Here is a 72,089-nt window from a genome sequence, read left to right as displayed (position 1 = left end):
TGTGTGGGGCGGAAGAGAAGCACCAGGGGCGGGACCAGCTCCTGGTGATCTCCGGGAGCCAGACGTGGTTCCCGCCAACCGGCAGCTTCTCCACCAGCTGCCCCTTCTTTGCCGTTTTCCTTGGCAAACAGCCCCCATCCCTCAGTCACCCACCAGACAGCGTTGCTTCGAGCCCCTCACCGTTAGAACTACTCCTCCCAGACTGACTGCAGTTGGTCAGACTTTCTGCTGATTTTCCCTGAGCCCAGGCAGTACCGTGAGGTGGGTGCAGATGGACGCCTGCCCTCCCTCCGTCTGGACCCCAGGCACAAAGGTTTCTTCCTAAGAGGCCTGAGCCTCTTCAGTGGTTACGGGCACTGTTAACTCATTGGAGTCTGTGGTCACCTCAAGCCGCTGCTTGGACATTTCCATCCAAGGAGGGCTGGGGACTGAGACGTGAACGTGTGTTGTCTGCGTGGACTTGCAGGCATGCAGTACAGTCAGGTAAAACCGCGAGCACGAGGCCTGGACCCGACGGACCCCCAGAGGTTAAGTCTAGGGCCAAGGGGAGCGAGTCTGCTGCTGGGGGTCATGAGGCACTTTTCTGGTGTCCGCATGGTTGCACGCTCCGGGGAGGACAGGTTGTGCTCAACCCGGGGCTGGACCCCAGGGCTCGGTCACAGCAGGATGAGCACATGGGGGACAGAGACTGCTGGGCAGAGGCCTGTCCTGCAGGGCTGGGTGGGGGTCTGCCAAGCTTGATGCCCCAGGTACCAAGGACGTAGTGGGTGCCCAGAAGCAGGTAAGGGTGGCAGGGGGCAGCTGTCTTAGGGCACAAAGTTGCTGAGGGGGGACTGTCTGTGGGCAGGGCCCGCAAACACCGGGGGTCTGGCATGGCCCCTTGGGCGGGTGGGTGAGCTCTGGTCCTCAGGGCCTGGGACATGATGGTGCTGGAGGAGGAGGTGACCCACCCGGATGAGAGAGGCCTGTGTCTGCCAGGAGGACGCCGGAGGGTGACAGGACCCCAGACCAAAGACTGGGCCCTGCAAACCACAGAGGAGAGACGGGGTGCTGGCTCCCCATAGGCCAGGCCTGGGGCTGACACAGAAATGTCCTGAACTAACCAATCGGGTGTTGGTATTAATGGAAGATTTGTGTGAGAAATGACGGTAAAATAGCCGTGAAATGCTGACTTCCCAAGCCCAGTGGGACACCCTTCCCACTGCCAAGGGTGTCCAAGACCGCCCAGAGCCATGCCTGTTCACCTCACGGCCCCGGCCTGGCCCCTGGGCTCCTGCAAGAAGCAATCTTTCCAAGACTTGGGGCTCAGAAGCTGGTGGGGCCAGGTCAGACCTCCGAAGGATACCCTACACGGGAGGGTTAGAGGGGCTTTTCTTGACTGAAGTCTTACTAACTTGAGAATCAGGCCAGTTTTACAAGTATAATTTGAGACTTCTTGTATCACTTAATTTAGCTTTCATAAGCATATCGATTAGGAGGAATTCTCAGTTGAGACTGTTCTAGTTCACTTTGATATTCTAATCCGTGAAATTAGACAACAGGGCTTCCCTGGTGTCTCAGAAGGTAAAGAATCTGCCTGCAATGCAAGAGACCTGGGTTCTATCCCTGAGTCAGGAAGAGCCCCTGGAGAAGGGAATGGCAACCCTCTCCAGTATTCTTGCCTGGGAAATCCCATGGACAGAGGAGCCTGGTGGGCTACAGTCCATGGGGTTGCAAAGAGTCAGACAAGACTGAGGAACTAACACACACACATACAAGCTGCTGACTCACTCTGTTTCTTAATTTGCCTGTTAATTCGCCCTCGACTTAGTACCTATTTTGCCTGTTATTTTTGCACTTATTGAACTGCAGCTGTCTTAATGAGATTGGAACGACAAGTCTGAAGTATTCAGACCCGACGTCATATTGAGCCCACATGGCCGGTGGACTAGGTACCCCACCCAGGGGAACACCAGCTTGTCAGGGCCGTGACAGGCTCCTAATTGCTTGTGACATGGGGCCGCCTTTTGATGTTGACCATGTTCTCCTAATTATTTAATCTTTGACAACATGAAAACATGTTTAACCACATACCAGGAATAAAGATCCAACAAGACTTTTCTCCTGGGGCCGGGTTTAGATGGTGTGTTCTGAATGCTGAGAACAGCTAAGGTGAAAAAACGCTGACTTCCTGTGCTCTGTGTGGAGAGGGGCTGGGGTGGGATAGGAGGGGAGGAGTGGGGAGGAGACGGGAAGGATAGGGAGGGAATGGGGAGGGGAGGGGAGGGGATGGGTGGGAGGAAGCATTCTGGCCCCTCCCTGTCACCCACTTCCTGTGAGCTCTGACCCTCTCCCACCCAAATCCTCTGCTCTCAGCCTGACATGACTGTCTTAGAGTTAAAAAACAAGATATGGATTGATGTTTTAAAGGTGCTCATCTTTTCTACTTAGGAATATCTGCATTTAAATAATATTCAGTTCCCATATCTGTTTCTTATACTTGACTCTAAGCTTCTTGTTGGCAGGGCCCTTACTATGTCATCTATTTACTACCCTTGCTTCGTAAGTATTTCCGGGGTGAATAACTAAATGAATGAATGAGAAAATGAGCAATCTCGTGACTGAGTGAATAGTAAATTGTTTGCCTTGGAGGACTGAGCTAATGGCATACATGGAAATACCGAGGCCTCCCTGCGGGAGATTCAGAAGACTATCTGCCAGTTTTCCTAATTGCAGCAAAGATCTGTTCACATGGAGATTCACAACCTGAATCTGAGCGGTTTTGCTCTGTAGCTGACCCAGACGCTCAAGAGCGTTTTGCTGTGAATGCACTCTTTTCTCTAGGACACCCACTTTCCTTCGTGATTTATCACATTGACTTGCCTGCACGATATTTATCTCAGCTCCTGAGTGACTGCAGTTTCCGGACAGGAATGTTTCCCGGGGTGACAACTGGCCCCTGTGTTTCATCGACTACCCGTGTCCTCGGTGCTGAGAGCCTCCGCTGAGGTCTGCATGCGCCAGGGCGACCCCGCCCTGCGTCTTGTGATGGAGGCTGTGCTGGAATCCGCGCCCTTGGATGGGCAACTGCACACGTGTGGGGTTGCCAAACTTTTTCTGTCAAGGGCCAGGTAATAAATATTTCAGTCTTTGTGGGCTCTGTGGGTCTCTATCACAACGGCTCACTCCACTCTCGGAACACAAAGGCAGATGCAGACAATACATAAACATGTGGGCATGCTGTGTTCCAATAAACCTGAAATTTGAATTTCTTGTGATCTTCCATGTCACACGATATTAGCCTTCTTTTGATTGCTTTCCAACCCTTTAAAAGTGCAAAGACTATTCTTAGCGTAAGGGCTGTGGTTTGCTGACCCCGGTAATGCATGGAAAATGTGTCCTTTTTGTACTACGGGAAGCAATGCGAAGCCTGCAGGAGACCAGGACAAAGGCAGCAGGGCCCAGTGGAGGACGCCATCGTGGGGACAGGACACTGTCCTAGTTCATGGTGGACTTGCTTCACTTGGCTTCAGATGAGCTCCCGGTGGCTCTCAAGGCTGCCCCTGGCTTCCATGCTCTGTATCTGTTGCCCACGTCTGAATCCCAAGTATCTTTTCCAGGCTGGAGCCGTGGCCGTGAGGTCCAGCGAGCTCTCCGCAGAGGTGTGTCTGCCAGCGCCCTTGTCTTCTACGTAAGAAAACAAAGGGACGTCCTGCCTGTTGGTTTGGCTGCATAAGGAGATGGCTCTGGACCGGGAGTCAGTGTCCTGTAGCATCCGCACCACTGATGGGGGACACTAGAGCCCTGGGGATTGGGATGGCAAGGGCTGGCCACTGGTCCCGGCAGGATTTTCATTGCTCCCTGCACTTCCGTGGTCTCCGTGTTCACCTGTACATGGTGGATCTTCTCTGGGTTTCTGATGCCCTGTTCTTGGTAATAAGAGCCTTTGCCTTATGGGGAAATTGAGGTTACTTTTATTTTTCCATGACAGCACTTTCCCAGCTTCTCTGATGGCTCAGATGGTAAAGAATCTTCCTGCATTGTGGGAGACCCGGGTTTGATCCCTGGATCGGGAAGATCCTCTGGAGAAGGAAATGACAACCCTCTCTAGTATTCTTGCCTGGAAAATCCCATGGACAGAGGAGCCTGGCGGGGTACACTCCATGGGGTCACAGAGTCAGACACAACTGAGTCAGACACACAATAGTGCTTTCTAGCTATAAATGAGTGGATCAAGCAATTCACACAGTCTGAAAACTTTTCCATTAGTCTAGCTCAAGTCTAGATGTTGTGATTGCTTTTATTTTCTGAAAGACTGGTTCTTGGGATTTTAGCCCCTAATTCAAAATATGTATATTTATTTTTTTTTAAGAACAGTTTTAGGTACTCAGCGAAATTGAAGAGAGGTCCAGAGATTTCCCATATATCCCCTACCAGCGTGCCCTGCCTCTCCCATTATTGACATTCCCCTTGAGATGGTCCATTTGTTATGACTGATGTATTACTCATCATTACTCAAAGTGCACAGTTTACACTGGGCTTCTCTCCTAGTATTGTCCATGCTGTGGGTTTAGACAAGTGTGTAACGACAAGGATCCAACAATATAGCATCACACAGGGCAGTTCACTGCCCTAAGAATCCCCTGTGCTCTCTGTGTTCATCTCATCCCTCCCTCCCTGTTCACTGTTGGCAACCCTGAGCTCTTTACTGTCTCCATGGTTTTGCCTTTTCTGTAATGTCACAGAGTTGGAATCATAAAATACATAGCCTTTCCACGTTGGCTTCTTTTACATAGAAATATGCATTCAAGTTTCCGCTATATATTTTCACTTGGTAGCTTTTCTTATTAGTGCTGAATGATGTTCCATCATCCAAATGGACCTCATTTTCTTTATCCATCACCCTCTGAAGGAGGCGTTGTTTGCTCCCAAGTTTTGGTAATTATGACTGAATCTCCTGTAAACATCCATGCAGGCTTTTATGTGGATGGAAGTTTTCAACTCTTTGGGGTAAATACCAAGGAGATTGATGGCTGGATCTTGTGATAAAAATGTTTAGTTGAACTTTTGAGTTTACATGAACTGTTGGCCCATTTTTTAGTTAGGCTGCTTGTTTTCTTATGAAGTTTTAAGAGTTCTTTGTCTATTTTGGATACCAGTCCTTTATCAGATGTCTTTGGCAAATTTTTTCTCCAAGTCTGTGGCTTTTCTTCTCCTTTTCTTGACACAATTTTTCATGGAGCAGAAGTTCTTAATTTTAGTGAAGTCAAGCTTATCACTTACATCTTCTATAGGTTGTCTAGGTTTTCTCCTATATTATCTTTTAAGAAGTTTATAATTTTGCATTTTACATTTAGGTCTCTGGTTCATTTTGAGTTAGTTTTGGTGAGGGTATGAGGCCTATATCTAGATTCACTTTTTTTTGCACGTGAATGTCCAGTTGTTTGAGCACATTTGTTGAAAAGACAATCTTTGCTCCACTGAATAGCCTTTGTTTCTTTGTCAAAGATCAGCTGACTATATTTGCATGAGTCTGTTTCTGGGCTCTCTATTCTGTTCTGTTGATCTATTTGTCTTTTCTTTTACTAACACCATCCGTCTTGATTATTGTTTCTTTATGGTGAGTCTCAAGGTTGGGTTGTATCTTTTCTCTATCACTATTATGTCCCCTGATTTTTCTTTCACACTTACTTTTGAGATGAAATGAAATGCGAGATAGAGAAATACAATTTTGAATCAGAAATCAGCTTTATCCCAGGACATTTTTAATTTCAGGAGAATTTTTTCTGGACTTCATTCCAGAAATGGACAAAGAAAGAGGGATAAGGCTAAGGAAAGGTTTCTGTGCCTTTTTTCCTTCTTTGGTAAGTCTCGTGTTCCAGTGCTCACCTGTCACATTGAGTCACATTACCTGATACTTACAGTTAAAAATCAAGAATAATACATTCACGCATAGATGGAAAGCTATTTTCTTAGAAATTTAAGGAGCAAAGTCAGCTGTCAATAAGCTTTTAGAAGAGAACTAAAGGCTCGCCAGGAATGCGAGTGTGCTAGAACATTTCTAGTAATATTTGAGACTCTATTTGCAACACCTGTTCTAAACTAAATAAAAGATCCTGTGAAGCATCTGGACCAAGTTCTTTCTGCCCACAACTTTTGTGTTATCTCAGAAATACAGAACGCACACATATTCATATCATTACGGACACATGTGTCAAATTGATCATACTCCAAAATCTCTATGATCAAACAGTTCTCAAGTAATTTTAGTCCTTGACATAATCCACTTTTCAGTTTCAAGACCTTTCCAAACCGCTTCCATGAACACCAACTTAATTCGCCCATGTGCACGGTGTGAAAGCTGGAATGAGAAACACCACAGGGCATCAGAACCAAGACGGGGCTCTCGTTTCAAAACAAAGCCGGTATTTGGGTTTGCCTCACCCGCACGGCTGTACTTCTGCACCCACGTCTTGGTTTCAGGCACATGGTTCTTTTATTCTAAGGTTAAGAGTAGGGGCCAGGGTCTGTGCGCATTTTATGGTTCAATTTTCCAAAATTTGTAAGGAGGAGATCATTTGGACTCCTTGAAACAGTTCCAAACATGTTTCTCCATCTCGTCACTTTAGAAGAATGTACTTCCTGGGGATCGTTTGTTCTGGGTGGGCACAGCGTAGAACTGGATGTGTGGGTCCAGGCCCACCCCGTCCCAGCACCCCCTCCATCTGAATAAGATGGATGGAGACACAGGGAGACCCTGGGTCTGTGGGCACTCTCAGGAACCCCTTCTTTCATGCTCCTGCCTCAAGTGTCCTTCTCTGGAGAGTCAGAAACCATGTCCAAGCAACCCTTCAGAGAGGGGGGTTTTGAGGCACGCTCGAAAGCAGCTCCATGGACCCCCAGAAGGAGTGTTTCTGAGAATCGCTACAAGAAGGAGTAAGGGGGATGTCATTGCCCAAAGTCTGAAGGTGATAGAGGTACAGAGCCTGTGAGTAGAAGCAGGAACGAGCCCTCAGTGTCCTCGGGCTGCAGTAGGTAAACAAGGAGTGTGAAGTGACTGGACCCAGTGAAAAGCCTCCGGGTGTCTCACATCCACCCAGAGAGCATCCAGAATGGAAACAGGCATGGGATGCCCTGGCAGACATGCCAGGTGGATCTGCAGCCCACTCGGAGCAGGGAGTATGTCGGTGAGGGAGCCAGGTGCTCAGACAGAGAGCTGGACCTCAGGGCCGGAGCAAGGGCCATAAACGGAGCTGAGCTCTGCAGTCCCTGCTGGATCTCTTCAGAGCGCTTGAGCTCTGGACCAGAGGGTGGGGCAGACCCATCAGCAAGGGGCGGGGGAGGGGACGAGTGACGTTTCAGATGCTGCGGGCAGGTGGACCATCACTTACTCTTTTCTTTCTTTTTTATTTTTTTAATAGGAGGTGCTTTTAAAAGCGTGCTTGCTTTTATTATTGATGTTCCTGAAAATCAGGTGGGCTTTTATCTATTATGCTGTCAAAACAGAATAAAAATGGAAGGAATGAGCTGTGGTTATAATCCATGCTTTTGTGTGTGGGGTCGCCCCTTGCTCTCCTGAACAGTTTAGTAGAAAATGCTCTCTCTTGCCATGGAGACTTTGCATCTCTGGGGCCGTGCTACCCTGGGGGTGCAGTGTGGACGTGGCCACCACGGGAGAGAGGAGGAGACTGTGTCCTGCTCTTGGAGATGGACACACAGCGAGCATCTGAGGCGCTGATGTCCAGTCGTGTGAGGTCACATCTCTGAAGGTGGCAAAAGCGGTAGGGGCCACGTGGGGGTGCTTTACCCTCGAAGGTGCGTGGACCACACGGCAGAAAGAAAGTACATTCTTTTTACAATAAAGAAATAGAAACTTGAGTGCGGGGCCATGAGCAAAACTGAATGGTGCTTGGCCCTGGTAAACAGGCCCCAGATGGCCAGTGCCATGTGGGGTGCCCAGCAGCCAGAGTGCCAGTCTCACAGTGTCATCTTGGAGGCCACAGGTCTTCATGTGAAGATGCTACTCGGATGCGGACAGACGTGGTCTTATGGCCTCAGTACCACAGGGCTCCCCAGGGGATGGAGATGAGGCTCCGGGCTCCATAGCATCTCCTTCGTCACCCGGGTTCCCTCTACGTCAGCTGGTTCCCAGGAACCTTGGGAAATGGACACAGAGCCTCGGCCAGTGGCTGGTTTCCCGCCCCATTCTGCAGTTTTTCTCAGCCCTGGTCAGTCTGGAGACCACCGGGAGGGGTGACAGGGAAATTCCATTTCCAGTCCCACCCTGCTCTCCGCCTCAGGGCAGCGGCTGCCCACAAGGCACCAATTAGGGGAAGCAGGGCCAGAGGGAAGCAGAAGTTGCTACTGTATTGCATGTGTGTGTTTTGACATCTCGCTTGAACTTCAACCTGGCCTGTGCTCCTGGGGGAGGTTTCAAAAAGAAATAAACTTGGTCTCATTACCATCAGATACAATGATGGGGGAAATGGGCTGGAAAAACCCTGAATCTTTTCTGAGCCTGAGTTTGCGTTCACAAAGGGAAGGGCAAATTCTTCACTGCTGTGCCATTCGGCTATTATGTTTAACAATCTAATTAGAAAGGCCGGGGAGCCCATGCCCATTGTAAATGCGGAGACAGGACACACGAGCAAATCCAATTAGACAGCTGTCCTCCACAGGTCTGAGCCGCCCTCCGGCCAGGTTCTAATGAACAACCCGGCCCCTCCCGCCACCCCGGGAGATGGGTTTTGTCCACAAACTGGGCCAGATGACCGTGCAGTGGGTTCAGGGCACCCGCCCGCACCCCCACCCCACGACGGGCTGAGCAAGTACCTGCTCCCTCTGGCTCTGCCCTGTCCCTGCCCCTGGAAGGGACAGCCTTCCCTTCCGGCTGGTCTGGCCACCCCATCGAGCAGGCCAGGCTCATGCTAACAGGTGGTGATAAATCAGAACCGCGACTTTCACTTTTATGAATGTTGCTTTCTGCGCACTGGGGCCTTGTATAACTTGAAACAGACCCCTATTCGGCCCCGCGGCCGGCCCCCCATGCCTTTGTTTCGTGGCCTGTGTGGCTTGCATTAAGGCGCTCGTGTTGGCGTATTGCTCCCTGCCAGCCAGTCATCTGTTTAGCGTTTGGCGTGTCCCGCGAGGCCGCTGTGGTCACTCGGAAGTCTATTAATTAAAAGGAGAATGAGTCAGAGAACGTGGGCCGAGGCCCACCTCAAACAGGAGGACGAATGAGAGGTAGGCGACTGAGACCAGTAGCCATCGTTGGCCCTCGGGTGTGAAAAGATGCTGTTGTCATCACCATCCCAGGAGAAGTTCTATGTCGAAACAGGGAGTGACATTGCCGGGGTGTATAGGGCTGAGATTGTGTCGAGGTTTCCATTTTTAAAGCTCTATTTTTGTCATTAATGACTCATTGGAAAACATCCACCTTGTGTTGAAGTCAGGCCTTATCAGAGCAGGAAACACAAAGGCTGTTTAAATGCTGGGCGAGGCGAGAACATGGTGTGTCTGCAGGCACTTCCTTCACCCCCCTCAGGGTTTCAGGGACCACAGCTTGTCTCACGCCCTGATTTATTCCCAAAGCCTTGTCCCGAGAACCCGGGGCCAATCTGCTTTCACATGACAAGCTAAGTGATTCAATAGTTGTGCAAACTTAGCCACAACAGGCTACCACCTCCAGCCAAGGCAGTTTAATTCAGTTCGGTTCAGTTCAGTCACTCAGTTATGTCTGATTCTTTGCGACCCCATGAACTGCAACACGCCAGGCCTCCCTGTCCATCACCAACTCCCAGAGTTCACTCAAACTCATGTCCATCAAGTCGGTGATGCCATCCAGCCATCTCATCCTCTGTCGTCCCCTTCTCCTCCTGCCCTCAATCCCTCCCAGCATCAGAGTCTTTTCCAATGAGTCAGCTCTTTGCATGAGGTGGCCAAAGTATTGGAGTTTTAGCTTTAGCATCATTCCTTCCAAAGAACACCCAGGACTGATTTCCTTTAGAATGGACTGGTTGGATCTCCTTGCAGTCCAAGGGACTCTCAAGAGTCTTCTCCAACACCACAGTTCAAAAGCATCAATTCTTTGGCGCTCAGCTTTCTTCACAGTCCAACTCTCACATCCATACATGACCACTGGAAAAACCATAGCCTTGACTAGACAGACCTTTGTTGGCAAAGTAATGTCTCTGCTTTTGAATATGCTATCTAGGTTGGTCATAATCTTCCTTCCAAGGAGTAAGCGTCTTTTAATTTCATGGCTGCAGTCACCATCTGCAGTGATTTTGGATCCCCCCAAAATAAAGTCTGTCACTGTTTCCACTGTTTCCCCATCTATTTCCCATGAAGTGATGGGACCAGATGCCATGATCTTAGTTTTCTGAATGTTGAGCTTTAAGCCAACTTTTTCACTCTCCTCTTTCACTTTCATCAAGTAATTATCATTTGCTTGCTTAGGAATGATCAGTCTCCTGAGGACTTCTGATCAGGAAGAATGAGATTTTGAAACTATCTTGTAAAGAAAGTGTTGTCAAATTCAGATTTGGTTAATATTTTGTGGAAGTGGCAGTTCGCTTTGGCAAAGATGTCTTGTGTTGGAGTGTGTCCGGAAAGACCAGGTGAAGGAGGGGTTGCATGTTAGCCAGCATGGACATGAGATGGGAACTCTGGCCAGACAGGCTGTGATGACACTGGCAGGAGCCAATGACTTTTCCTGTGGTTTGTGGGTCCGGGTGCTCAGGACTGTTGTAAACAGCATCTTTACAGAAAAACAGGCACGAAAAGGAAAGAGCCTGTGGAAATTAGGTCTGGTGTTACTGGGAAACCAATGAGACCTCAGTGTCAAACCTTTGGCAAAATATACACTCAGCTCTGTAAAAATTGGCTCCTCATTTAGTCCGTGAAACCAAAGAATGTGCACAGACTTATCTGCGGCTTCCATGAACTTATACTAGGCTCTTCAATAAGAAAGTATAACCAAATATTTAGAACAGCCAGCTGTGTATTTGTTGGCCATGCAGAGTACGTGGTGTGCTGTTAGATGCGGTGATGGGCGATGTAATTTTCAAGGTTTTAGGATAATTTTTCAGATCAGTGAAGCCATGAACAACATACTTACCAGACTGGGGTGGCACGACGTTGAAGAGTAGTTTTATGCCAGATGAAAGAAGCAGGACCAGAGAGGCATGTGGTATGTGGGGAAGATGATTCTAACTGAGCAAGATTTCATGACAAGAATAAAAACTAAACTTAGATGCTAAAGTGCAAACCCTGAGTCACTGGATGAGAACACCTCTCATTGCAGCCTCCCTGAAGACAGGCTGTGGCATAAACGGGTCAAGAGGGGAGGGGATGAGGGCTGACATTTAGGGAGCAGCCCTGGTGGCTCTGCTCCAGTTTTCTCCTGAGTCCTTGCTGCCGCCACTCTGGGCATCTTGCGAGCACCTCTGTCCAATTTTCAGGTCTGTCTTGCTGGGTGGGTGTCCTCTCCACCTTGCAGACGAGAGAGCTGAGGCTCAGAGAGGTCAAGTCACTCAGCCAAGGTCCCACAGCAGCCAAAAAAAACAGGAAATGGGATTTGCCTTAGCGTCTTCAGTTTGCTCTGGTTTCCCTCTGCCGGGCGCTCACTAGCTGGCTGACTCTGTAGCCTGCAGGCGCCTCCAAGGAACTGTCTTCAGGAGCGGAGGTCTTGCCTTTGCTTTTCGAGGTCCTGATTTCATTCTTCCCTCCTCTCTGGCCTCCTGTGCCCTGGGAGTGCCCCCTACCCCCACAGGACTCAGAGGCAGAGGCCCAGTGCGGCTTGTCTGTCCTGATTCACCCTCCTGTCAGCCTCCAAACAAATACTTGGCCAAGTCAGGCACGTTTACTTACTTTGTTAAATAGCAGGATTCCTTTTCATCAATCCCGGAACTCATTTCCACTCTAGCCACCTTACATTGATGTAGTGTCCCATTTATTTTATTTTTTGATTTTTATTTTATATTTATGGTTGACTAACAATACCATGATAGTTTCTGGCATAGAGCAAAGTGATTCAGTTATACATATACAAATAAATCTATTCTTTTTTAAATTATTTTCTTATTTAGATTGTTACAGAGTATTGAGTAGAGTTACAGTGGGTCCTTATTTAGTTTTGTACTTTCTTAGGGAACCTCCATACTGTTCTCCACAGTGGCTGTAACAATTTACATTCCCAGCAGAAGCATAGGAGGGTTCCTTTTTCTCCATACCCTCTCCAGCATTTACTGTTTGTAGACTTTTTGATGAACCTCATTGTGGTTTTAATTTGTATTTCTCTAATAATTAGTGATGTTGAACATCTTCTCTTGTTTCTCTTGGGGCCAGCTGTATTTCTCCTTTGCAGAAATATCTATTTAGTGTGGCATTTTCGAAAAAACGGATTCACACATGTGGACACAACTCTGAAACCCATGGGTCATGTGAGGACATACATGTTTGCTCATGTCTATAAGCAGCACCTCTGGGAATTGCCCCATCTGGTCTCCACTCCAACATGATCTGCTCACATTGCAGGAGACTGGAAACGTCTTCTAGTCCCTGTCCCGTGGTCTTGACTGACCTTGCAGACAGCTGCCCAGATCCACTGTTTAAAGGTTGGCTCCTGTTGTACAGATTGTTTGCATAAAAACCATCACAAAAATCACTTATAGGGAAGGGGAAAATACCTTTAGTTTGGAAAGTCTTAATAGAATCAAAATGAATTACTGGGTCTCATAGCCTAAATAAGAACTTTCCATTTTAGATATTCTTGTAGGAACGATTTCAGGACATTCAAGTAGGTGCAACCAACCCAAACATGGATTATCTGAAAGCTAGATAATTCCTATACTGCAGTTTGGAAAAGAATTACAAATACATGGCTCACGGGATTTGGGGAATCCCATGATGAAGTGGTCTCTGGTCCACTGGGACCTGTGAGACACACAGAGCAAAACTGGGCTCCTCCTCGTGGCCCATGGGCCCTCGGCACCCACACGGGACTGTGGGTGGGCCCCCCACCAGCACCGGTTGGCCCGAAGACCCACTCCCACTAACGTGAGATGAAATGCCACTGAGGAACAGAATGGGGGAGAGTAGCTGAAGTGAAGTCCCTGGGAAAAGGCCAAGAAGCTTATCTCAGGGACCACCCGCCGACTTTATCTCTCTACTTGGCAGCTGAGCCTTTGGGCCTGGGATTAAGGACTAAAAAGAATTCATTCTGATAACGAGAGAGAGTGCCAGGGATTTTTTCTTGCCTTGTAAAGTAAGCGAATTCCCTGAACTGAGAAATAATGAGCAGTAGAGAAGCTGGCGGGCTGACGAAGGACTGCTCAGGTGCCTCTGTTAAAGGAGCCTGGAGAGCTGAAGGGCGGAGGTGCAAGGGAGTGGCTGTGAATGGCCCTTCGTGGCGCCGGCCTGGACCAACTAGCTTCACAGGTTGGGGAGTTTGGAGTGGGATGCTGGCAGACAGATGGCAGTTAGTGGAGATGGGGGTTCCCAGAGCCTTCTGGGCAGGGGCTGGGAGAGCCATTCAGGATGTGTTAGCTCCTCAAGGTACACCTTCTAAATACCCTGTCCTGTTGGGTCCACTGTCCCATGGGGATTCTGACCCTGGAGAAAATGCCCTGTGGCAGCAGGTGACCCTGAGTACCCCGATTCCCCGTGGGGATGCTGACTCTCGCCTCAGAGATGGGCCTTGACTACAGCTCCCATGTCATGGTCCAGCGAGGAGTGGGCACTGGGGGGCCATTGGTGAGCGAGCGAGTGCTAAGTCGTGTTCAGGGACATCATACTTCCTTCGACCTGGGCCCCTCCCAGAGCCTGAACCCTGTCTTGTCACACACCCAGCAGGCTTCCTTATCCTCCCTCATCCCTCCCTTGTCTTTAAACCTCTTCCCTGTATGTGGGGTTGGCCAGAGGAAAACCCTCTGGGAGCCTCCTGTCTCATGGCACTCTATTGCAGCCGAAGTCACCAGGACATTTTAGGGGACCTGCGGGGTTGTGCTGTGGAACCAGGGCCAGCCCATGGGGACATGCCACAGACTAAAGGCTCATGATCCCCCCAGTGCACGTGCTGCTCAAACCCATAACATTGGGAGGGGCCTTCAGGAGAGAATCATGGTTAGATCAGGCCATAACAAAATAAATGCCCTTCTCAGAGAAGGGAGAGACACGAGCTCCATCTCTGACATGGAGGACACGGCAGGGGAGGGCGGCCAAAGGCCCTCCACAGACACCAGATCTGCTGGTTGACTTGACCGAGGCCTGAGCTCCATGCTTGCATCACAGCACACACCTGTGCAGGTGGGACCCCCAGGTGGGGTGGGCCTGGCTTGTGGAAGAACAGCGGCCACTTCCAAACAGTCCAGCAACTTACAAGGCTGTTAAGCACTTTGCCGGTGTGCGTGTGTGCTAAGTCACTTCAATCGTGTCCAAATCTGCATGACCCCATGGACTGTAGCCCATCAGGATCCTTTGTCCATAGGATTTCCCAGGCATGAATACTGGAATGAATTGCCATTTCTTTCTCCAGGGGATCTGCCCCATGCAGGGATCAAACTCACATCTCTTATGTCTACTTATCAATGTAACACATGAATATTCAATTTATTTTAAAAAATTACAAGTAGTATCTTTGTTTCATTAAATTTTGGATTGACTCCATTATTTTGGTTATATTATTCCTGAGAAAGGCTTTAGATGAAAAAAAAAAAGCAAGTTAAAAATGAAACAAAGAAAATCCTGGTGGGTTCCCCTCACTGTGGACTGTGGTCAGTGTTTTCAGGAGTGAGCTCCTTGCAGACCTTGTGGGGCAGGTGTACCCTGAACTGATGTCGGAGGGACCTGTCTCCAGGCTGGGCAATCCCTGTGGGTCCTGTCTATGGATGTGAAAGTGCTAAAATTCTATGGATCCTCTGGACAGAGTTTCTGCCTGGCCAGAGTCCCTTGCCTCCTTCTGGTCACCCTGTCCAGGTGTGGCTGCGTCCCGCAGCCTCTCACCACCCACTGGCCTTCCAGTCTCCTGCCCCAGTACCGGACTAATTTCAGCAAACATCTCAAGTGAATTTCAAGATGTTGCCTGAGCCCCCAGGTGCACAAAGGTCAGAAAACAACATGTCTTGGGCTCTCACCTCATGGAGGGCTTGTGGTGTGAGAACAGGTAGATCTGGCCTGATGTCAGGAGGCAGGGAAGAGACAGGGGGTTCCAGGGGCTCCTGAACACCCCAAAATTCAACCCCCTGCCCCTGGAAGGAGCCTCCAGTTAGCAGCAGAGGCCGAGTCAACCTACAGTGTTCCCCCTGCTAAGTACAGGCTCTCACACAGACCCGCTTTACTTTCAAATGTCATGACAGTGAACCATCACTTGAAAACCTCCATGCTTTTGACAAAATTGGAACAAGGGAGATAAAAATAAAAGGTCAGGAAAGCCCTGTACAGCAGAGCTTCGCTGGCCTGATATGAATGCCTTCAAAGGCCCTCTTTGCTCACCACCAAAGCCAGGACCACGTGTCAGAGCCGTTTAAGACGGGGTCGACTTAAACGAATGCGACCTCCACTTTCCGAAGTGTTCAGGTCTGGGAACACTTAAAGGACATCTGTTATTATTTTGGTTCTGCTGAATTTCTTATTTTATACGGTTTCATTTCAAGAGGCACTGTTCAAGGGAATATGGAGGTAAGCTCTTCTCACGGTTTTCTGGTTGAATTTTTTAGAATTATGTATTTCTATACTTCTTACCACGTGATATTTTGTTTCTGCAAAGTTGCCTTCAAGTGGTAATTTTACATTGAAATTTTACCTTATGATTTACATCCCTGCCCTCTGTGATAAAATCTAGTGCCAAATTGTCTCTGAGTGGCTTACTTAGTTTTAGGTTTACTATGCTATGAAGCCCCATATTTAAAAAACTCTGCTATCTGCATGTGGTTTTGTGCTACTTCCTTTATGAGAAAATTCATAAAGACTTGACCCTGCCACTTGGGTGCTTATAGTTTAAAACTGATGGGAAGGAAACAGAATCGAGCGACTATTTCTAAACAAAAAACAAAGAATAAATCAAGGTTTGAAAGTTCAGGCAAAATGGTACTCGTCTCCTTTGCCTTTCTCTAATCTCCTTCTAGCACTCATCCATCCATCTATATGGCTATTCGTCCATTCACACACTCATTCATTTACCCATGCATCTATACAGCTATCTATCCATCCATCCACGTATCTGCATGAAGAGGTACAAAGAAAGAGTTAGGTTTTGCAATCTGGAATAAGCCTCTAGCCTCAGGTGTTATAGAGTTAGTTTTTCCAGATCACGATTGAAATGGTCTTAATATCTACTTGTAACTATAACTGGACAGGTTCCTTTACTCGGGTGTGTATGACAAATCCATGTTAGCTAACTGAAAGATTAGCCAGGAAAGTAAAATAGCACAGCTATACTATTAACTTGGGTATGATGAGGGGGGTTGATATTTATATTGTTCTTTTCAGCTCACCAAACAAATTGTGAAAACCCTGACCCAGATTTGGTTAAGGAATTAGATGTCCTTTTAATTTGGTCAAGGCTTTGCTTCTTGGGTGGTCAAATTTCTGCTCAAATTGTTTTTCTCCCACTGGGGTGTTACTTTCTTGTTCAAAGCTCCCGTCACTCTCTGTGGGTGAGATTTAATTTCTCCAGGTCTACTTGGATTCCAGATCTTTATCTGGTTGGAACCTTTGGAAACGGGTCTTCTCTCTGTGAATACCTGATGTTGGTTGTTGACTACCGGCCGTAGAGTCTCAGGGGCTCTGCCGTTCTGTGTCGGGTGGACGCAGCCATGACTCACTGTGTCCCGATGTCTGTGCCTTCGCTGTTCTGAGAAGCAGAGTGAGTAAATGCCTCCTTCTCTCATTCGCTTTTGGATCTGAAAAGTTACTTCCTGAACGGGCTCTAATCCTCTCTTGGGCACACATGCTGATAGAGAGGCACCCATGTAATAACGAGAGCTCAAAGGTCATTAATTCTGACCTCCCTCCCTGGGCCGTGAGGTTCGAATGTCATTCAGCCTGAGAATGACTTGCTCTGTCCCAGAGCCCGCTGGCAGGTGTCTCTGCCCACCCAGCCCTGCAGGTCCTGCTCTGCTGCCCTGGGTCCTCTGCTCCATGTATCTCTGCTTGGTCTCTCTTTCAGGCCAGGTTGTGCCACCCATGGAAAGTTATTGACACAGCCTTTGGTCCCTGTCTACAAACCCTTTTCTGTTGTCTTTCTCTTGCCTGGAGATTGTTCCCTGTGAACCCAGATGCTCTGGAAATTGGAAGAGGCAGAGGGTCAGCATAAGGTTTTCATAGCCTCTAAGTCTGTTTCTGTTTTGTCAGTATTTCATCTGTGTCATATTTTAGATACCCCTGTAAGTGGTCATATGATATTTGTCTTTGTCTGACTTCACTTAGTATGATCATCTCTAGGTCTATACATGTTGCTACAAATGGCATTATTTCATTCTTTTTTTATAGCTGAGTAGTATTCCAAAGGGAAATTTGCCAAAGGGAAAAAGTGGTGGGGAGAGGGATAAATTAGTGTTTGGGGTTAACATATACACACCACCGTATATAAAATAGTCAATCAGGACCTCCTGTGTAGAACAGGGAACCGTACTCTATAATCTGTAGTAACCTATATGGGAAAGATTCTGAAAAAGAATAGATACATGTATAACTGAACCACTTTGCTGTAGCATCTGAAACTAATGCAACATCATAAATCAACTATACTTCGATATAAAATAAAATTTAAAAAAATTTAAAGCCTGCTGCATCATAAAAAATAATAAATACATTTGGATTGTTTATATTTATACTCTTAAGAAAAATAAGGCAAGGGTGACTCTATCATAAGCCTGATGGAGAGGTGCGTGTTTAAGTGTTTGTAATGTGAACTGGCCCCAACTTCTCTGGGTGTTTTGTGTATGAGACTTTCATTTTGATTTGAGATACTTCTCAAATGCTCCCTTACTGACCTACGTGGGAAAATTCAGAATGCATAATCATGTCTGAAGGTATCAAATTCCTCATTTCCTTCAAGTTGAAAATTGATAGCTGAAAAGGCAACACAAGTCAGAAAACAAACTCTGGACTCAAAAGCTCCACTAACTGTGACTCAGGACAAACCCCTTAAGCTTGCCCAATCTCTGCTTCCCACGGGATCAATGGAACGACATCCCTTTCTGCTTTTGAAAGAGGCATTCTTGAGCAAAAATACACTTTTGAATAATTTTAAAAAGTGAACCCAATTTTAATATTGTTATCTGTTAAAGCATGCAATGACATTTTTCTCTGGGATTGCTCATAACCTGCATGCTAAATTTTGAAAGTAGTTGTCTATTTTACAAAGTGTGTGTTATTCAGATTAATGTTTCATTTAAAAGCATATACATGCCATTTAAAAAGTTAGTGTAAACTAATTTATTCAGACTGAAATGGTCAATTGTAATATACTATCCTAGTTTCTAAATTTCCTCTTTCTAAAACTTTCCGAGATCGTGTGACTGTATTCAGGTTCCAACATGTGAAAAGAGCAACAGTGAACAAACAAATGTCCTCAATCAAGCTGTCACTTCCCAAGGCACATGTTTGGTGCCTACACAGAATTGTTGTTTGAATATCGATATTGGAAAATTCAGGGTTTAGTATAACTGTAAAATAGGCCCCCCAAAATTTGGGCCTGAGAGAACTTCCTGATTCAAAATTCAAAAATTATATTTCTCTTTATTTTCCATATAATTAAGCTATAAAATGCAGCTTTCAGTAGCAAAACAATTCAAAAACATCTTTATAAACCCAAGTTGGCATGCATACCATGCTTTTAGTTAACAGTGTCACTTTCCCCTGATCTTCGGGACACCCCTGAGAGGAAGCTAGGCTATTTTTTATGCCCCATTTTTTAGGGGAGGATACTGAGGTTTATGGAAACTCATTTAAGATCACATAGCTAGGTGGTAAGAGGCATCAGGACTAGAGCCCAAAGATCTACCCTTGGTTCTAAAAGTCACTTTATTAAAGCCCCAAAGAGAAGCAACTTATGAAATTTCTCTATAGCCCATCACCTAGAATTTGTCAACTCTGGCCTGATTTCTGGGCATATGTTAAGTTATTCTAAATCATATAGAGACCAGTCTGTTACAGCTTAGTCTTTGTAAGGTCTGTATCAGATTCAAGAATAATTCTGTCTAAGTGCTTCTATTAAAGCTTTAGTTTTGGCCACTCTTTATAGAAGCTTAAGACACTGAATTACATATTTTAGTGTTACAGGAAAAGGTTAGTTCCGGAGGATCTGTTCGATTTAACAACCAAGGATTAGAGTGTGGTAATTCATGCTTTGGTGCTTAGAAAGTTTATTTTCTGTCCTGGCTTACTCCCTGTCCTGGCCAGTTCCCTGTGCGTTTGGGAGAGATGTGTAGGTGTCTTGGCTTAGAGGGTGGGCCCCTCCTTGTACAGACATTGGGTGGATCGAAGCAAGCATGGCATGCATAGGAGATTCAATGCTGTTATTCCCAGATTGCAAATAGCTGAAGGCTTTTGGACACTTGGTGATTTTTATTACAGGACTTCAGAATCCTCTCCAGGCATCCTTATGGCTCCTACCAACAGGTGCTTTTATTAAACCCTCATCCACAGGCATTTTGGGGAGAGGCCATCCGTCAGGGCCTGTGATGTCCTTGAAGACGTTTCTGTGTCTTTAATGCTTGTGTTTCCTTGCACCGCAGAACATCCCAAATTGCTACTGCTCTTCTGTTCTGTGTGCCTGATCGCTGTGGAAAGAGGATGTGCTGACAGCGGGCTGTAATTACCCCTCTCCTGGGTTGCCTAAAATGCGGCCAGCCCGCCTTCTACAGGTTTCCAGTGCGCATGCCTCAGGCTGCGGTGTTTTATTTCCGAATGGGCCGCCTGTGTTTTTGTTTTGTTTCTCGTCACACCTTCAGACGTGCCCTTCTTCAGCAGCCTGCTCTCTTCACTCACATTCGTTTCCATCTCCTTCCCAAATCTGAACTCTATTTCCCTCCTTTTTCCCTCTCACTGAAAGCAGCCCATGTGAACCAGGTGGGAGTTTTGCAAACCTGAGACACCCTCCTCACCCCTGAGCAGGAGCTGGCAAACCTGCCGATCGTCAAGGATGGCTTTAAAGGGTGGGCTTGGGCGGGAAGGGGGTTGCTGAGGGGGCGCTTTTCAATGACTGCTTCTCATCCACCTGGCCACCCCGAGCCATGAAGCGACTGTAATAGTTCTGCTAATTTGGTTTCCTGTACGTAAACAACCTGGGTGCTCTTTGAAGTTCTCAAGAAAGGTATGAGGAGTTTCAGATTGCAATAATTCAGCTCCCAGCACAAGGCAAATCCATCTTTCTTTCTTTCCTTTTTTTTTCCTGTAACAAATAAATCAGTAAAACAGAAGTTAATTAAAGTGTGAACAATGGGCGGCATTGTGGCTGCGGCAGGAAGGAGCCTGTGGAATTCTGTGTGCGATGGGCTCTACCTGATTACGTGCAGCGGGCGCAGTTCAGGAAGGATCCTGTTACCAGGCCTTTCTCTTCTTCCCTGAACATTAAAAAAAAAGACAGAAAACCAACAACAACAGACGCTTTTATTTCCCTCCCTGAGCTGGGTGATCACTTCCTAAGCCTGCCCTTTTCCCAGGCGGTCCTGGCAGGTGGGCTTGCTGGGGGCCTTGGCAGGGCAGCCCCGGCCTTGGGGGGGCAGTACCCTTAGGGTCTCTGTAGAGTGGTTGTCACCAGAGTGGCTGACACCAGGCCAGGCTGTTCAGAAGACACAGGCACGGTCTGCCCTCGGTGTTCATGCCATCCCACCCAGCTTGGCACAGGCTGAGAGAGACCCACCTCCCCATCTCACAAAACGCAGGCTTGGCTGAGGAAGGCGCAGGGCAAGCCGATGTGGCCAAAATGGCCTGAAAGCCAGAGTGTTTCAGGACAGTTGCTTAGAAAAACGACTGCCACTTGGATGAGCTCCCCACAAAAAGTTGATGTCAGAAAAAGATGTAAAACACTAGGAAAGACAAAAGAACAAATAGAAATGAACACCCCCCAGAACTTGAGATAATAGAATAATCTTAAAAGGGATGATTAACAATATTTAAAAGATTAAAGGGCATACTTTAGGAGAAGGTTCCGGCTTTCTTTCCCCCTAGTTGACACTTGGTGTGTGTGTTAGTCTCTCAGTTGTGTCTGACTCTTTGAGACCCCATGGATTGTAGCCCACAGGGTTCCTCTGTCTGTAGAATTCTCCAGGTGAGAATCCTAGAGTAGGCTGCCATGCCCTCCTCCAGGGGATCTTTCTGACCCAGGGGTCGAACCCGAGTCTTTTGCATCTAACCCGCATTGGCAGGTGGGTTCTTTACCATGAGCACCCAGCTGGGAAGGAACATTTACTGGATGTAAATCCAACAGACTGACTCACCTAAGTCAGTCACCATTTAATGACTTGGAGCAAGAGGTTGCTTTAAGTTTCTGATTTTACAAATGATGGAGGAGCCACAGGTCCAGGGCTTTAGAGGAGTAAGAGCTGGCGATTTTACTTAGATGTCAGAGCCCAGCATTGGCCACCCTGAGGTGCATCGCTGAGGGGCTTCCTCTCACAGCATCAGCCCTCTGAACACTCATGCACGTCCACCAAATATGTCCATGAGACACAGAGAGGCTTCCCGCGTCGGGAGTCCTGAGTCACCCCGGGTCATGGATGGTGTGCTGGGAAAGCGCCTCTGTCTCGCCACCCTGGGCCTCGCCTGCTGACAGTTTAAAGGCGATGGACAGCTCAGCATTCACTTATCTCAATTAATGAGTGTTATCGCGGGGAAGGTAAATCTGTGATGGCCAAGATCAAATGTGCCAACCTCCACTGAACACACAATGCCCTTGCTTAATAAATCTCGGCCCTTGACGTGCCCTTCTGAGAACACAGTGCTGCCTGCCTGGCCGGGGCCACCAGCTCAGGGTGCTGTTGTCAGAGGTGCGCTGGGGATCTTTGCATTCAGGGGTTTCCTGACCCACCTGCTGACCTAGCAGGAGAACTGAGGGCTGGGGGGTCTGAAGTCCCTGCCTCCCTCCCTGTCTTGAGAGAAAGGTGGGCTGTGGCCTACAGGTGACCCTGGCCAGGAGGCAGGGAGGAGCAGATGGCCATCTGCTTAGCTAGGTGGCTCTGTCTTCCTCTCACACCTTCAGAGGCAGCCTTGTGTCCCCTGAGGGCAAGTTTGGTGTGGAGTTGGAAACAATCTCCAGGAGAGGATGTGAAACTGCTATGAAAGTTCAAAGTATTACTCGCTCATTGCTGTGTGACTCTTTGTGACCCCATGGACTGTAGCCCACCAGGCTCTTCTGCCTGTGGGATTTGCCAGGCAAGAATACTGGAGTGGGTTACCATGCCCTCCTCCAGGGGATCTTCCTGACCCAGGGACTGAACCCGTGTCTCCCACCTTGCAGGTGCACTCTTTACCATCTGAACCATCAGGGAAGCTCCCAAAATTTTTGCAGCCCACTGAGACATAGGACAGGCCATGTGGGAGCCTGCTTGGCTGTCCCACTGGACAGTCAGCCCTCCCAGCGCTGTGTCTGGAGGCCTGGGGTCTGCAGTGCAGATGTGTTCGTGAGGGTCTGTTGAAAGAATCAACATACAGAAGGGAGCTAGGAAGTCCCTGCTTAAAGACTTCAGTGCCCAGGGATCTCTGTGTCCTCTAAAATTCTGTGTAGTGAGCACAGACCTGCTCTTGGTGTATAGTGGGGCTGTCAGTTGGGAGCAGAAACTCGGAGGTGGCCTCTGTGGGGCCCTTGAGCCAGGATGCCAGGAGTTCCCCTTGGTGAGAACCCTGTTGAACAAACGTGACCTAGAGGCTACACAACTCTGGGAATCAGGATAAAGAGACCCATTACTGATGCCATCCTACTCACTTCCTCAAATATCAGCTTTTCTTTTTGTTATGAGGGAAATATCTCACCTCCAACATGTTGTTGTTGAGTCACTAAGTCGTGTCTGACTCTTTGCAACCCCATGGACTGCAGCATGCCAGGCTTCCCCGTCCTTCACTAACTTGCGGAGTTTGCTCATTGAGTGATTTTATCTTCTTGCCGTCCAGGGGACTCTCCACGTCCAACTACCTCCTGTTTTATGTTTTGTGTTAACTCGTTCCCTACTCAGGTGTGGGGGACGCATGTATTTTATTGAACTTCTTCAAACTCCACTTAACAGTTAACACTTTTGTTGTTGTTGTTATTACTAATTATAGTAACATCTGGATCAGTTCAGTTCAGTTCAGTCCCTCAATTGTGTCCGACTCTTTGCAACCCCATGAATTGCAGCATCTCTGTCTATCACCAACTCCCGGAGTTCACCCAAACTCACATCCATCAAGTCAGTGATGCCATCCAGCCATCTCATCCTCTATTGTCCCCTTCTCCTCCTGATCCCAATACCTCCCAGCATCAGAGTCTTCTCCAATGAGTCAACTCTTTGCATGAGGTGGCCAAAGTATTGGAGTTTCAGCTTTAGCATAAGTCCTTTCGAAGAATACCCAGTACTGATCTCCTTTAAATGGACTGGTTGGATCTCCTTGCAGTCCAAGGGACTCTCAAGAGTCTTCTCCAACACCACAGTTCAAAAGCATCAATTCTTCGGCACTCAGCTTTCTTCACAGTCCAACTTTCACATCCATACATGACCACTGGCGGGATGGAGGTTCGTGACATTGTACAGGAGACAGGGATCAAGACCACCCCAATAGAAAAGAAATGCAAAAAAGCAAAATGGCTGTCTGGGGAGGCCTTACAAATAGCTGTGGAAAGAAGAGAAGTGAAAAGCAAAGGAGAAAAGGAAAGATATAAGCATCTGAATGCAGAGTTCCAAAGAATAGCAAGGAGAGATAAGAAAGCCTTCCTCAGTGATCAATGCAAAGAAATAGAGGAAAACAACAGAATGGGAAAGACTAGAGATCTCTTTAAGAAAATTAGAGATACCAAGGGAACATTTCATGCAAAGATGGGCTCGATAAAGGACAGAAATGGTATGGACCTAACAGAATCAGAAGATATTAAGAAGAGGTGGCAAGAATACACAGAAGAACTGTACAAAAAAGATCTTCATGACCAAGATAATCATGATGGTGTGATCACTCACCTAGAGCCAGACATCCTGGAATGTGAAGTCAAGTGGGCCTTAGAAAGCATCACTACAAACAAAGCTAGTGGAGGTGATGGAATTCCAGTTGAGCTATTTCAAATCCTGAAAGATGATGCTGTGAAAGTGCTGGACTCAATGTGCCAGCAAACTTGGAAAACTCAGCAGTGGCCACAGAACTGGAAAAGGTCAGTTTTCATTCCAATCTCAAAGAAAGGCAATGCCAAAGAATGCTCAAACTACCACACAATTGCATTCATCTCACACACTAGTAAAGTAATGCTCAAAATTCTCCAAGCCAGGCTTCAGCAATATGTGAACCATGAACTTCCAAATGTTCAAGCTGTATTTAGAAAAGGCAAAGGAATCAGAGATCAAATTGCCAACATCTGCTGTATCATGGAAAAAGGAAGAGAGTTTCAGAAAAACATCTATTTCTGCTTTATTGACTATGCCAAAGCCTGTGACTGTGTGGATCACAATAAACTGTGGAACATTCTGAAAGAGATGGGAATACCAGGCCACCTGACCTGCCTCTTGAGAAACCTATATCCAGGTCAGGAGGCAACAGTTAGAACTGGACAGGGAACAATAGACTGGTTCCAAATAGGAAAAGGAGTATGTCAAGGCTGTATACTGTCACCCTGCTTATTTAACTTCTATGCAGAGTACATCATGAGAAATGCTGGGCTGGAAGAAGCAGAAGCTGGAATCAAGAGTGCCGGGAAAAATATCAATAACCTCAGATATGCAGATGACACCACCCTTATGGCAGAAAGTGAAGAGGAACTAAAAGCCTCTTGATGAAAGTGAAAGTGGAGAGTGAAAAAGTTGGCTTAAAACTCAACATTCAGAAAACAAAGATCATGGCATCTGGTCCCATCACTTCATGGGAAATAGATGGGGAAACAGTGAAAACAGTGTCAGACTTTATTTTTTTGGGCTCCAAAATCACTGTAGTTGTTATTACTAATTATAGTAACATCTGGATGTAATTTTATTATTATCAGTTTTCTTATTTTTGCTTCTTGAATCCTAATACCTTCTTCTAGGATCAATTTTGTAACAAGTATGCCCTTTAATCTTTTAAATATTGTTGATCATCTCTTTTAAGATTATTCTATTATCTCAAGTTCTGGGGGATGTTCATTTCTACTTGTTCTTTTGTCTTTCCTAGTGTTTTACTTCTTTTTTTGATGTTAATTTTTTGTTGGGAGCTCATCCAAGTGGGAGTTGTTTTTCTAAGCATTCTTTTTGTATAATGCATATTGAAAGTGTCTCTACAGAGGAGTTTTGCAGTTATTTTTATCTGGGTCCTAGTGTTTCTTGACTAAGTAGTAAAGAACCTGCCTGCAATGTAGGAGACATAAGTTTGATCCCTGGGTCTGAAATATCCCCTGGAAAAGGAAATGGCAACCCACTCCAGTATTCTTGCCTGGAGAATCCCATGACCAGAGGGCCTGGTGGGCTATAGTCCATAGGGTGGCAAAGAGTCGGACACAACTGAGTGACAATGATGATGAGAGTTTCTGAACATGTTATTTTTTCATACTGTAGCTCTTGGCATGTAGAGATGTAGCAAAAAATACTGTTGCCCCAACACACACATCCTGAAAAGGAAGAGGAACCACTAGAATGTTTTAGGGTGAAGTTACATTTCAGAGAAGTCACTCAAACACAGACCATCTTGGTGGAGGAGGAGAAAGCATTTGAGAACCATTGTTGTGCTGGGGAACCCATCCTAACCGCCTGGAACTAGAGCAACAGGATGCAAGTAGAAAGAAGGACGAGGGCAGAGGCCACAGGTGGCGGGGCTTGATGGTGCTGTCACTTCAGCATACGAAGCTCAGTGGATCAGCAGGATAACTGGAATTCTGCAATTATTCAGGCACAGCTAATGTTGTTACTTCATATACGCTGTTTCCAATACATTTACAGCCTGAGTTGGAGCTGAAGTTATCTGAGATTTGTGTCTAGAATACATTGGTCTCTGTCCACACAGCTGTTTATATTGCTTGGGTAATTTCTTATACTTTAGGAAGCAGAAATGGAGGACACACTTTCTTCTTGGCACTTTATGTCAAAGTGCAATCATCTTAATGGCAACACTTGATCTTTACGCTTTCTATAGTATAAGCCAAAAAATGTAACCAAAGGCTTCATGATCTGGGGATTTCATTCCTTTCATTATGTCAAGCTAGAACCTATAATCACAAAATACCTTTTAAAGCACTAACTTCTGAATTAAGCATTTACTGTGAAGTTGAAATTTAAGTTCCACTCACCTAAAACCTATTAAAAAGCAGAGACATTACTTTACCAACAAAGGTCCATATAGTCAAAACTATGGTTTTTCCAGTAGTCGTATATGGATGTGAGAGTTGGACCATAAAGAAGGCTGAGCACCAAAGAACTGCTATCAAACTGTGGTGTTGGAGAAGACTCTTGAGAGTCCCTTGGACTGCAAAAAGATCAAACCAGTCAATCATAAAGGAAATCAGTCTGAATATACATTGGAAACACTGATGTTGAAGCTGAAGCTCCAATACTTTGGCCACCTGATGCAAAGAGCTTACTCATTGGAAAAGACCCTGATGCTGGGAAAAATTGAAGGCAAGAGGAGAAGGGGATGACAGAGGATGAGCTGGTTGGATAGCATCACCTACTCAATGGACATGAGTTTGAGCAAGCTCCAGGAGATGGTGAAGGACAGGTAAGCCTGGCATGCTGCAGTCCATGGGGTCGCAAAGAGCTGGACATGACTGAGCAACTGAACAAAAACACATAAAGTGAACATTCTCATGAATAACACTTGAGTTTTATTTTCTTATATTTGCTTCTAGCCTTTAAATTATAGACTTGGGGTTCCTAAATAAAATGCATACATAAATATATAATAAATTAATATGGGCTTCAGTTTCTCAAAAGGACTTCAGGACATGGGCAGCTGTGGACGGTGTCATGAGCTCTCCAGGCTTTGCCTTCCAAGAAGCCTGTAGGTCTTCTTCTTCTTCGTCATTATTCGGGCTGGAGATTCAGACCTGAGCTTCCCTGGGCACAAGCGTGTGTGTAACTTCTCATCACTTTAAGTGTGATATCATACATGGGAAGATTTTGTAGTCATTTTATCACTCTCCATGGAGAGAGACCATGCATTCTCAGACCACTTCCTATTTTTTCCTTATGTTCAGTGTTGACCCTTCTCTGCTGTTTCAAGTGTGTGAAGAGGTCAAAGAAACCTATACACAAGGCAGCCTTGTCACCTTCAGATACTCCTCAAAACTGATATTCATCTTTAGAGCAAATGAATTGTAGTAGAAATTCTTGATTTTCCCAAGCAAGGGTTTGGGGAAAAAATTTCCCAGGTGATTAAAAAAAATTTTTTTATTGCAGTATAGTTACTTTACAATGTTGTGTTAGTTTCTGCTGTACAGCAAATTGAATCCTCTATATGTATACATATATCCCCTCTTTTTTGGATTTTCTTCCCATTTGGGTCACCACAGAGCACTGAGTAGAGTTTCCTGTGTTATATAGCAGGTTTTCATTAGTTATCTATTTTATATATAGCATCAGTGAAAAAGTTGGCTTAAAGCTCAACATTCAGAAAACTAAGATCATGGCATCTGGTCCCATCACTTCATGGGAAATAGTTGGGGAAACAGTGTCAAACTTTATTTTTTGGGGCTCCAAAATCACTGCAGATGGTGATTGCAGCCATGAAATTAAAAGACGCTTACTCCTTAGAAGGAAAGGATAGATAGCGTATTGAAAAGCAGAGACATTACTTTGCCAACAAAGGTCCAAACATTTAGTCAAGGCTATGGTTTTTCCTGTGGTCATGTATGGATGTGAGAGTTGAACTGTGAAGAAGGCTGAGCACCGAAGAATTGATGCTTTTGAACTCTGGTGTTGGAGAAGACTCTTGAGCGTCCTTTGGACTGCAAGGAGATCCAACCAGTCCATCCTAAAGGAGATCAGTCCTGGGTGTTCTTTGAAAGGACTGATGCTGAAGCTGAAACTCTAGTACTTTGGCCAACTCATGCAAAGAGTTGACTCTTTGGAAAAGACTCTGATGCTGGGAGGGATTGGGGTCAGGAGGAGAAGGGGACGACAGAGGATGAGATGGCATCACCAACTCGATGCACGTGAGTTTGGGTGAACTCCGGGGAGTTGGTGATGGACAGGGAGGCCTGGTATGCTGCGATTCATGGAGTCACAAAGAGTCGGACACGACTAAACCACTGAACTGAACTGAACTGATCAGTGTATATATGTCAATCCCAGTCTCCCAATTCACCCAAGTGCTCTTTCCTGCCTTGATGTTCATTTCCCGCCTTGGTGTCCCTAACTTTGCTCTCTACATCTGTGTCTCTATTTCTGCTTTGCAAATAAGTTTCTCTGTACCATTTTCCTAGATTCCACATATAAGTGTTATTATATCATATTTATTTTTTTCTGTTTGACTCACTTCACTTTGTGTAACAGTCTCTAAGAGCAATTTTTGAGTTATTCTTCCCACATTGAGATGTGAAGTTTAAATCTCAGTCGTGTAAGTGTGAGCCAAACCCCAGGGTACTTCTGATCAGGAAGTGAGAGGGGACAGCATCCCAGTCCAATCTGAATGGTTGGATCTGGGCCCTCCTCTACCTGCAAGCTCACAGGATCACCTGCCAGGCTTCCGGAGGTCTCCAGAACACTGGGGATGCCCGGGGCAGAGACAGAAATGTTTATCCTCACAGCAAAAGCAGTAGCTGGGGTGTCAGCATTGTTACCTTGTTACCCAAGCCCCAGGCCCCACAAGAGCTTGGAGAGACCAATGACACCTACTCCTCCTAGGGGCTCTCTTGCAGGAGAGAAATCCTAAGTTTGAGGGGGTTACTGATCAAAGGGAGGGTTTGTCAAAGGATGCCCTTCCGTCAACATGATCAGAAATGCCTAGTGCCTTAATGCCTTGGTTTGGGGCTATGTGGATGCAAATTGAAAGGAACAGAATTCCAGGAAAAATGAGGCCTATGTGGCAGTAAGGCAGTTTGGTAAATTTTGTAGCATGAAGCACACCCCCGCGGCTGCCAGCCTTACCACTCTACTCTGGCTGCCAAATCCTCTCTCATTAGCACACTCCTTTTGATGATGACAGCAAAGAGAATAACAGTGCTTTTACTTGGATTTTGCTGCGTCAGCATCATTTAAATATTAGGTTCACTATTCAGCTGCAGTATCACATTCTCCAAATTGCTCCACAACTAATAAAAGTAAAGATAGTGTCACGTGGGCCACTGAAAGGAAAGGAAACTGTGTGTGTCTGAGCGAACCAGGGTTTACATATTTCCATCATAACATGGAGGATTGATGTCTGAGAGAAAACAACAAAATTCTCTAAAGCAATTATCTTCAATTAAAAAATAAATAAATTAAAACAATCTAATTTGACATCAGCACATTAAAAGACTTTGGACATGCCAACTTTTAAAAAATTTTATTTTATTTTTAATTGGAGGATAACTACAATATTGTGACGATTTCTGCCATACATCAACATGAATCAGCCATAGGTATACACATGTCCTCTCCCTCTTGAGCCTCCTTCCCACCTCCCTCTCCATTCCACCCCTCTGGGTTGTTACAGAGTACCAGCTTCGGGTTCTTGGCTAGACAGGCCAACATTCAATACTACATGAAATTATGTCGTTTAATTAAAGTTAAACTTATTAGACACAGGAGAAGCACACATAAAGTTGTAATCGAAAAAAACAGAAGTAAAATCAACTTTCATTTCTAGATATCATGGTGGTTGAGGTTGAAAGTTTTTAACATTTATATGATACACAACTCTATTGTAAATATACATAGCAACTTGCTAAAATATGTCCAACAGTGTAAAAGAGACTCAGCCTTCAGAGTCTGCAGATCTGGGTGCAACCTCAGCTCAGATGCTAACATTGCCTGTGATGTTTGGAAAGTTACATAAACCCTTTAAACCACGGTTTTTCCCACTTGTTAAAAAATAATAACAAGCTCTCTCTGCTAAGTGAATTAATTTCAATATTCTCATAAGAACTCTCCAGATGAGTCATCCACACTCTTCCCAAGAAATAGAACCAAGACTGGGAGTTGTTTGGTAACTTGCGTGTAGTCACGTGTGTAACGAGGACAGACGCAGAGTTGGCGCTCAGGCTGTGTGATCCCACATCCTTTTCTTGAACCACCTGCTCTACTGTTTTCCTGACACCTGGTTTTATCTCCAGGATTAAATGCGATACATTTGTAAAATTCTTTACAAGTACCTGGCACTTAGGAGCTACCCACTATTCATTTTGTCCATATGGCTATCACTACCAACCTTATTAGTATATTTAACATCTCAACGGTGTTCTGAAAGGAGCCAACATCTACCTTTATTATCAAATAGTAGCAGTTTCTACAGCCCTTCTCTGATAGAGTTTAAGATGTCATGACACACATATAAATCACAACTTACCTTGACATAATTTGTACTTTATCCTTTCAATGCTCCTCCTAACTTTTATTTTCACCTCTACTTTTCTTCTACACCTTTTGAGTCTGTCTCATGCTCCAGTCAATTAGAAAGGTGTCCTTCTCTCCATCAGACAGTATGATTCTTAAAGGCAGGAATGATTGTTTTCATCCTGATTTCAAAGCTGTATACAGTACTGCCCCAGAGTTAACACACAGAGAATACAGAAAAAAATGAATGAATGCCTGATTCCTAAGAATTTCTACTTTCTCATTTCGAGGGGATGAGAAGTCTAATAACATCTAATTTACATGTGTTGAGGGTAGTGTTCGCTTTCATTTGGTTTAAGCTTGTGTTTGCCTCTGAAGCCTGAACTTTCTAGATATTCTTCTAAGATGACGGCTTGTCACCTGCCTGCAACACAGCCCTCGCTGGGTTCACGTGAGGTCACGGCTCCATCCTTCTTTAACATTAAACACCAGACCCAAAACAATAACAGGACAGGAGGGCGTGGCCTGTTTCTGAACCACGATGCCACACAAGCACTTAGCTGATACTTTGCAAAGAACAACGAGTAATAGCAGCCTTGAAGCTGATAGAGGGTTTATTGTCTGAGGAGAGGCAACAGAAAGAAATGTGAACAGAAACAATCTAATGACAGGCTGGAGTGAGATTAGGAAGATGCTGGGAAATGTCAGCAAATCAGCAACAAATATTTTTCTCCTGTTGTGTCTTCCAGCACCACACCAACACACACACACATACACACACTCGATTCTCACACAAACTGAGAGGCAAAGGAGAAGCTGTCTTTAGAGAGCAGACTGGTGGTTGCCAAGGCGAACAGGTGGGGGAGGGATAAATTAGGAGTTTGAGATTAGCAGATGCAAACTAGTATATACAGGATGAATAAACAGCAAGGTCCTACAGTAGAGCACAGGGGACTATAGTCAACATTCTGTTATAAACCACAGTGAAATAGAAAATGAAAAAGAGTACATCTCTGTGTATAACTGATCACTTTGCTGTATGGCATAAATTAATTGAACATTGTAAATCAACTCTGGGTCAATAAAATAAATTAAAAAGAAAAGAGAGAGAGAAATTTTTTCTAAGGACTTCAACCTTAGCTGTGTCCTTGCAGCCACCCAGGCAAAGCAGCGCTGAGAGCAAGCCCAGGGGTTCAGATCTCCAGTATAAAGTCTTCCCCTCAGTTTCCTCCCTACTGAGAGCAAGCTGACACAGTAGGCGTGCGCCTCAGGGTAGAAACTCCGGAGAAAGATGGGTTTAGGGATTGCAGTGCCTCCTTGCTCCCCACGTCTGTTCTTCCTTCCTCCTGGCCGTCCTGTTTTCTAAACACACATGTTCATGCTGGTTTTTTTTTCCATAGTTTGCTAAATATGCCTTTTAAATAACTTCTTTTCTTTAATTTTTTCTCTTTTTTTTTTTTTTTTTCTGGTTTTTGTCTTTGTTTGCCTGGTTTTCTGGGCAGGAGGCCCAGCCTGGTTTATATTTCTTTTTTGTGTGTGGTTCTCTTTTCAAAACAATCCCTTCCTTTCTAATTATTCTCATTCATTTATTTTCTCATCAGAGAATTGAGCGAAATGTGTAAAAAGGGCTTCCTAGCTGATCCTTTGGGGTGAGTGTTTCCTTCTGTGTCTTTAAGCATCTCCTTGGATGATTTGCGGAGATGGGGTTTCATGCCTCCCTCGCCCATTTGTCTGCTGAAATGACATTGTTTTGACCGACGATGCTCACTTCACTCTTTTCCCTCTCCTAGTCAGGTAGACACTGTGCAGGTGTCTTAGTGTGTTTGCAAGCCCAAGCACAGTATAGCTGCTGAGAAGGAAGCTGTTTGTGCTGGTGCGTTTGTGCATCTGCGGGCTGGTGTGGCCGCATGCGAGGCAGGGTAAATGCATGGAAGAATGCTCCACTGCGCTTTGGCGTGTTTATTTTGGAATGTCATCTCCAATCAAATCTAACATTTATAACCGGCCTCCCTTCATGGCTTTCTGGGCCACAGTTTAAATGCCCAAGAATAAACATGTCAGCTAGAAATGGAAGATCGTGCCAGTGACTAGGGCAGCGTGCATCTCACAGCTGCTTAAAAATTAAAATTTTCTTCGTGGTTAGACTTGCTTAGGGCTCTGCCTATGGGCTGCGAAGAAAGCAAATAGTTTTTGCCACGTAAAGAACAGATGTAATACCTTGTTTGTCAGTAATAGATCGTCACAGAGTATAGGAAGCTGAGCCAGGCTGCTTTCAAAGAAATTTCTCCCAAGTCACCATATTCTAGTGATTCTGAAATCAAATAAGATCCCGTTTTGCAGTAGGATGTGTATTCAGTTCAGTTCAGTTCAGTCGCTCAGTGTATACGTGTATGCAGTAGGATATATGTATTCTGTATCAAATCTGGGTCTCCTGCATTGCAGGCAGATTCTTTACCATTAGCACCACCCGAGAAGTCCAACATATTCTGTGGGCTTCCCAGGTGGCTCAGTGGTAAAGAGTCCTCCTCTCAAAGCAGGAGACATGGGTTTGATCCCAGGATCTGAAAGATCACCTGGAGAAAGAAATGGCAACCTACTCCAGTATTCTTGCCAGTATCCCATGGACAGAGGAGCCTGACAGGCTACAGTCCATGGGGTTGCAGAGAGTTGGACATGACTGAGCAACTAAACAACAGCAACAATGTATTTTGTAGCTCTTAAAACCCAGAGTCATGTATTCCTGAGTAAGTGCACACGTTTTAAAGACTTCTAGTTGCAAAGACCAGTGTAACTTAAGCTTTATTTTTCTATTTGAAAGCAGAGAGTATTTTTCACAAATGACTCTGCCCAAGTTCCTGACACATTCTCTGAATTTATCAAGACAAACAGCACCATGTCAGGAGTAATTTGCCAGTGTCTTCAGTAAACATGAACTTAATGCGTGTTTCATATTTAAGAAGCCAGCAGAAGCTGTCGGCTTGCCCAGTCCAGGGCTGTCCCGCTGAGCTGGGCCAGTGCTGTCAAGTGGAGGTAATGAAATATTACGATGGTGCGTGGGGACTGTACCAGAGACTTCTCTTAAGAGACGTCACTCACCAGGGTGCTCTCCTTGATCATCACAAGATATATTGATTCCTACCCTTTGCTCTGGCAATTGAAGTCATCTTAGAAAAGGAGTTTCATAAGCAATTCAGATGGATTCTATATCATATAACACTGGCCTTCCTGGTGTCATAGCTCGGGATTTATCAGTGAAATCCAGTCATCTTCTGGATCCTCTCTCAAATAAGAAGATAGGAGTTTATCCCTTGAGCAGTCAAGTTGTGGCATTGGGGGCAGTGATGGTGGCCAGAATAATGCCTGCCGTGTTCCCGAATGCTTCATCAAGGCCCCAGACTTTAGTCCAAGAGACCAACCGAGCAGCAGCTGTTGACCCAGAAATGTGGATCAGTGCTCATGGCCACAGCCTGTATTAGTTTCCTTATCTCTGCAAGTTGGGTCCTATTGGGTTTCAGAGCCAGCTGCCTCCAACAGACAGGACTCTTACAGCCAAGGCACGTGAAGGAGTGACTGACCAAGAACTGCTAAACTGTGTTTGCTTGTAAAAACACAGCAGATAGAGATTCACGGAAATGGATGAGCACAGTCCACGGCAGTTACAAGAAGTCCGTAACTTTTTTCAAGGAGCACTTAGCTTGTTAAATGATTGTTTAAAAAATGCCACTTCCATGTATTATTCTAAATTGTCCTTAGATGAATGGCAGGAAGTTATGTCTATCTTTTTAAGAAATATAATGTCCATGTTCATCCAAACAAAATGAAGTAAAGCATTGAAGTTTTATCTGCATAATTCAAGCTAACCCTAACCTTCCTTTATCTGAATATTACAGGAAAACCATCTTGGTGGCTATGGAGAGGACCCAAACTCTCTACAGAATGGATCTCTCTTTTTATTATTTTTTATATAATTGATGGGATGTGACTTTTAACAAAATAAAAAGGCATTTCTGTTTAATGTAGGTCACAAACTGACAGAACTGCATCAAGATGGGTTGAGAGAGATATGGGTAGAATTTAATAATCTTCCATCTTAATTTCAACTGTCACCAATTAGACACAGTTGGTGTTACTCTACCAGTAAAATTTGGACTCTGATTTCTGTAGTGCCTAAAGTCCTACAGTTGTAGGTTTCATAGCTCTGCTGCCTTTAAGTATCATTAATGTTTGCACATACTTATCACCGTTTTTGCTGTGGCCGTTGTGCATATACTAACCTTGTCTGTCTCATGCTTGCTGTTGCTGTTCAGTTGCTCAGTCATGTCCGATTGTTTGCAACCCCATGAACCGCAGCACACCAGGCTTCCCTGTCCTTCACTATCTCTAGTACTTTGCTCAGACTCATGTCCATTGAGTTGGTGATGCCATCCATCTCATTCTCTGCATTGCCCTCCTCCTCCTGCCCTCAATCCTTCCCAGCATCAGGGTCTTTTCCAATGAGTTGGCTTTTGCACCAGGTGGCCAAAGTATTGAAGCTTCAGCTTCAGCATCAGTCCTTCCAATGAATATTCAGGACTGATTTCCTTTAGAATTGACTGGTTTGATCTCTTTGCAGTCCAAGAGACTCTCAGGAGTCTTCTCCAGCACCACAATTCAAAAACATATATCTCATGCTTACAATAAAAATAAAAGTCATGGTTATCTAATTATGTATATCTGACAACTCCTTGGATACAGCAAACTTTACTCACACACTTACATTCCTTTGAATTTGTACCTCCACTCCCCTCCCCTGAGAATGTTCCTACCATCTCTGTAATGTCCAGCAGATGAGCCGGAGACCTGGGTCAGCTGGTGAGCACATGTGGGGTTATCAGGGAAATTGGCCTGAAACAGCTTGAATTCACCAATAAGCCATGCCCTACATAGTATTTTATTTATTGGAAACCATCATAAACACTTCCATCATCATTCCCTTCAAAATCAGCTTGGCACAGCGTGGATTTCTTCTTTCTTAGGATCTTTATAACTCTGCAAGAGTGAATTGATAAAGCAGGACAGGCCAGGGGGGCCCTCCCTCACCCGTGCCCAGGTCCTGCCCTGAAGCTGGTGAGCAATGACTGTTGAAGAGCCAGTTAGCTGCCTTCCTGAGGCCTTTGACAGAAGGAGTGTCTCCAGTAATTGTTTGAAGCCTTTCTTAACTTAAATGGCACCTGGGAAAAAGGCTGTAGAGGAGAGAAGATTGTTGGATCCTGGTGTTCCCTGGCAGAACACAATGCCCGTGGTGTTCCTTTTACTGGTGTCTAACACTGCTGGAGGGCTTACTGGGGGTGCCAGGTGAATTGAAGAGTACTCTCTATTCAAAGTGGGAAGGACCAGGAGTATCCTGTCCCCCAAGGAAAATGGTGGCATTCTTTGTATGGAAACCAGTGCACCCGACACAAGGGTTTCCTGACTAATAGCGGGAGAGAAGTAGGCAAGTCATTGGCTTGGTCCATTCCAGGCATTATTGTAAATACCACCGAGTTGGTTACTTATAAACAGGGGAGATGCTTGGCTCACAGTGCTGGAGGCCAAGAAGTCCAACATGGAGACACTGGCACCATGCCTTCTGGGAAACCCTTGTTCCTGGTTTATACCCGGTGTCTTCTTTGCGGTACCCTCACCTGGCAGTAGGCTCGAGGGGTCTCCTGGAGCATTAAACCTCCCAAAGGCCCCACCTGCTGACACTACCACTCTCCAGGGTCAGAATGTCAACATGTGAATTTGGGGTGAGGCACAAACATTCAGACCATGATTATCACGTCTGCACACCTAAGACAGGGACTCATTCAAGGGCACAGAAAATGGCATAGAATTTATTTGAATTTATTGACAGAGAGAGTTTTGTTTCTACCAAAGGAAATATTTTGTTTTTCTAAATATCTGTGCTGAAAACTTATCCCCATTTTTTTTTCCCCCTCCATGTACCAGTACCTTACTAGCCTCTTCATTCCATCAGAGACTAAGAAAGAACAGAGGATCAACCCGTCCTTGAGAGCCGGTCTAAGTGATAAGAAGATGGTTTCCGAAGGGAGTATAACTACTCATGAAATCTGGACAGACCCAATAGGTTGGCCTATCACCTGCATCCAGATTAAAATGAGAGAAAATAGCATGAGGTGCTCTCAGACGTAGACAGAGCATAATACAAAATGTGACTTACAATGTAAGTTATGTTTCATCTGTTTTAAAGGTTTATATTAGGAGATGTTCCTCAGATTCTTGGATTGTCTCTGAAGCACCATTTGTGAGAGTTGCACAGTGTTCTGTGTGACCTGAGTAGTTAGGGGACGACCAGACGTTCACAGTCTTACTTCATTCTGTAAAGTTGGTCTGGGATGTGGCTGCCCCGCCAAGAGGAAGTCTCCCAGCCCACTTTCCCTAAGGTAAGATCATGCCATGAGCTCTCATTAATAGTGACGTGTGTTACTTCTGGGCCAGAGCAGTTAAGAATAAGCTTTTCTTCTCAGGCTCTATGACTTCCATCCTCTGTCGGCTGTAAAATGGCCAAGGTCACTCTGGAAGCCAGTACTGAAGACAGGCAGATCCTCTGTTCATTAGGGACCCTGATGACTCCCCAGATTAACTGCCATCCTATCTACTCACCACCACCAGTGAAAATTTATGTTTGTTGTTTAATCACTAAGTTGTATCCAACTCTTTGCAACCGCAAGGACTATAGCTCATCAGGCTCCTCTGTCCATCAAATTCTCCAGGCAAGAATACTACAGTGGGTTGCTATTTCTGAATCCATGGGATCTTCCTGACCCGGGAATTGAACCCACATCTCCTGCATAGCAGGTAGGTTCTTTACCACTGAGACACATGGGAAGCCTGAAATTTTACATAGTGAGAAATAAAATATTATGAGACTAAGCCACTGAGCTATAGGACTTATCTGTTAGATCAATTAATGTTACCCTAATACAGAAACTAGTGCCTTAAAGTGAATGCTGCCATAAGGAAAGTCTTAACATACGTGACATCCCTTCAAAGACCAGGTGGGAGATAGGATAAAACCCAACACTGAAAGCTGGGAGGACAGAGCCCAGGTTGAGAGCAACAGACCATTGGGGTAAACTGTCTCCACTTTAACTTTCTCCTGTCACTTCTAAACCCTAGATTATAACCTAATCCCTCCCCCACTGGGCAAATGAAAACCCTTTCTAATAGTCTGCAATGAATTTCCTAGTGACCAGATCAAATGGACATATTTAATCCCTTGTATGACTGTAACTCCTTATAGCATTTCAGAGAAAGTGAACAGGGACTTTTTCTTCCTTGTTACTCTCTGTTTTCTTGGCTTCTGGTTTTGTCATCACCATTATCCATCAGTGTTGACCACTGTGCCTTACTGCTCCTCCCTGGGTCTTCTCCCTGGGCCTGGTCCTTGCACGTTGGAGGTGCCTGCTGTCCTGCCCTGCTCCTTTGCACCCATGCTCCGGAGCCTGCCTCCTGGATCCTCGCAGTTTCTGCGACTGCATGCTCAGCCTCTCCTCGCACAGACCCTGTGACAGGCTACTACCTCAGTGTCTCCTGAGACCTCAGGCTAAACAGAACTGATTGCACTGGCTTTTCCTCCTGCAAACCTCTGCCTTCCCCTCTATGTCCTGTGCGGGTTGGCAGTTCCTCACCTGTACCCCAGGAGAACTGTGGCCTTGACTGACACTTCAATCTCAGCCTGGTCCCCTGCTCAGGCCAGCCCAGCTCATGTCCAGGGAAACAGATGAGACAGGCATGGTGTTCAGAAATCACTTTGTTACACGGCAGCAGATCACTAATACAGGGAAAAAGAAAACAAACATTATAATGTCAGCATTTGTCAATTGTAACTTTTGAAATCTGTGACTGTTAATGAAGGGAATTATTGGTGGTAATATTCAGACACTTCTTAATATTGATGTGTTGGAATAGCATGTTTTAGTGTCTATTGGCATATTTGATGTGATGAAAGTGTTTTTCTTACAGGATTTACTCATTCCTGGTATATTTACTATATGAGAATTATCAATGCATATCTTCATGGTCAAGAAATTGTGTTAATGTTGATTAATCGTAAAGTAGAATATGGGCTTCTCTAATGGCTCAGTGGGTTAAGAATCCATTTGCAGTGCAGGAGACAGAGATACGGGTCCCATCCCTTGGTTGGGAAGATCCCTGGAGAAGGAAATGGCAATCCACTCCAGTATTCTTGCCTGAAAAATCCCATGGACAGAGGAACCTGGTGGGCTACAGTCCATGGGGGTGCAAAGAGTTGGACACAACTGAGCCACTGAGCTCGTAAGTAGAATATATGGCTAAATTTAAACCTCAGTTATTGACAGACAGCTATAAAGAATCAAAGGACTTCCCTGTAGCTCAGACAGTAAAGAATCTGCCTGCAATGCAGGAGACCCGGGTTGGATCCGTGGGCAGGGAAAATCCCCTGGAGAAGGAAATGGCAACCCACTCCAGTATTCTTGCCTGGAGAATCCCATGGCCAGAGGAGCCTGGCCAGCTACGGTCCATGGTGTCGCAGAGTTGGACATGACTGAGCTACTAACACTGCTACTATAAAGAATCAAAACAATGTCCCTTGACCTTACCTTGTGTCAATCAACGTTTCCTGGTATAACTAAAGTGCCCCCAATTCCTTGAAAACATGCAAAGATTTGGTTTTTCCAACGCAAATAAATTTATGTTATAATTTTACATACACAACAACAAGGCAAATGGCAAGGCCCCCAGGGTCTTGGCTAATTGTGTGTGCATGTGACTTAATTTAACTGGCTGTCTTGTTTAATTCATTGTCTTAACACTCCCACCTCCCTCTCTCTATTTGAAATTACCTCCAGGATGAAATAGAATGCTCTCATTCTAAGAGTAGGAAAACATTCCTTGCGAGCCATTTTTCAGTCACAGGTCAATAATTTTGATAGGCGGTGTTCCCTTTGCCTCGTCCAGCAGGGTGGAGACAGACGGTCTCATGACTCGGAGACTCACTGAGGTTTTATACTAAACGCTGCCCACAGGACAAAGACAGGCGTCATTAGAGGGGCAAGCACCGTGACGCGTTGTATTGTGAGCTATGGCGGCATGATGAAGTTCGGTTCTTCGACAGGCATAAATCACATTCGCAGATTAAACTAATTTTCTGTGGCCTAAAGCAGCTTTTCTAGATTCGGTCATTAAATTTTTCATTTAATCATTTTCATATGTGGAAAAAATGATGTTTTCTACAGAGATGGAACGGTTATCCCTACTCTGGAGAAATTTACGGCATTATATGGCTGGGGCTTAATAGAGATTTAGGTTTCATGTGGGGAAAATACTGAAGATAAAATTTAATGGTGCATAGAACCACAGAGGTGACTTGTCATCATAAGTCATACGAAAAAGCTCTAAGTGATGAGACTTGCTATCTCCTCGCTGAAATAACACTATGAAAACCCAAATTTAAAATAATGCCTCATACCATAAATTTTTATTTCTATGTACTCTTGCCTGTCGCCAAGTATCACGAAAGAGCACGCCATTCATTCTGAGATGTGTTGACTCTAAATCTGTATTTAACACTGAAAAATGACAGCCCTCGGTGTTCTATTAACCTACAATTTTAAAAGATGTATTCTCCTTCTTTGTACTTTACAACACAAAATAAAAGCAGGTGCATTTAAATGATTTAGTTAGTTTATCCTAAGTTTTGTTCCTTAGAATGAATGTCCAGACACCCTGATGTTCCCATAAAATTGTATTTGTTCCCTTCACTTTGGTACCCAACATTAACTGACTTTTCTATGTGGTACATTTCGCTCTGGACATTTTGTGTTTCTTCAGTTGGTCCAGAATCTCCAGTCTCTGTTTCATTCCCTCGAATGTCTTTCAGGAAACTCTTCAGAACAGGGCTGTCGAACAGAAATTTCTTGATGATGAAAATATTCTACATCTGAGCTGCCTGAGACACTGACTGCCAGACACTTTCACTCTCACCAAGAAGCTTTTTAGTTCCTCTTTGCTTTCTGCCTTTAGAGTAGTATCATCTGCATATCTGAGGTTGTTGATATCTCTCCTGCAGTCTCGATTCCAGCTTGTGATTCATCCAGCCCAGCATTTCACATGATGTATTCTGTGCAGAAGTTAAATAAGCAGTGTCAAAATATACAGCCTTGACGTACTCCTTTCTCAATTTTGAAACAGTCTGTTGTTCCATGTCTGGTTCTAACTGTTGCTTCCTGACCTGCATACAGGTTTCTCAGTAGGCAGGTAAGGTGGTCTGGTATTCCCTTCTCTCGAAGAATTTTCCATTTTGTTGTGATCCACACAGTCAAAAGCTCTAGAGTAGTCAATGAAGCAGAAATAGATGTTTTTCTGGAGCTCTCTTGCTTTTTCTATGATCCAGCAGATGTTGGTAATTTAATCTCTGATTCTTCTGCCTTTTCTAGATCTAGCTTGTATATCTGGAAGTTCTCACTTAACATTTTATTTATTTTATTGAGTGCTAGTTATGTGTCAGGCACTGTGCAATGTTCATCAACACAGATACTTTCTTATTTCTATTATTTTTATTTATTTCTGAACTCTTCTTGGCTACTAAGCCTTGTAGCAAACTACTTTTGACCTCAGAATGACCTGAGGATGCCTGGAGCATTTATGTGGAATGTTACGATGTATGCTTGCCGTGGGAACCCTGCTGGGATTTCACAGTTAGATGTGGGCCATCCCTAGCTGAACAGTCAGTGGAACTGCATACAGCATTCAAAGGAAAATATGCTAAATAAAAGGACTTCTCTCTCTCTCTCTTTCTTGTCTTTTCCCAAAATTCTCTTTGAGATTTTACATTAAAGGAGTGAAATTTTCTTCTAATGGAATAAGAACCTCATATCTAGAAAACTAATATAAATGAACTTATTGACAAAACAGAAATTAACTCAACAGACATACAGAACAAACTTATAGTTACCAAAGGGGAAGCAGGGAGGATTGGATAAATTAGGAGTCTGGGAATAAGATACACACTACTGTGGGTAACACAGATAACCCACAAGGACCTACTGTATAGCACATGGAACCGTTTTCAGTATCTATAATAACCTATAACAGAAAAGAGTCTAAAAAAGGGAATATATATGTATATATATATATGTGTGTATTTATAACTGAATCAATGTGCTGTACACCAAAACTAATACAACATTGTAAATCAACTATATTTCAGTTAAAAAAAAAATTAAAGACCCTCGCATTGTAATGTCTATGGCATTTTCAGAATCTTGGAAAACCAAATCCCAAATTCCCAAATATAAAAAGACATCCTTGAAAGCATTTTACTTGAAAATATTCAGGTATTAAAATAACAAGTATGTAAAATTTTCAGAACATTTCTGCCTGATTGGATTAAGATCAAATTTATTAAAATATGTCTGAACCAATTAAGTACATTGTGATATTATATATAGTACAAAACACCCACCAATGATAATAATTTTTATCAGCATTTCACATCTGCAGTTAACATGAAGCAGATGCTACAGGACATGGCCTGTTGTTTTATATTTGTATGTAGCAATGTGTTTTGATGTTTGCTTTTTAATTGTAACATCATGTAACGCAGCTTTTTAAAGGTACTTGTGTGGTAAGTGTCAAAGGCTGAGTTAAATTTTATTTCCAAAACTCTTTGTAGCATTTCCAGGGATCCTATCTTTTTCCATAAACTCAACAGAAACCAGCAGATTCGGATCACTGAGAACGGAGTTATGGGTTCCACATCATAGTGAGCGGACACACACACGTCTTGCTTATGCCGTTTCCTATAGACTAGATGATGAATGAGAATTGCTCTTGGATGTATGGAATCTAGAAAGATGGTACTGATGAACCTACTTGCAGGGCAGCAGTGGAGAAGCAGACATAGGGGACAGACTTGTGGACACAGTGGGGGAAGGAGACGGTGGGACGACCTGGGAGAGTAGCGTGGAAACATACTCACTACCATATGTAAATTACATAGCTGGTGGGAATTTGCTGTCAGACACAGGGAGCTCAAGTCCAGTGCTCTGTGGTGACCTACAGAGGTGGGATGGGGTGGGAGGTGGGAGAGAGGTTAAAGAGGGAGGGGATATATGTGTACCTATGGCTGATTCATGTTGATGTATGGCAAAAGACAACACAATATTGTAAAGCAATTATCCTCCAATTAAAAATAAATACATTTTTAAAACAGTGAATTAAAAAATCACCCTTGTTTATTTTTGCTGAGAAACTTCTAATTCACAGGAGGGAGCCAGTGGTGGCCCAACTTTTCAGTGATGGCTGTGACTCACACATGAGGAGCTGGCCTGTGACAGATGCGGGGACCCTTTTATTTTAGAGAAGAAGCAGAAAAATTGAGAGATCCTCAAATTTTCTTTTTCTTCTTCTCCTTTTGTCTCAAAGTGACTGTGCGTGGAGGCAGAAGAAAAAACTTTTAGAAAGACCTTCCAATTAAGCAAAGTACTTATTTCCATTAAGATATACCTTAGCAAAATTGATTAAAATGTAATGACTGTCTTGACATGGAATTAAATGAGAGGCGTATTAGAACATGAAAGTGTGGACATCTTATTAACATACTTTTCAAAGTTTATGAAAGTAAATATTTGTGCAGAAACCATAATTCAATAGCACAAGTGGAACTAGATTAAAGGAAACACATGGACATCAGATCTGGTGCCTTGGGGCCCCACTTCATTCTATACTTCCTATAAATGCTTGCTGGTAATGTGCCCAGATGCGCCAGGCCCAGACACCACTTCCTCATGCCAGCTCTGTGCCATGGTCCTCATTTACTGCATCTCTTGGGCTTCCCTAGTGGCTCAGACAGTAAAGAATCCACCTGCAATGCAGGAGACATGGGTTCAATCCCTGGGTCAGGAAGATCCCCCGGAGGAGGAAATGGCAGCCCACTCCAGTGCTCTTGCCTGGACAGAGGACCCTGGTGGGCTACAGTCCACGGGGTTGCAAAAAGTTGGGCACGACTGAGCACGTGAGCACATTATTATCAAGAAGCTCTGGCTTGTGGCTAAGGAGAAATCATGTGGGCAGCTAGATGGGTAGGGTCTAGCTAGAGTGGAAATGATCATTATCATGACGGGACAGTTTCTTTGCAGAGCATGGTCACACTAGTCCACACACGTGATGTCGTTTTCCTTATTTTTGTCAAAGAGGCGACTCCTGTATCACTCACCAAATTGTCATGTGGTTGATCCACCTGGAGAGTTTTCAAGAATGCTTTCATCACACAGCACTGAGAATTGAGTGAAATGGATGTTGTTTGGGGGGAGGATCTGTAGCTTTTTACTATTCAGTGCCTGCTCAACAGGGATCATCAACATCGGCCACCTGGGGACTGTTCAGAAACACAGAATCTCAGGCCCATCCTCTTGGGTACAAAACTGGAATCTGCATGCTGACAATATCCTCAAGGGACTTGTACTCACATGAGAATTGGAGAAGCGCTCCTCTAGTGTTTGCTTCTGACAAAATGTAACCTTTTGTGCCTGTGTCTACTTGTGATACACAAGGAAGGGTTTCCCTGGGTCGTTAGATTGAGCCTTCCTTTTGATAGAAAGAGGGAAAATGGAATATGATTGAGCATCTCCTGTAGCTTCAGTGAACCCAATTTGAACTCAGGTCTAGGATCCTTTCATTAAGCCATGTGGGACATGAAAGGTGAGAGTTTAGAACTCAGAATCCCCAGAGACCCCGCCTTGAGCTGGACAGTGAGCAGGGCATTGGTTCCCAGCATCCCAAAGTCACTGTCCTGAACACACTCCCTCCCAACCTCAACCACCTTCTTCTTCCTTGTCTTTGGTTCTCACCCAAGAGCTCTGTAAGCACTGACACTACTTATCTATGAATGGAGTTGCCTTTCTTGGTGATTTTCATTACAGCCTTTAAAACACCGAGGCCTCCAAAGTCTTAATACCTGAAGGATGGAAAGTACAACTGTGAGATTCTAAGCATTGTAATGAATTGAACTTTGAAAGTAAGAACACCCATCTTGGGCTCTTTTTTTGGTTCTGTTCTACATTCAATTTTTTAATTTTATATTAGAGGATAGTTGGTTTACAATGTTGTGTTAGTTTCAGTTGTACATATTGTGTGTTTAGTTGCTCAGTCATGTCCAACTCTTTGCTATTTCCTCCTCCAGGGGATTTTGGCAGGCCAGATTCTTTATCCCTTAGCCATCTGGGAAGTGATCACTTTATAACTCTTTTTTCAGATTCTTTTCCCATATAAGTTACTACAGAATATTGAGTAGAGTTCCCTGTGCTATACAGTAGGTCTTTGTTGGTTATCTAACATATTATAGTAGTGTGTGTATGTTGAATTGTTTAAAACACACCAGGGAGATGTCTGTTGGTTTGTGAAGTGTGTTTGAAACCCTTGAACTGTGGTTTGGTGTCAGATACTTAAGGAAGGCGGCCATGGGCTGGGCCCTTAAGGTCAGTTTTTTTCTTGGGTGTACCATCTTGTAAGATTTCCACCAGGAGGAAGCTAGGGTGGACCCTAATTTGTAATGTAGCTGGTGCCCCCTGCTGGCATAGGCTTTCTGAACTTTCCCTCTCTTGGGGTGTCTGTGCCCCAGCCCTGTTAAGACACGGCCTTGCCCACGTAGCCTACGGGTATCTGGGTAAGTCGTTTAATTAACCTCTGCTTCAGGTCTCTGACATGCAAGAGTCGGGTAACAATACCAGCCAATCCTAAATTTCTTGTTGAAAGATAGAATTAATTAAGGATGACAGTAAAATACTTTATGAAAACTTGGTACTGAGCAGTGATAAATGTTTGAACATGCCTCTAGTATTCCTTGGGCAGGAAAATGACAATATGATATGTATTATTATTCAACCCGCTGTGGTTAATTTTATCTCATTATTAATTCTCACTCCTCTCCAAGCTGAAATGCACAGACACACCTCATGTGTCCCCGTTAACGTTATATAAGCTAAAGGGTCTGCCTGAGGCTGCACTGTCGTGTGCGGGAGAGGGGAGGAGAGGCTTCCTGTCCGTGGATGCATGTCTGAACCTCAGGGATGATCCTTTGAGATCTCTTATGATGTGACTGTCATCAATAAGGGAGCATGCTGTCTCTCTGCACTGTAGTAAGAGTGCCGTCAGGATCCCAAAGACTGACTTCCCCTGGAGGATGGAAGGGATAAGCAAATTGAAGATGACCTTCCTATGAACTTCCCTGGTGGCTCAGATGGTAAAGAATCTGCCTGCAGTGCAGGGGACCTGGGTTCAATCCCTGGGTTGGGAAGATCCCCTGGAGAAGGTAATGGCAACCCACTCCAGGATTCTTGCCAGGAGAATCCTATGGACAGAGGAGCTTAGTGGGCTACAGTCTGTGGGGTCACAGAGAGTCAGACACAACTGAAGCAGCTTAGCACACATATGGTTATTATGTCTGTGTAAGTGCTCAAGTTATCTAAGGGGCAATGGGGGAGGCAGTAAAGAAAGAACTTGCTTCTTGTGAGATTGTGAATTAATGAAATAAGAGTGATGTTTTTGAAGAGAAAATGTGACTTCCTCCCTTGCCTTCAACAGCTCTTTACTGCTTGGGTAGACTCCATCTATTTATGTTTCACTGTTTTCTTTGTTGCCCGAATACTTGCCTCAAACAAGAACAAGTTTCTTCCTTTCCTGAGTTCCTTCCTGGGGGAAAGGGCGCTGTCAGAGAGAAACTTGGGCAGCAGGGAGGAACCTGGTTCTTTAAGCTGGGCAGGGTGGAGATCTTGGAATTTTCCATGGTGTCCTGTGAGTCCCCTTTGCCCCTGGCTTCTGTGTTTCTGAGTGGTGGGAAAGAAGGAAGATGGAGGAGTTTTTGAGCGTGGATTTTGAGCAGGTGTGGCCCCAGCTTGGATGTTGTGCCCAGCACCTATAGTTGGCTTTGGGCTCTGAACTGTGCAGTTGGAGAATTATGTCTTTGGGGTCAGTGACTGCCGATCCTTGTACACCCAGGAGTGTTTGCTGGTATAGATGTATTGGGGACATGTGACATCATTTGATGGGACTTGACATAAAAGCATGAAGCCCACACTCCTTTGGTTGAAGTCACACCACTTAGCACTCCCTCTTTAGTTCCCTGCGGCTTTGCTTCTAATTTGTAGGTTTCCATGTTTGTCTGTCTTGGGCTGGTGGTTCCTGCCGAGAGTCTAGGAGAGAGATGCAGTTGTCACTTGGACTCTCCTTGTTCTCTGAATTCTACGTCTTCCTGCTCCTCTCCCATTTGTGAGTCTGGCTCCTGGATTAGTGTCTTTTTCCCACCATCCTCTCAGAATCCTTAGTGTTTTAATAAGAATGACAACTATAACATTGAAAAAAGTGAAAGCTCTAGTTGCTCAATCATGTCTGACTCTTTTTGTGATCTCACGGACTGTAGCCCACCAGGATTCTCTGTCCATGGAATTCTCCAGGCAAGAATACTGGAGCGGGTTGCCATTCCCTTCTCCAGGGGACCTTCCTGACCCAGGGATCAAACCTGGGTCTCCTGTGTCTCCTGCATTGCAGGCAGATTTTTTACCATCTGAGTCACCAGGGAAGCCCTGTAGGACTGAAACATGCTGTGAACTCAAGAGCAAGGGGGTGTCTCATTCTTTACAGATTCCTAATATTTAGGATGAAAGCTTGTGTTAAAAAGGGCTCCATAAAATGTTGTGGTTGCTGGGTTCAGTTTAGCTGAAATTCCTCTAGAATTAGACCTGGAGACAAGGATTTGAATGCATGCAGTTTTGGGGGTGGGGGAGGTCCAGGGTCATGATAGAAGGAGTGGGGAAGTGGTACAGGGAAGGAGAGGCAGCCGATAAAATGTGCCTTATTCAATCTACCACCACAGTGGAGAAGGGAGCCTAATCCCACGGGAAATTCTGGGATGTATCATAAAACACGTGCTTCAGAGTTTTCCCACCCAAGAGGCAACAGAGCCAGTGTCATTAAGCAGTAATTTCTGAAAGCAGATGAAGGGCTATTTGCTGGGGTGTTCATCCTGTCACCTCCAGCCTGCTTTGCTGACAAGAGTGGCTTCCAAGGCTCAGTAACTAAATGCCCTAAGACACGGAGATGCAGCTAGAAGCAGTTGGAAACCTACCAGACACACCGACAGCCAAGGCCGTCCAAGGGCATGGACATAATCCACTCCAGTTAACTGTTTTTAAGTGAAAGTAGTTTATTGTTCTAAAGCCTCTGGCTATAATTTTAAGGATATCAATGACATTTTTATCACAGTCATTTCAGTAATATAAAAATAAATGCTATTTTAACGAAGTCCAAATTATCTCATCTTTTTTTCCCTCATACTTTTCGTGTCATGTCTAATAATCCTGCCAAATTCAGGTCGTGAACTTTTGCCTCTGTTTTCTTCTAAGGCTTTTATGGTTTTAGCTCTTCTGTTTAGGTTATTGATTGACTCTGAATTGACTTTTGTACCTGTGTGAGATAAGGGACCAAGTTCACTCTCTTGCAGGTGGATATTCAGCTGTCTCAGTACCACTATTCTTTCCAGATTGAGTGGTCTTGGCACCTTTGTAATAAATCCATTGGTGTGATGTGTGGTTGAGTTTTGGACTTTCACTCCTGTTCCACTGGTCTAAATAGCTATTCTTGTGCCAGTGCTACATGGTTTTCATTATTATGTCCAGCTGAAGTGCCAGTGCTTTCGCCACCTGATGTGAAGAGCTGACTCATTGGAAAAGACCCTGATGCTGGGCAAGATTGAAGGTAGGAGAAGAAGGGGATGACAGAGGATGAGACAGTTGGATGACATCACTTACTCAATGGACATGAGTTTGAACAAACTCCAGGAGATAGGGAAGGAAAGGGAAGCCTGGTGTGCTGCAGTTCATGGAGTCACAAAGAATCAGACATAACTTAGCGACTGAACAATACCACCATAGCAAGTTTTGAAACTGGGAGAGATGAGTCCTTCAACTTTGTTCATTTTCATATAAATTTGTTCATATGAAATTTGAATCAACAGTTCCATATGAATTTGATGAACTGATTTACCATTTCTGTAAAAAAAAAAACAACTCACTAGAATTTTGATAGGGATTATATTGAATATGTAGCTCACTTTGGGCAGTATTGCCATTTTAACAATATTAAACATTCTAATCCATGGGTGTGGAGTGTTTTTCACTTATTTAGGTCTTCTTTAAGTTTTTTCCAGCAATGTTTTACAGTTTTCACTGTATAAGTCTTTTACCTACTTAGTTGATTTTACTCCTAGACACTTTATTCTTTGAATGCTATTGTAAACATACTTGTTCTCTTAAATTTCCTTTCTGGATGGTGATTACTGTTATGTAGGAACTCTGAGATTGGCATGTGGATCTCGTACTCTGCAGTTTGCTGAATCATCTGTTAGCTCTGGTTATTGTGTGGATGCTTTGGGATTTTCTATATATAGGGTCTTACCATCATGAATAAAGATAGTTCTACTTCTTCCTTTTCAATTTGATACCTTTTATTATTTTTCTTGCCTAATTTATCTGGCTATACCCTCTAGTACAATGAGGTCAGGGATCCATGTCTTATTCCTGATAAGGCAGAAAGCTGCTTTTCTTTCATCATCAAGCATGGTGTTAGCTGTGGGTTTGTTCTCATGGCTTTTTATTATCTTGAGGATACATGAAAATTCTATTCTATTTCTGGAGGTCTATTATGAAGGGGTGTTTGATTTGGTGAAATGCTTTTTCTGCCTTTCTATGAAATTAGTTGATCACATGATTCTTTCTTTCCTTCCTTGTATTAATGTCATTTATTACATTGATTTTCATAGGTTGAAACACCCTTGGATTCCAAACTTTTGTACATCAAAAGCCATTATCAAGAAAGTAAAAAGATAGTTTATAGAATGGGAGAAAATATTTGCAAATCATATATCTAAAAAGAGTCTAGTAAAAGCAAACAAACAACCGCTCTCAAAAAAAGGGTCTAATATCTAGAAGGAGGAGGATTGAAGGCAGGAGAAGCAGGGGATGACAGAATATGAGATGGTTGGATGGCATCACTGACCCAATGGACATGAGTTTGAGCAAGCTCCAGGAGATAGAGAAGGACAGGGAAGCTTGGCATGCTGTAGTCCATGTGGTGGCCAAGAGTCGGACATAACTGAGCGACTGAACAACAACAACGATATCTAGAAAAGGACATCCCAGGCGGTTCAATGGTAAAGAATCCATCCTCCAGTGCAAGAGACTCGAGAGATGTGAGTTTGATCTTTAGGTTGGGAAGGTCCCCTGGAGAAGGAAATGGCAACCCACTCCAGTATTCTTGCTTGGGAAATCCCATGGACAGAGGAGCCTGGTGGGCTACAGTCCACAGGGTGGCAAAGAGTTGGACACGACTGAGCACCTTAGCATGCACACACATGCACTCTGGATTTTCTCCTAATTTGTTTTATGATTTTCCTTTTGTTGTCAGTAAACATTATTGAAACCTTGTGAAAATTATTTGAGGTCTAGGTTTCAGAGAGTCTTTTTCTGTTGTTCACCTGGGATGATCTAAAACTAGTGTTCTCCTTGGATTTCTGGAGATCACAGAAATGTTGACAAGGTGTCTTCTGTCTTCCAACACAGAGACAGCCGCCTCGCTGTTGTGAATCCGAATGGAGACAGCTTTCAGCTCTTCTCATTAACCATGTCCTCTCTCATCTCTCTCCTTGCCTTTGCTTAGAGTCTGCTGTCTTTTTCAAGGCTAGGGAACCATTTCCTGACCAACCAGCCCTAGTCTCGGCTAGTCAAGGGGCTCTCAAGTTGGTGCATTGCCTTGTTGTTAGTGGTTTTTTTTCCCCCTGAAATTAATAAAATATTTTGGCAGTGTCATGCAGCTTGTACCTAGTTCCCTGACCAGGAATGGAATCCAGGCCCCCTGCAGTGGAAGAGCAGAGTCCCAACCACTGGACCACCAGGGAATTCCCCCTTAGCAGTTCTGATTGCTGTATTTCAATCGTCTGAAACTTCGCTGAGAGCAGGCATTCTATCTTTTCCATCTCCTATCCTCAGGGCTGAGCCACATCCTAGACATGTCATAAATCTTTGTTGAACAAATGAATAAGGACACTTCAAAATTAATAAAAACAAAAACATAATACTCCCCTCTTGCTGATGGCTTGACTGTCGCATCACATTTCAGGCCCAATGGTGAAGTATAATTGAACCTATTTACCAGCTCCTGTCATCAAGGAGAGTTAAAAACAAATTGCTGCTCAAACCGAGATCGTGGTATTGGGAGAGACTCCTCAGGATTACTGAGTGGGTAACAGTAAACATTTCCAATAAACTCACGCCTCTTGTTATGTGGGGACCATGGAATGTGCAGCTTAATCGGCCCAGCAGGTTTGTCTGAGGGCAGCTTTTTCCAAAAGCCAAGGCTGACGGCAGAAAGAACAGCTTGTGGCTCCCAGACAGCCTCCTGAACTTGTGCTCTGTCCACATCTCTGCACACATTTGGGGTTTCTTGGAGGCAGTCTGTGGATGCAGCTGAGCACATCTGAAATGAACTGGGGGTTCTGTCTGTCTGTGCTTTCGCTGCACAAACCTGTAAGATGTGGTTAGAACATCAGCATCATTCCTTGATTTATTTAGGTTGGTGAAAAAGTCATTGCCATCTTGGGCTGTGAATTTTAAATGATTAAAACTAGGCTCAAACACATCTTTATTCATCAAAATAGGAACAGTTATGATCAACACATTTTTGTCCATGAGAAATAAGTTTGTTTATTCCTGTAGCATGAAAATCCATGCTTTGGGATTTGATGAACTCTTGGAAGGCATTTCCCTTGCAAAAAGTTGTCAAGATGCTTGAAGAAGTGGTAGTTCGTTGGTGAGGGTTCAGGGGAATATGGTGGATGAGGCAAAACTTTTAGCCCAATTCATTCAACTTTTGAAGCACTGGTTGTGCGACATGAGGTTGGGTGTTGTCATGGAGAAGAATTGAGCCCTTTCTGTTGAGCAATGCCGGATGTAGGCATTGCAGTTTTTGGTGCCTCTCACCTATTTGCTGAGCTTAATTCTCAATGTAATGGTTTCACCAGGATTCAGAAAGCTGTAGTACATCAGACCGGCAGCAGACCATCAAACAGTGACCATGATCTTGTTTTGGTGCAAATTTGGCTTTGGGAAGTACTTTGGAGTTTCTTCTTAGTTCAGCCACCGAGCTGGTCCTTGCCAGTTGTTGCATAAAATCCACTTGCCTTTGCATGTCTCAATCCGATGAGAAATTGTTCACTGTTGTTGCCTAGAATAAGAGATGATACTTCAAAATGACGATGCTTTTGATTTGTGGTCAGTTCATGGAGCTTTTTCATCTTTCCACTTTGCTTCACAAGCCGAGTGACCATAGGATGGTTGGAGCTGTGTTCTTCAGCAACTTCTCATGTAGTCGTCAGAGCATCAGCTTAGATGATCCTCTCAGTTTCTTGCTGTCACTTCCTGTGGCCAGCCACTGCACTCCTCACAATCAAACTCTCATCTCCAAGACTCTCATCTCCTTTGCAAAATTCTTGAACCACCAGTGCACTGTATGTCCGTTAGCGATTCCTGGGCCAAACGCGTTGTTGAGAGTTGTCTCCGCTGCTTTATGACTTATTTTGAACTTGAATAAGAAAATCACTTGAATTTGCTTTTTGTTTAACATCACTTCCCTAATCTAAAATAGATATAAAATGCACAGCAAGCAATCCTATTAGCAAAAAACATAAAGCAAGAAATGTGCATTAAAATGATATATAACATAACCACATTTATTTAAGTATGTATTCCAGTATCAGACAGCAAAGTTCAACAGTGCAAAACCACACTTACTTTTTGCACCAGCCTAATACATCAGTTTGTCATCTACACTGTTGGCATCTCAAGCTTTGGCTGTTCTTTCGATTAACAACACAGAAATACTTACAGTCCAATCACTTTTCAGCTTCTTATGATTTGCCAAAATTCCAACTAAGAAAGTGAACCTTCAACGAGGAAATTTTGAGCTGTGTTAACCATTCATTCTCTACCCTGATATCACATCAGAGGATGAGAACGGCTCAACCTGGCGCTTAGTCCCTTGGATGTCCACAGAAACCTTTATGGTTCAGCAACGTGTGCTTTTGTCCAAGGTCAGTGTGAGAAACGAACATGAAGAATTTGTTGTTGTTGAAGCCAGACCTTATTCTAACCTGAGTGATAGATTGCCTCTTATTTATTCTAGTGATATTTATGGAGCACTTATTGTGCCAAGAAGAGTTTATCTTTTCTAGAACTAGTAGGCTATCATTTGTTACATAACTCAAACTACACTGTGCCTTGAACTTCCTTCTTTACTTTTGCTGCCAGAAAGTTTAGAATTAATTTGGGGGCTCAACCACAGCGATTTTCCTTAACCTGGCGTTTCTAGCGCAATTCTTTCTCCACTCTCTTCCCCTCCTCCTCATCCCCACTCGCTTCTTGGCTCTCATTATTTCCCCCTTATTTAACCTTCGTAGGGTCTAAACATTTATATTTAGTGACCTAAACAAAGACGAGTTTCTTTATGATAAATAGTGGTGCAGCAGCTTTGCACTTTTATTCTTTATCAACCAAGAGTCCAGGGTGGAATTAAGAGTCTTAGAGATTGCGGTGAAACGCACCAAGTATTTCTGGCTTTGAGGAATTTAGTGTCAGATGGAGACTGGAATACCTGGCTCCACAAACTCAGAGTCCTGAGCAGTGAGGCTATTTTTAAGGGCTTAACTGCCTCTCCTCGGTTCTCAGTTGTACCCTGAGTTTAGATGGAGCAGCAGTGCTGATGTGGCACTTAGAGTTGACTGTAGCATAACAAAAGCCATCATTCCGCAAAATCAAATTAGAAAATTAGGAGGTTTTTCTTTTTTCTTCCAGTTGGTCATGATGGTAGCACAGGTAACCTACATTTATGTAACATCTCAGCTAAAATAAAGCCTATAACAGACTTCCCTGGTGTTCCAGGTGGGGAAGAATCCACCTGCCAATGCAGGAGATATAGGTTCGATTCCTGATCCTGGAAATCCCACATGCCGTGGAGAAGCTAACCCCGTGTGCCACAACTACTGAGCCTGTGCTCTAGAGCCCCAGAGCTGCAACTACCGGGCCTGCATACTGAAGCCTGTGTGCCTCAAGGGCTGTGCTCCTCAACAGGAGGAGCTGCTGCAATGAGAAGCTGCACGCACCTCAACTGGAGAAAGCCCATGCGCAGCAACAGAGACCCAGCGCAGTCAAAAATAACTAAGTAAATACATTAAAAAAATTTACATCCACGTAAACACTTTGGAGAAAGGAATGGCTGCCCACACCAGTATTCTTGCCTGGAGAATTCCATGGGCAGAGGAGCTTGGCCGGTTACAATCCATGAGGTCACAGAGTCAGACTCGACTCAACGACTAACACATACCACAAACACTTTCCAAAAGGCCCATTTATGTATCATCTGCTAGCAAAGAAGGTATAATGATGACATATTGAAACGATATCTGATTTTGAAATAGCAGCAATATCACAGCCCAGCAATCGAGGGGGTGGGTATTTTAGAATATAAGAAATATCCTACCTTATAATCCCTGCAGACTATGTTGTGTGTACCATTCATATAATCATTTTGTTTAGTTTTCACTAGGGCAAGAATTATTACCTAAGAGTCTAAGTTTCCAAAAAAGCCAATTCCAATTCTAAGTCTTTGAGACAGTAATTCAAATAAGTAAACTAGATTTACTTGTATCATCATATATATATATATATATATATATATATATATTACTAAAATAAATAATGATCAATAAAAGTAAATTGCAGTGCATGCAAACATACGTCAGGAATAATGATTATACTGGGGTAGAGTATACAGAGGATGAGATGGACAGTTATATCTACAACAAGTAATAAAATAATATACAAAATATAACATATTTTATAAAATATAATATACACTGGGGGAACGCTAACATTTCTTTAATCTGCATTGTGAGTCTATAAATGTCCATTACAATATTTTCTTGATGATCAAAGTATTTATTTCAAATAATTAAAATTTTAAATTAAAGACCCTCTGTTTTGGTAATCTCATCACTTATCCACAGTCACACAGCACTGGGTGGTTCCAGGAGCTTGACTGGTGCTCTCCCTCCAGAAACTATGTCCACCCAGAGTGTCAGAATGTGACTTTATTTGGAACAAGTTCTGCACAGATATGATGAGGTCCAGTTTGCAAGATGAGGTTGTCCTGGATCTGGGAGGGCCCTAGGACCAGTGACAAATGTCCTAAAAGACAGAGAAGGAGAAGAGACAGAGACACTGGGAGGAGACCATGTGACAGCATGGTGGGGGCGGTGCAGAGACTGGGGTGATGCGCCTACGAGCCAAGAACGCCTGCAGCCCCGGGAGCTGGAGGAGGCAGGGAGGACCCTCCCTGGAGCCTCAGAGGGAGCCGGCCCTGCTGACACCTTGATTTAGGACTTGGCCTCCAGAACCGTGAGAACACACATTGCTGTTGTGTTAAGCCACCAAGTTTGCGGTGATTTGTTATGGCAGCCCTGAAAAACAGATACAGAGGGAAGCACAAGACACGAACCCCGGTGCCTCCTCCTTTATCCTCAAAGATTCCAGGGAACCGAGGCAGTCAAGATGCAGACTTGCCCGCCCCCACCTCCCCCACACCACCCCGTCCCAACATGGATCACGTCTAGGTGTGTGGAGCCCATTATAAAAACACAGGAAACAACACCTTTCCAACAGCAGCGAAGGTAGATGGTTTCCTGGAAGATAGGGAGGAAAAGAAAGTTCTTTTTCATTTAAATGTTTTCAGAAAAGTGTCCAGATTTCTCCATGTTCTTCCTTGACCCTTTGTGGGGCTGAAACAGACACGGAAAACAGGCTGCCAGAGGAATCCTACGCTCGAGTCAGTTCTGTCCTGGGTGGAGGAGCAGAAATCCAGGGCCCTGGGGAGGTCACATGTGGACCGGTGCTCAGACCCAACACCACGCATGAGGTCAGGGCTTGCCTCAGCCCATGAGGCCAGATCCTGAGACAGGAGAGCATCTGGGAGCCTGGCAGGGAGACCTCGGGCTGGTCACCCCGATGACCCTGATGCAGGCAGTGTTGGAAGCCGGGAACCCAGCTCTCTACTTGCCTGCCCACCCCTCCTGGCCGAGCGGCAGGACAAGCCCTGTGTGTCCTTGGCTGCTGCCTGTGCGCTGAGCTCAGCTGGCTGGGCCGAGAGGCTTGTCTGAGCTTTCTCACTTTCTTGGCAGGAGGACCAGAGGGAGACATCAGCCTTGGAACGAGCGGAGCCCTGGAGCCGGCTCCCTGCTCCGTGCACAGCGCATCACTTTTCCATCTGTGTGTGAGGCTGGCATGTGGGCCACAGGTTGGAGGGTGTAATGGGCCCACCCTCACACTTTGGTCTCCTTCTCACAGGGAACTGATGTTTCTGGCGGGGTTGGGGGTGGTGGGGCTTGAGGCCGCCCCACGCTGCTGGTGTTTCACCCGAGGGGGCCGGTGTGTTTGCTTCTTTTTCATTCTCTTTCCCTCTTTCTTCCTCTCCCTTCCCCTGTCTCTCTTTTCTCTTTCTCTCTCTCCTCCTTCCTCCCTCCTGCTCTCTCTTTCTTTCTTTCATCCTTTGTTCCCTTCTCATTTTTCTTCTTTCCTCCCAGTCTGGCTTCTCCTACTTTTCCTGTCTCAATTGACAGCAGGTCTTTAGTGGGCTGCGGTAGGGCACTCAGGGGCTATAGAGCTTAGAGGTCTCAAAGCATCGTGGATTAAACTCTTCTGAAGAACGAGACTCTGTTCTGCAGGCAGTGGGACAAGGCCGTGTGTCTAAGACGGTCCATTTCCAGCACGAGGATGCTTCCTGGGACCCACGCGTCAGCAGCTCCCAGCAGGCGCTGCAGGGTCGGAAACTCTTTGTCCTCTCACAAGTCCGCGTTTGCACAAGTCTTTCTCCTGATGGTTGGCCTGTGCTAAGGAACAGACAGACTTCTTGCTTTCAGACGTGTTCGGTACTGTTGAGGAGACAAGGGGATTTTTTTTCAGATCATGAACAATAAAACAGGACAAAATATATAGCTAAAGATGTAGAGAAGGGGGCATGGCTTGAGGATTGGTCACTCTGTATCAGAAAAGTTTCCTGACTACGACCCCCAAGGGTCATGGGACAGGGTTAGTCTTAGAGGAGGTGGGGGTGTGAGCAGCATCAACAGGGGGTGATATTTTCCAGGAGCGAGGGCCAGGCCATGCTGCAGGCTTCATGCTGGATGGCAGCGGGGAACAAGCCTGGACACGAGGGTTGTTATAGGAGAGCGGTCATGTGTGTCCTTGCCTCTCTTCTAGGTGGGCTGATGGCTTCCTTCTCTGACCACAGACTGGACCCTGGGACCAGGCTGTGAGAACTCAGCCTTGTGATGGGATCCTGACCTCACAAAGGCCTGGCTGCTCTTGGGTGTGGCGGCCCCCTACCTTGTGGACACCCCATGGCCCCACACATCCTACTGTGTGTCCATCCCGGGAGCCAGCGTCCCCACCTCTGCCTCCTGGGACCAGCTGTTCTCCATCCTCCGCAACCCCTACCCCTACCCCCGAGACAGTAAGTACCGACTCTCTTTGCCAGGCCTGACTCTCAGTTCAGTTCAGTCGCTCAGTCGTGTCCAACTCTCTGTGACCCCATGGACTGCACAGCATGCCAGGCTTCCCTGTCCATCACCATCTCTTAGAGCTTGCTCAAACTCAGTTATGCCATCCAACCATCTCATCCTCTGTCATCCCCTTCCCTTCCTCCCCTCAATCTTTCCCAGCATCAGGGTTTTTTCCAGTGAGTCAGTTCTTCCCATCAGGTGGCCAAAGTATTGGAGTTTCAGCTTCAGCATCAGTCCTTCCAATGAATATTCAGGACTGATTTCCTTTAGGGTGGACTGGTTGGATCTCCTTGCAGACCAAGGGACTCTCAAGAGACTTCAACACCACAGTTCAAAATCATCAATTCTTCGGTGCTCAGCTTTTTTTTTTTTTTATGGTCCAACTCTCACATCCATACATGACTAGTGGAAAAACCATAGCTTTGACTAGACAGACCTTTGTTGGCAAAGGTCCCTTATGGGGTCCCCTAAAGTTCCCCTGACTCCCCTAGGGGAATTGATCCCAATTTCTCCTATTTCTTTCAGAGAATGGTCCTTTCAGTAACTTTCTCACCCTGTCACAAAATCAATTCACCATTCCTTCCTTTCAAACCATTATTACTCTACATTTGTCAGAGTTTTCCAAATTCCAAAACAGATGACACTTCCCTCTTAAAATCGAACAAAGAAAGACTTAAAAAAAGAAAGCTACTTTTTGTACAACTGTTCCCCCAGTGCTGTCGCATCCCACTTATCTGATGCACATCCAAGGTTTTCAAAGACATTGACCCTTATTTACTCAAATTATTTAATTAAAAAAAGAAATCTGACTTCTCCTCAACACAGCTGAAATCATTTCTGCAGATGTCAGCAATCTCCAATTTGTTACACTGAAGGATCTTTCAGCTTCTCAGCATCCTCACTCCTGACACTTGGGCGAGTTCACCATGTTCTTCCTGACATATCCTTGTTCTCTCTCAGTGTCTCTGAGCATCACCTGTTTCTGTTCATCTCTGAGCCCTGGTGCTCCTCCCATGTCCCTGTTGGCAAGGTTCACTAGTGCCTGTCAGTCGACAGTCTCACCCTGTCTCTGCAGCTGGGACTTCTGTGCACGTGACCTCCACTGGTCCCCACCTCTCCCTCGCTCTCCCTCACTCCACCTCTTGCCCCCGCCATCTCTGCCTCCTGCTTAGAGCAGAGGGACCAGAATGGCCCCCTTACTTCCCCAGACATGTGGCGTCTCCTCTTCGATGTCCTATTCTTGCTTATGGAGAGGATTCACCTCTTATTCTCTAAATTCTATTAGTCATCAATTCTCAGTCCAGAAAAGCATGTTGTTTCATTTTTATATTGCCACTGCCCCTACCCTGCATTTTCCTTCCTCCCCTTTCTCTTGTTAGCAGCTTCACTGAGATTTAATAATTCACCTAGTGTTCAATTCACCCATTAAAGTGTACAAGTCAATGATTTTTGGTACATTACATCATTAGCTTGCAAAATTGTGGTAAAATATATTTAACATAAAATTTACCACTTTAATAATTTTTTAGTTTCAACTAAGTGGCATTAATTACATCTGTGATGTCATGCAACCATCAGCACTGTTTAGTTCCAGACCTTTCCATCATCTGAACAGGAACTCTGAAGCCATTAAGTAATAACTCCCCCCCCAACCAACCCCTCTCTCCTCAGCCCCAGGTAACCAAATCTACTTTCGGTCTTTAACAACTTTTCTGTTCTCCAGATACATCATATAAGTGAAGTAATGTAACATTTCCTTTGTTCATCTGACTTATTTTATGTTTTCAAGCTTTATCCATGCTGTAGCACATTTCAGAATTTCATTCCCTTTTCCAGCTGGAATATTTCATTGTCTATGTATTCCGTGTATTGTTCATCCATGTATCTACTGGTGGACACTTGGGTTGTTGTGATAATGCTGCGGTTGTGTACAGGCCTGTTCAAGGCCCTGCGTTCAATTCCTTTGGACATATACTTAGGGGTGGAATTGCTGGGTCATGTGACAGTCTATGTTTAGCTCTTTGTTCTTGTTGATCAGTCACTAAGTCATGTCTGACTCTTTGTGACCCCGTGGACTGCAGCACGCCAGGCCTCCCTGTCCTTCACCATCTCCTGGAGCTTGCTCAAACTCATGTCCATCGAGTTGATGATGCCATCCAACCATCTCATCCTCTGTTACCCCCTTCTCCTCCTGTTCTCCAGGAACAACCAAACTGTTTAATTTTTTTTTTATAGCTGCTGCAACATTTTACATTCTCACAAGAAATGCATGTGTTCCAACTTCTCCACAACCTCATTATTATTATTATTATTAAATCCTAGTAGGTATCAAATCATATGCATCTCTCTTCCCCTGGTGCTTGGACTGTTATAATAATCTCCTACCTGCTCTTCCTGCTGTATTTTTCCTCTTTAATATGTGCAGTGCACTAACACTATGTTGTTTCATAGGAAAATTTTCTCTGGTGAACAGCTTTTGATGACTTTTTATTGCCTCTTGAAAAAAGTCTGAACTCTCCTGGCTTATGAAACTTGCCATTTTCTTGACTCCAATCAACCTTACCTGAAAATGGGGAGAATAATATTATTAACACTTCCCTTATAGGGTATTTGGGAAGCATAAGATGACACTTGTTTAGCATTGCTGTCTAACACATTTGTGCTCAGAGTAAAAGGTTTACTCTTTCGAAGTAACAATACCTTATTTGCAGATGAAAAAACTTGAGTCCTAGAAAGATAAGTTGCTTAATGGAAACTAGCTGTTCAGTCTGAGATGGAGTTTGATTCTGAGCTGGCCAGGATCAGATCTGAAAGAACTAACCCCTTACTTGTCCCACTGGTCCACGTAGGATTCTGAAACATGGATGCTTCATGGCCCCTTGGACATCATTCCATGGCCAGATTAAGGACTGACCCTTCACAGTCCACCCATTTCCTGGACTCAGTTCCAATCTTTGGTTTGGTTCCACATCTGTAGCCCCTTCTCCTGGTCTCACTTCTAATCTGTGGTTTGGTGACACACCTGTAGCCTCTTTGCATAATCCCTGTCTCTTCCTGATGATCGTGTTTGTGAATATTGGACATGGAGGTGGACCCGTCACCACCAAACACGGTGGGGACGGCCTGGGATGAGAAGGTGGCGACAAGGGGTAGGCGGGGAGGGCCTTCTGAATGTGAAGTCCACATATGAGCAGAGGAATGATTTTATTCACATGGCTAAATAGCCCCTGGATGAAAAGAGTCAGTCGTGCCTGACTCTTTGCAACCTTATGAACTGTAACCCCCCTGGGCTTCTCTGTCTATGGGATTTCTGTGGGTTGTCATTTCCTCCTATGGGGGATCTTTCTGATTCAAGGATTGAACCCACATCTTCTCCATTGGCAGGCAGCTTCTTTACCCACTGAGCCATCAGGGAAGCCTTCCTGATGACCATATATCATTGCAAAGACCCTGTTTTCATCCAGGGGCTATTTAGCCATGTGAATAAAATCATTACTCTGCTATATGTGGACTTTACAGTCAGAAGCCCCCCCCACCCCCACCCCCGCCACCGCTTGTCACTGCCTTCTCATCCCAGGCTGCCTCCACCGTGTTCAGTGGTGACAGGTCCACCTCCGTGTCCAATATTCTTCCACTTTACTCTGAAGTCACTCTTCTCCTCTGAATCCACCAAGGTCCCCTTCTTCCATCTCCTGCATCATTTCCTGGGATCTGCTTTCCTCAGTGAGCCATTTGGCTGTTCTTCCCCTACACTGAACTGAAGGTCAGGAAAATTAAAGGAAAACATGAAGAAAAAATGCAACCTGAAGAGGCAATAACCTTTGATTTATAACATGTATCTCTTCTGCATTGATGCTTTCAAAGGTCTTCCTCTTACTGAGGTGATAAGCCCCAGGGATCCAAGCAGTTCTGTGTTCTAAACTCAGAGCAGCTCCAAGCATGCTGTCAGCACCTAATTATTAATGCATGAAAACAATAAAAACAATACCAGCACAACAGGCAGATCCTGCCATCTGCTACTGCTCTGGGCTAAGAGGGATGTGCGTTCAAGGCTAGCTGTTTTGTTTTTTTTTTTTTGGCGGGGGGGGGGGGCTTCACTTTTTCCTGTACCATGTGCTTCCCATTTGAGGGCACAGGGGCCTGAGAACATTTTTAGAATTTGCTTCTCTACCAACATGGCATGAATTTCCATATTATCATCTTATGGCTCTAATATTCTAATTTCTATGTCACGTTACAAATTCTGCTGGAATATTTCTTAGCTTTCCCCATATCCTTTTTACCCAGTGGAAATCAGAGCTGCCAAAAAGCTTCCAGATGGACATGAACTGGGCCATGTAGAGCTTCCCTGTCTCCCAAGTGAGGGTCCCTCCCCTGTAGAAACCGGAGATGGGCCCTACCTCCCCAGCAGCAGGAATGCGGGGAGGGGAGTGCTCCACCCGGGATTCTAAACATCTGCTAGCTCCTGCTCCTCCACACGGAGCAGAAGTGGTGTCTTCGGATGCCTTCATCAAAGATCCAGTCGTCTTCCTTTCCCCCCATTTGATCTGGTGTTTGTAAATGGCCCCATGGGATTCAAAACATTCACAGAGGGCTTCTTTAAACCCAAACTGGAAGCCACCTGGAGACAAGCTTGCTACCTTGACTGTTAACCACATAGTTAATGAATAATACTTGAAATATATTTCCAGCAATACTTTTTTCTAGAAAGGTGAATGTTACAGTCAAGTGTGATATATGTGAATTAAATTATGTCCTGTATCATGTTAATGTAACTTTCAGAAGTAAAATTTCTTTCCCTGTTAATGGAAATTCTACATTGTAGTTTATTATAATCCCTCAGTATAAGGCTTGTGAGATAGGTCTGCTATATCCATTGTAAAATTCTTTTCATCAAATGATGCAAAATACCTTTAAAAATTCATGGCTGAACAGAATTCCTAGAAGCCATCCTTATTTGGGGGACATTTTTTTCACTTGTGGTACAATTAAAATCAATGAAAGGATAAGCTAGGTTATTAGAGGATCCCCCCGCCCCTCAGAATGGTCCAGGTAAACTCAGTGCTTCCCAAGGCTGTTCCAAACTAGCAGAATTTGCTAAAGTTCCCAAGCTCATCACACCTCTATTTGTCTCAACACACTTTCCATATTATTTTGCCTTCAACTTGAGCAGGAAAATAGACATTATTAGGTGAGCAATCTCTCCATCCTGATCCTCAGCTTTACATTTTATACACGTCTCTGTTTACACTGAACCATTTAACTGCCACATCAGAAAACCAAGTGGCAGCATGCTTTTTTTCCCCTGGAAATCCCTCCTCTGAGAAGGCAATGGCAGTCCACTCCAGTACTCTTGCCTGGGAAATCCCATGGATGGAGGACCCTGGTGGGCTGCAGTCCACGGGGTCGCAAAGAGTCAGACACACTGAGTGACTTCACTTTCACTTTTCACTTTCATGCACTGGAGAAGGAAATGGCAACACACTCCAATATTCTTGCCTGGAGAATCCCAGGGACGGGAGCCTGGTGGGCTGCCATCTATGGGGTCACACAGAGTCGGACATGACTGACGTGATTTAGCAGCAGCAGCCTCCTCTGAGACTTGGTCATGAAGAGCTTGGGTGCAGAGTCATCTTCTGTCTGAACCCAGAGTTACTGACTTGTTGCCTTCTATCGGACCAGTTGCTTCCTCTCTTTCAGCTTTTGTTTCTCCATCTGGAAGAGAGCTGTGGATGCAGTGAGCCAACAGCAGACCCTCAACCATGATTCTCCTCATAGCATCTCCGAGGGCTCTCTCTCTGGACCATCTCTTCTCCCTTGGACATGAGCCTTCCCTCTGTTGGCTGAGCAGTCAGGGAAACCCATTCTTTCATAGGTGATAATAATAATATAATAATGTCACAGCCTCACTCAGTTATATATATGTAATTACATATCATATTTAAGATCTGTACTATGGAGGCCATATATTTCCTTATCATCAATAACTAAAGATTTCAACTCCACTTAATATGAGACCACCCCTCCCTGGAGCCCCGTAGGAACTTGCCTTCAGAGGACTATTTGGAGGCTCTGTGTCTTTCTCTCTTCCTTCCTCCCTTTCTTCCTGGTTGCTGTTTGCACCCCTTCCAGAGTACAGAGGTAGAACTCGTGGTCCCACTGTGTCAGATTCCACGTTCATTCTCCCATTTCATGCACAAAAACCTCAAAAACATCTATAATGTGAAAAGACACGCTGCATTCCCCTGCTGCTAAAGCCAATGTCAGGGGTCAAAGTGAAAATATGAGATCTCTGCTGAATGTATGGGCTTCCTTTACATACATCAGATGGCTCAGCTGCTTTAAAAAACCTCTCTTCCACTGCAGGAGACACAAGAGATGTGAGTTTGATCCCTGGGTCGGGAAGATCCCTGGAGAAAAAATGGCAACCCACTCTGGTATTCTTGCCTGGAGAATCACTTGGACAGAGGAACCTGGTGGGCTACAGTCCATAGGATCGCAGAGTCAGACACGAATGAGCACACACGCATGTACACGGAATGTACAGATTTGTCAACAAGCCTGTTTTATCCCCAATATAGCATCTCCTGTCAAAGTTGTATTAATTCCAGGCTTTGATAGCAGAAATTGTTTTATTATCAGGTGAAGCATAGATCTCTTTGTAAGAAATAATGATATAAAAAGTTTTAAAAAAGAACAAGGAACAAGGAAAAAAGAGGAATAGAGCAGAATGTGGTGTAGAATCCATGACTAGTGGTGGAAGATGGAAGACTTGTTCTACAAACACGATTGCCAGCTCTCCTCAGATGTCGCAGATGTCACTAATGCAAGAATCACTTGGAGACATAAAGAGAAATAAATATTCATAATGCCCATGTCTGTGTTAATCTGAGCAAGTCTGTGCCCTGGTTTCCAAGCATCTGGTGTTCTGAGGCCTCTTGGCCTGTTGTGTTCTTAAGGAAACTGCTTGGTGTACGACATTCACATTTTGCTTTTTCTTTAGTTCTGTTTATTTTGAGTTGGTGGAGGCAGCTTGGAGGGCAGGAGACAGTGACTCGTGAACTCTGGGTGGAAACCATACTGATATTGTGAACAGCACTTGCCCTGTGCAAATCAGAGGTGCCAGATAAAATAGGGGTGTTGAATGAGACATAACCCAACTTCTTCCCAAGTAGCCGTCATGGGAAGGACAAAAGCAAGCTTCAGATCAGAGAATTCTTGCTTGCCACCGTGTCCAGGTAAGCTTTCCGGGAGCAGGTGGAATGAGCTTCGTCTGGGTGGCGGTCAGCACTGGACCTTGGATCCTACGTGCATTTTCCACTGTGAGGAGCAGTGCCTTTTAAGTCCCCCTAGTGATGTTCGGGGGAGAAGGCAATGGCACCCCACTCCAGTACTCTTGCCTGGCAAATCCCATGGACGGAGGAGCCTGGTGGGCTGCAGTCCCTGGGGTCTCTAGGAGTCGGACACGACTGGGCGACTTCACTTCCACTTTTCATTTTCACGCATTGGAGAAGGAAATGGCAACCCACTCCAGTGTTCTTGCCTGGAGAATCCCAGGGACGGGGAGCCTGGTGGGCTGCCATCTCTGGGGTCGCACAGAGTCAGACACCACTGAAGCGACTTAGCAGCAGCAGCAGCAGCAGTGATGTTCGGGAGCTCAGAGGGCTCGTTTGCTTTTTCAACGCCCTGCACAGAGCCTCCTGAGGCATTTCATCAGCATCGCCTGCCACTGCCAAGTTTTGCCCACTGGAAACTCCTGTGCTTGACAAAGCTTTTAACACCTTTTCATTTTAAACACAGATGCTTTTTTCCACAAACACCTGTACTGTCAATGAGAACATTTTTTTCCGTAAGTATTGAATAGCCGGTGACTGACAATGTAGGAGCTGAGATACCATTGTGTTAAGTCAGAGACATTGTAAGGACCCTCTCGGGCATGCTTTCATGGGATTGATCACTGGTGGTCTTCAATTTTTGGGGGCTCATGATTTGCTTGGAGTCGGAGAACTTTGTCACCAGCAAACAACACTTCAGTATTTTCCCTCAAATACGTGATAAGGAAGCAGGTTTGGGATGTTACCATATGCAGTTGTCATTGTCTTAGTTCAGTGCAGTCACTCAGTCATGTCCGACTCTTTGCAACCCCATGAACCACAGCATGCCAGGCCTCCCTGTCCATCACCAACTCCTGGAGTTCACCCAAACCCATGTCTATTGAGTCAGTGATACCATCCAACCATCTCATCCTATGTGGTCCCCTTCTCTTCCTGCCTTCAATCTTTCCCAGCATCAGGGTCTTTTCTAAGGACTCAGCTCTTCGCATCAGGTGGCCAAAGTACTGAAGTTTCAGCTTCAACATCAGTCCTTCCAATGACTATTCAGGACCGATTTCCTTTAGGATGGACTGACTGGATCTCTTTGCAGTCCAAGGGACTCTCAAGAGTCTTCTCCAACACCACAGTTCAAAAGCATCAATTCTTTGGCGCTTAGCCTTCTTCATAGTCTAACTCTCACATCCATACATGACCACTGGAAAAACCATAGCCTTGACTAGATGGACCTTTGTTGACAAAGTAATGTCTCTGCTTCTCAATATGCTATCTAGGTTGGTCATAACTTTCCTTCCAAGGAGTAAGCGTCTTTTAATTTCATGGCTGCAATCACCATCTGCAGTGATTTTGGAGCCCAGAAAAATAAAGTCTGACACCGTTTCCACTGTTTCCCCATCTATTTCCCATGAAGTGATGGGACCGGATGCCATGATCTTTGTTTTCTGAATGTTGAGCTTTAAGCCAACTTTTTCACTCTCCTCTTTCACTTTCTTCAAGAGGCTCTTTAGTTCCTCTTCACTTTTTGCCATAAGGGTGGTGTCCTCTGCATATCTGAGGTTATTGATATTTCTCCCGGCACTCTTGATTCCAGCTTGTGCTTCTTCCAGCCCAGCGTTTCTCATGATGTACTCTGCATATAAGTTAAATAAGCAGGGTGACAATATGCAGCCTTGACACACTCCTTTTCCTATTTGGAACCAGTCTGTTGTTCCCTGTCCAGTTCTAACTGTTGCCTCCTGACCTGCATATAGGTTTCTCAAGAGGCAGGTCAGGTGGTCTGGTATTCCTATCTCTCTCAGAATTTTCCTCAGTTTATTGTGATCCACACAGTCACAGGCTTTGGCATAGTCAATAAAGCAGAAATAGATGTTTTTCTGGAACTCTCTTGCTTTTTTAATGATCCAGCAGATGTTGGCAATTTGATCTCTGGTTCCTCTGCCTTTTCTAAAACCAGCTTGAACATCTGGAAGTTCACGGTTCATGTATTGCTGAAGCCTGGCTTGGAGAATTTTGAGCATTACTTTACTAGCATCTGAGATGAGTGCAATTGTGCAGTAGTTTGAGCGTTCTTTGGCATTGCCTTTCTTTGGGATTGGAATGAAAACTGACCTTTTCCAGTCCTGTGGCCACTGCTGAGTTTTCCAAATTTGCTGGCATATTGAGTGCATCACTTTCACAGCATCATCTTTCAGGATTTGGAATAGCTCAACTGGAATTCCATCACTTCCACTAGCTTTGTTCGTAGTAATGCTTTCTAAAGTATAGAGACATTTAATATTTTTCAGGTGCCACTAGAAGTACTTCCAACAAATTGTGACTAATTCAGTTATCAAATAGTATCTTTTCATTCACAAAGAGAAAGGTATCAATAGATCCTCAGTCAGGGATGGCAGACCCTTGGGTGGAAGCAGGTTGAATGGTGGAGCCATGTCATGGCAGAGGCTGAGCAAGGACACCACACGAAGTGGGGCTTTTGCCCTGGCTGGTAGTAAATGAAAAGCAACCCAGTTCTGATATTAGAACTAAGATAGAAATAAAGAAGTTTCCAATTTAGAATAAATATGGAATTTGAAGGAAAATTAAAAACTAAATTTAAATAATTTCATGACCTAGTCTTTAGACATACCATCTATTGTGAATTTAAAACACACTTTAAAAAAGAGACTAAATGAGTTTAGAGTTTAAAGAGAATGGGGCAGATGTCTGGTAGCTTGAGAAAAAATTAAGCATTCTCTAAGCTTGATTTTTAAAATGTGTTCTTGTATACCGTCTAGAGAATTTATGTTTGACAGAAAATACTTGCTTTATTTTAGATAGTTGATGAAAGAGTTGGTAGACTGTAAAGAACATATCCAGAGTGAGAAAATGACATTGAGAAGGAGCTGCGTGCATTTTGGAAAACTATTTCTTTCTTTTTTTAAAAATTTAAATAAATTAAATTTTTTTTTTTACCATGTTGTGCTGGTTTCTGCCAAACAGCAACAGTGGAAACCTATTTCTAATGGGGGATATGTCTGTTTAATGTCTGTATGTAGACTTCCCTTCCAGGGAAGGACTGCATTGGAGAAGGTGATGGCAACCCACTCCAGTTTTCTTGCCTGGAAAATCCTACAGACAGAGAAGCCTGGCAGGCTACAGTCCGTGGGGTCGCAAGAGTCGGACATGACTTAGTGACTAAACCACCAAGGACTGCATGACTAAGAAGTGTGCATGTTAGTGCTTAAAAACATTTAGTCTGAACACGGCTTTACCTCACATCTTACAATGGTTTTCCTTTTCTAAGTGCAATCAGCAAAAACTCTGTGACACCCTGTCCTTATCTATCTGTTTTCCCATGGTTGTAGTTTTCTTTGCCTGTCTTTGTCCCCCATTGAAAAAACACTCCCTACAATGAACATTTTCTAAGTGAACTGAGGATTGGTTACTAGAGGATTTTAGGAATTATTAACGAGGAAATGGACAAGAGTTGGCTCTACCAACAAAATGTTTGCAGTCCACTTGAAGCTCAAGTAGCTCAAGGACCCCCACTTGACTCAGCACCTCAGACAGTCTTCCCTGAGTGAATCTTGACCATCCTCTCTGTAGAATGACAGTTCCCAGGTCAGTTTATATGGGTGATAGATGCACCATCTATTAATGTTTAAGGGACAATATGGGTCCGAGGATGTGAGAAAAGAGCACCCTTAAAGATCTTGATTAGCTGGAAGAAATAATCTTTGACTTATTTTGAAGCATCTGAATGAGACTTCAACATGAACTTCAGCATCGTTGTTTAGACCATGCACTCTTGGGTGTCTAAAGGTATAATTTAAGGCACTAGAATTTCTTTCAGAACAGGACACAGGATACTGAAGAAGCAACAATTGACTTGACTAGGTTATGGTGATCATTTCACAATACATACAAATATCGAGTCATAAAACCAATACAATGCTGTATGTCTATTATACCTCAAAAGAAAAACAAAATATCAGATGCAGAAAAGAATGAAGATCAACGTAAATGCTAAATTGTGTGTAAGTACAAATATTTACTATTTAAATCAAATAGATACCAAAATAGCATTCAAATTTAGTTGATGAAGGTATTTTAAATATTTAAAGTCCTTGCATTATCCAATAAAAGTAATTATTAGCGTCTGAATTTTCTAAATTATGAACACATACTATAATATCTAAAGTGATCACTAAAAGAATAGAGCAAAGGATAAAACAATCAAGTTAATGGTGAGAAAAAAAGTAGAATATTTCTTTTTCAATTTGAAACTGAGATAAGGGACATATATTAGAAAATACAAAAACAGCTTATATAGCCATATTAATATTAGAAAGCAATCTGTAATGAAAAAATACATTATGAAGTATAAACAGAATCATTGCATTATCATAAATTATCCCAGTTTAAATCATCAGGAAATTTTGTCATTCTACTCTGGTATATATATCATTATATAGCTTTAAAATATATAAAATAAAATTAATTAAGAAGATATCAAAAAATCCACCATACACCTAGCATAGTAATTAAAGTCAGGCAGACAAAAATTATAAAGGACATAGAATATTTGTATTATATAATTGGTAAGCTTGAGTTCACAAAATATACAAAATGCTCTATAAAATTATTTTAACAAATCAGGATGGTGGTTATATCCGGGAGGGCTTTAATGGGTTTTATTTCTCAGGTTCTGTGCTGGGTAACCAGGAGTTTTATCAGATTATTCTCATTGCTCATGGTGCCTCTTACATGGCATTTGAAATTTGTATATTTGGAAATTTTTCCAGCTTAATTTTATCTTTATAGTAATAAGATTTTATGCAAAGCATATTAATTTACCCTTTTTAATAACTTTAAGCACTTACAATGTTTCATTTGACTATGAATTATCTCAGATTGTGACATGTCTAAAATATCAGGTGGTTGCATGAATCTATATAAGCATTAATGCTGATAGTACTGATATAATAGTGTGATGGAAAAAATAGGCAATTTTACTGTATGATAATCTAAACAAAATAAAAAATAAATCAAAAGTCAAAGGATCAAAATAATAAATCAGAAATATAAGAAATAGCTTATTTAGCCATTTAAAATTTTATTCTATTAATGGGGATATTAATAGATTTAAGGAAATGATATTATGAAGTATCTGAAATATGTATTTCATAATCTGAGATATTTTACAGCAAAACATTAAAATTCCCTAAAATTCAGTGAAGCATTAAAAGTCCCTAAAATTATTAAAAAGAGTAAATTATTATGCTTTGCAGAAAACCTAGTAGTGATAGTGACAAAATTGAGCTATATTTATTTTCAGGTATCTGTCATGTAAGGCAACAGTTCCCAACCTTTTGGCACCAGGGACCGATTTCATGGAAGACAAATTTTCCATGGACTGGGAATGGGGGGTGGTTTCGGGATTATTCAAATGCATTACATGTATTGTGCACTTTATTTCCATTATTATTACATCAGCTCCACCTCAGATCATTAGGCATTAGATTCTAGAGGTTGGGGACCCCTGTTGTAAGGGATACCATGAACACAACTAAAAGAAATACTTGCAAAACATCTGAGAAAGAGTTATTTATTATAAAGATCTTAGATACAACAAAATGGTAGTAAAATAATAGCTCATGTGTATTCAGTGTGTATTTTGTAACTCCCCTTGTATAGATGCTTAATCCTGATTCCAAACCTGTGAGGTAAGTGTTACTTACATCCACATTTTTCAAAAGAGCAACTGGAGGCTTAGAAAGATGAAGCGAGTTGACAGAAGTAGCATAGGACAGGAGTTTTAACTCAGACCTGTGGTTCTGTGTCCAGGGTCCCTGCAGGGTTAAGACCACCACACTCTACAGCCTTCCTGGAAAGGAAGGAGTTACCCAGTTAGAAAATTAATAACAAAGACCAAGGGGCCAAGAAGTGACATGCCAGAGATGCAAACAGGAAAGAGACACACATCCAATGTCAAACTCACTATAAAGAAAATGCACATTTAAACAAAAAAAGGATACAGTTTTTACCCACTGGAGTTTCAGAAAAAGTCACTTTAGGTATCCAAGGCTGGTGACATTAAGAGGAAATAGTTGCTCTCATGCACTTTTGATGAAAGTTTAGTATGATCTTTTTGTAGCACACTAACCACTGTTTATAAAAATGCACAGTGAACAAGCTCTTTGTCTCAACAAATTCTTAGCAATGATTCAGGAAGAGAATTTGAGATGCATGGACACTACAGCATCATTTAAATAGTAGATATTTCCCCCGCCACTCCAGAGTGGGGTTCAACACAAGAGAAGTAGCCCAGTGGTGGAAGCAGGGTGAAGGACGGCTTCCAAAGAAACAAAATGCAGAGGAGCCGCTTCATAGCTTTAAGCACCCAGGAGAAACATGTTGTCTTCCCCACAGTCACTAACGTGGCCACAGGCGAGAAGAGAAATCTCCATGCGTTCATGCTTTCAGGAGTTTCCCGGGGTGCATCTGCCTCCCCATCAATGTTTTTTCTCAAGACAAGTGTTTGCCTAGTCTTCAGGGGTGGTAATTTCTGATACAGGTCAAAACTCTGACCCTGATTTCCCAAGAGAAGTTTTCAATCTGTAGGCACGTTTAGGCACCCACGGTTGATTGTAATTCTAAGTTCTTTCTTTAGATGCTCAGCTTTAGAGTAAGATCTGGCAGAGTTACTGGCCACGTGAAGTCAGAGTGGTGAAATGTTGACTTTTTCCTGGAAACGTGTATCATCTTCATATTATTCAACAGCCTTCTACTGCTGTCCGTGTAGAGAGATGATCTCCAGGTCCTGACAGAAATAGGCAGGGTGGAATGTTTCTTCTAGTTCAGGGGATGTTTGCATTGGTTTCTCCTCTATGCTTAGTCCCTAATGACCCTGCCCTTAAGTAGAGATTGCTGTCTGCAGCCAGGTGTCATTGGTGGCCATGTGGTCACACATACAAGCACATGCTGTTTGCACCCAAGACTCCGGTCTAATTTCACCTTCCCCTCACCCAAGCCAGCCAACAAGAAATAACCCGTGTGAGTCAAACGTCTAGAAATTCTTCCCTGAGATAATGCACTTTCCTGAAGGAGGAACAACAGATACCCTTTCATACAAATAAAAATAAAACAAAACTGGAGCTGTCAAGTTCATATAAGCTTTCACAGAAGAAAAATGTCCTTTGAGTCTTAAAATAATGCTATTTTAGGAGGCATATTGTGGGACCACCAGACAGGTGCAGCTGGGTTACAGCAAAGTCTCTGCTGATCCTAGTAATTTGAGAACTTCCAAATTTAAATCTTCTGTGCTGAACTGTGCCTTATAATCACATTGTAGAAAAACAAGGTGATTTTGACAAACCTGTTCTTAATTTGGAAACCTTCTTCCTCATGTAATATTCCTGTCCAGCCCTTTAGAATGTTGCAGAGTTTTAACAAAGCACAACACAGCGTGTGGGGGAGTGGTACTCTACAGCGTGTGGG

The 72,089-nt window shown here is 44.2% G+C and overlaps 1 long non-coding RNA gene across 1 annotated transcript; it reads left to right on the top strand.

Moving 5' to 3' along the window:
• Positions 1 to 16,625: 16,625 nt before the first annotated feature.
• Positions 16,626 to 64,235, top strand: LOC139186139 (uncharacterized). The gene is made up of 3 exons (XR_011569641.1): positions 16,626 to 16,843; positions 56,978 to 57,230; positions 63,646 to 64,235. It is a non-coding gene; the product is annotated as an uncharacterized lncRNA (long non-coding RNA).
• Positions 64,236 to 72,089: the final 7,854 nt, after the last annotated feature.

This window comes from Bos indicus, chromosome 12 (genome assembly GCF_029378745.1).
Source record: "Bos indicus isolate NIAB-ARS_2022 breed Sahiwal x Tharparkar chromosome 12, NIAB-ARS_B.indTharparkar_mat_pri_1.0, whole genome shotgun sequence".
Classification (NCBI taxonomy): Eukaryota; Metazoa; Chordata; class Mammalia; order Artiodactyla; family Bovidae; genus Bos; species Bos indicus.
Note: the sequence above shows the minus strand (reverse complement) of the source record. Positions and strands in the feature narration are given on the sequence as shown.